The sequence below is a fragment of the Alexandromys fortis genome, unplaced genomic scaffold (genome assembly GCF_014885135.2).
Source record: "Alexandromys fortis isolate MF-2015 unplaced genomic scaffold, M_Fortis_MF-2015_v1.1 scaffold_93, whole genome shotgun sequence".
NCBI classification, from domain to species: Eukaryota; Metazoa; Chordata; class Mammalia; order Rodentia; family Cricetidae; genus Alexandromys; species Alexandromys fortis.
This window is the reverse complement of record NW_026067970.1, coordinates 587,598-659,686: the sequence shown is the minus strand read 5'-3', so window position 1 is coordinate 659,686 and position 72,089 is coordinate 587,598. Positions and strand designations below refer to the sequence as shown.

The 72,089-nt window shown below is 44.2% G+C and overlaps 1 long non-coding RNA gene across 2 annotated transcripts; it reads right to left on the bottom strand.

Annotated features, from left to right (window-relative positions):
* Positions 1-27,334: 27,334 nt before the first annotated feature.
* On the bottom strand, positions 27,335-32,693 carry LOC126509578 (uncharacterized). 2 transcript variants are annotated; one of them, XR_007594193.1, is made up of 4 exons: positions 32,570-32,693; positions 31,486-31,575; positions 29,000-29,933; positions 27,335-28,616 (listed from the first exon to the last, which is right to left on the bottom strand). It is a non-coding gene; the product is annotated as an uncharacterized lncRNA (long non-coding RNA). The 2 variants fall into 2 exon arrangements; XR_007594192.1 differs by having other exon boundaries at positions 27,335-29,933.
* Between the last annotated feature and the right edge of the window lie 39,396 nt (positions 32,694-72,089).

Here is a 72,089-nt window from a genome sequence, read left to right as displayed (position 1 = left end):
GATGGATGAGGGAAGATAATTTTAAAATTTAGTGAGTCTTCTATGCTCTGAAATTGTAAACTGTCAATCATGTACCTGTGTACACTTTTTCAAAGACTGTTAGAGTTCATTGTCAGACTCTTAAAGCCTCACAAATCACACACACAAAAAAAATCTCATAATAACAAGGAGCTCATAGAAAGAAGATATTTCATTTATTCTCAGATGAAGACAATTGTTTATTGAATATTTATTTTGTGCTTTTATGGATATTGTCGTTTAATGGATATTATCATTAACATAGCCAGCAGGATTTAATGGTTGAACAGAACTTGAAAAAGGCGAGCCAGTTAGGTAAGGTACCACAGCTTTCCTTTGGAATAAAAATAAATGGAAACGAGCTTTAATTTGTACATGAAGAAACTCACATTTAGAGAAGGTAAATTCAACTTAAGCACCTAGCTAGTAACAGAGAGATGCCCCAAGGCTTCCCTTAGCTACTCGGCTGCATTTTCTTTAGTCCTTACCTTGTCTTCTCCTTTTCTAATCTTCTGGTCAACAGACAGCTTTCTGATTCTGCTCTGTGGCATCGCACACTGGTCACCTTTCAGGTTCTGGCAAGCCAGCACCATTTGTGTGGCACAATTATAACCTAGAATATAACTAGACCCTCGGCTGCCCTTCCATCACTGAGCAATCCTCCCAGTGGGTTTGCCTGGGATTCCAGGGGGAAGTTGTGGCACCTCACCTAACTGGCAGACGTTTTGCAAGTCACGTTCACCCATTAAATCCTGCACATTACGTTAATGAAAAACAAATTGGTGGGTGCCTATAAGAAATCCTCCATTCTAACAGTGATAAATCTGCGAAATGTTGTTTGTTGGTTCTTGAGTAAGTAGCTGCAAATGGCGAGAAATAGTCTTGCGTGCTATGCAAAGTTGCTGTTGCCTCGTCTCCCATGATCTCCTGAGAGATCTTTAAAGGAGGGTGCTGGATGAATTGCGCCAGGCACGGTGGGTGGTTGGTGCACTTGAATGACGTCTGGGTTTGTGGTCTGCCTGAGCTTCAGGGTGACTCAGCAGGAGAACCTTCAGCAGGAGAGCCAGCTTCACCCAGACTTTTCTTCTCTGAGTGATTCCTGGACACATTTAGCATTTACATTTATTAGCAAAGATCCCTGCCTCTTAAATGTCATGTAGATGCAGGGTGCACTCTCTGATTGCTACTTCAAAGATGGAGAGATGGATGGGGTTGGGGTTGTAGATGGGGGTTGGGGGGAGGGGATAATCTATGTGCTGGCACTCCTTGAAACTGTCACAGTGGTCGGTCCGCTGACATTGTAGCCCTCATGTATTTCTTTTGTTTGTCCCCTCCACCTTTCATTCTGCTTCTCACCTTTTATGCTTTCCAATTAAACTCCTGAAATTACAGGAGGTAGCACACGGCCGTGTGCTTAAGAGAAGGGGCTGTGGTCTCAGACAGGCTTCAACCCAGCAAGAATGACCTTGGGAAATTTACGCAGACCCTTTGAATTCCATCTGTAAAGTGAGGTTAATATGGGCACTTACAGAATTGTTACAGATGTTTTAATTGACCTAGAACACGTGTATAATACATATTCTATATAGAGAAGACTTGTATTTTGTGGCCATCATCAACACAAAGAGGTATGAGGTAGGATATACACCTCTACAGTGCAGACTGAAGGAGAAATTACTGATGTCCTGGGCAGACTGGAAGGGGGGAAATGTGACTTCGCATGGCTGAAAATTCTTTGTTACACTCTCCATAAGAGAGTCCAGTCTCCACTCTGAATGTGGCCTGGTGTTGTGGTTTTTAGTGAGTAGAATATGGTGGAGCTGAGCCTGGACGACTTCTGATGCTGGACTATACAGTGAGGTGCAGAGTCTGCTTGCCACTCGGTGGTTTACCTATCCACCCATTCTCCACCATCATCCCTAATCTCCTCACACACCTGTCGGAACATGGCCCAAGGGTGGAGTTGGGCTGGGGTATTCTGAGTGCTTGGGAGAAAACTCCAAGAAACCAAGAGTCTTGTGACTCTTCGAAAACACAGAATTGTTGCCAGAATGTGCTTTTGTGCCTCTCCCAGGTCCAGCAGGTAGGAGTGAGTCTGCTTTAGACCATTTGTTACAATTAGCTATTGCCATTTGTTTATATGCCTGTCTTTGCCATGTGCCACTTGTCTACCATGTGTGGCTAATTCTTGTGACTGGACACTTTACTTCTTAACCTCAGCTTATAAATTGTCTGAGGCTCTGAATAAAGTTGGCTCTTGCATGAGACTTTAATTTGCATCATTTCTAGCCTCCACTTTCCCAGGTCCACACCGCCAACTAGAGTGGTAAACACTTATTGACTTACCTATCTATAAGTGATTAATTGATGGGTTTCTCTAACTACCTAAATCTTCCTTCACCCTCTCTTCCGTCCCTTTGTTTCTTCCCTTTCCTGAACTCCACCTATATCAGTGAGGATTCTTGAAAGAAACAGAACTGATAGAAATATGTGTGTGTGTGTGTGTGTGTGTTGTAATTTTATAAAAGTATTATGAGAGAAGAAAACGCCATGCAACAGAGTTCACGTGGAGGGGTTTTTATAAAAAGAGGGGAGGGGCGGGGGAGACTGGTCTCTTGGGACAGGAGCAGGAGAAAAGAAGAGAAGAGGAGGAGGAGGAGGAGGGGAAGGGGAAGAGGAAGAGGAAGAGGAAGAAGAAGAAGAAGAAGAAGAAGAAGAAGAAGAAGAAGAAGAAGAAGAAGAAGAAGAAGAAGAGGAAGAAGACGGAAGAGGAGGAGGAAGAGAGAGAGAGAGAGAGAGAGAGAGAGAGAGAGAGAGAGGAGAGGTGGGCAGGGATCTTTTAAAAGGTAAAGTAGTGAATGTTCACAGGAGGAGCTCTTAGTGGCCTACAGCTGAGGAAGTATCTTGGCATCTTGTCAGGATCCCAAGGGCAGTCCAGTACAGATGCCTGAATACTAACTATGTATGTATTATGTATTTTTTTTCTTTCTAAGGAGTATTTATTAGAGTGGCTTACAGACTGTTGTCTGGCTAGTCCAACAGTGGCTATTTTGTGATGAAAAGGTCAAAAATCCAATTTATTCAGTCCATGAGGCTGGATGTCCCCTTAATCCCTATCCGGTGCTGGGTTCCAGAGGGTTCTTAGAGAGCTGCTAGTTCTTCAGTCTGCACTGGAATCCTGAAGAAGTAGATTCTAATACCAGCTAAGGAATGCTTCAGCAACAGGACGGATGGACTTGTCAGTGGGAGTAAGGGCAAGCAGGCAGAGCTAAACCTTCCTTCTTCCATGTTCATGAATGTGGACTGCCACCAGAAGGTGTGACCCAGGGTTAGGGTGGGTCTTCCCATGTCAAATAATCCAATCAAGAAAATCCCCACATTTGTGACATTTGTGACCAGATGCTTATGTTTTAGTCGATTGCAGGTATTGTCAAACTGACAAATATTGGCCGTTACACCACTCTGCTTTGCATAAGAGCAGGCTACTGTTTAAAACCACCATGGGATCGTGTGGGGAGACACACACATCTAAGGAGCCATGATTGCTCCAATCCCAGCCCTTTCATCTTCTTGGCTTTCATCAGGCCTTTGGGAAGCCTCCAGAGAGCTCCAGTCCCAGCCCCAGTACCCAGTAACGGTGGGAGAGCTGCCTTATTGAATCCAGTCCAAACAAGAACCCTGAGACCTGACAGGAAACTGTTGTTAGGCCATGAAATTTGGGAGCGATTCATTACTCAGCTACTGCAAATGGAACCATCACCAGAGGCAAGATAGCATTTATAAACCAAAGCAAATCTACAAATGCAATTACTACACTACAAACGGTAGCCCAGGTGGGGTTATTTTAATAGATGATGCTCTATAGGATTCCAGCTGATGCTGACATCAATGTGATGTTCCAGGACTAACCTTTGGGAAATTGACATTCACATGCTGTGTGCTGACACACCTCTCTGCCAATTCTGACTCCAGTCTAGCTGGCTGGAAACCTGTGTGGTACAGGGATAGCGGCATCTGGCTGGCACACAGCACACAGAGCCATCATAGTGTGTCATGCTGTCTTTTTCCTGTCAGCTATAGCCATGGAAGCTGTTCTCACTGGTGTAGTGGGATCTACCCACATGATCCCAACGCTGAGGTAAAAGGTCACATTCAGTCGTCAGAGGCCAGCTAAAGAGCCCCGTGTTGAAAATAGATATATTCATCTCATTTTACATTAGCTCGAAAATGAAAAATCTAAAACTCTTAGATGGGATTATTAAGCACACAGAAAGCTCAGGTTGCTTGGTGGCCTGGAAGGGACAGAACCTCCAGGTCCTGGTCAGTGAATGCTGAAATGAGCTAGAGTTGAGCTGTACCACAACAGATGGCTCTGAAGGCCACCATCGTGACTCTGAACTAACTGCAGCTGTCTGTCATTGAGTCTTGGGAAGGGGATTGACAGGACGGAGATTCTTTACGGTTCAGCTCACTGGCATACGCATAATAAATTTGACCAAGGTGAGGTTGTAGTTGGGAAGACTAACCAGCGGTTTATTCTGCCAACCCCCAGCACTTTGTAAAGAAATCAGCTGTTGAAAGGCCACACTTCACTCTGTAAGTATGTGTGATCACAGTGTCAATTAAAATTAAAAGAAAATTTAAAAAGAACAAGAAATCAGCGCTCACCAAGTTCTCATGGAACATGCGAGTCTCTACTGGGGCTTTTGAAAACTACAGTGTAGATAGCTCGATGGGTTCAGGACTTGGAGATTTACAGAGCCCTTCCCTCCACTCCTGCTTGTCACTGACAAATGACACAGCCTTGATCAAACCATTCATGCCCCAGCATCTCAGAGTCTTCATTTACCAGTCAAGGAATAATGATATAGACATCTTATCTGTGTTATAAATATTAAATATATATGCACTAAATCTTTGAGAAGCTTCAAGCCTTCCCGAAGTAGAACGAGTTTCTGTCTCTTAGAGGACACTTCAGTGTTAGATCTTACTTATCAGGGAGCATTTCAACTGTCGCCAGAAAAGATTTTTTTATTACAGAAAGTATATTGTAACAGCATTGATACAAATTTCAAAAATGAAAATGAAGTCCTCAGATTTCTATGGGCACCAAATGTCAGTGTTTTATTCTTCATGGTTTTTGAGAGAGAGACAGACAGAGAGAGGGAGAGAGGGAGTGTGTGTGTGTGTACACTCAAGATGCCCAATATAAATATACTGTTGTATTTTAAATATGAACATTAGGATTTTCATAGCATGATCTGCTGCCCATAATGATAATCTTATAGTCGTCCATAAGATGCTTAGCAAAATTAGTTGGCTTCTCCCTATACTGGAGCACATCTATGTGTAACATCTCCCCTCCCTCCTTTTATTCCTGGGAAAGGAAAGGCAGTTTATGAAGCACTAAGGATAGCATTATTGAGGCAAAGGGAATGAGTATTTTTAAGAAACCATTTATCGAACTCCCTGTCAAACTTGGAGGGCATTATGTGTTTTAGAAAACTAGGACTCTGGGTTGTAATTGAAAATTCAACATCGATGGGATTAGTTAATAGATCCTTCATTGAAAATGCTTAATTTTCAGTCTTTGGGGTTCTTCTCATCAGTGAAATGGAAGAAGGCAGGCGTCACGTTCACCTCCATGCCAAAGAATCTGTTGAGAAGAATCCCTTGTGATTACCAAGCAGACTGCTGTGGGCATGAGGGCTTGCTGAATGGGTTAAGCCGGCAATGTGGGACACAGCCCTGAGAGACGTGCACTTGGGAGTAAATACAGACTTAACCCAACAATGATGTCAGACAGAAAAGCTGTCTGACAGTCATTTACCAGTCAAGCGAGGTAAAGCTTCCAGATTAGCAGGTTAGCTGTTGCTCAGGAGTGAGCAGAGGTCTGTCTCCTGCACGCACTGATTGCTGGGCACAGCTGCTGGCCACACAGCAATTGCACTGGACACCAGTCCTCCCAAGACCCAGGCAAGAAGGCCTTTGGCTGCCCTGCAGCCCATTCCACTGGAGGAATATTATCCTGTTCCTTCAAACTTTTCTTAAGGGTCATGTTGTTGGAGATCAACTTTGGAGTCAGAAAATTTAATAGTTCCAAACCCTTGAATCAGGTCGTCCAAGCAGGAGGCTAAGCCAGGGAACAGAGACAAGATCATGAAGCAGTAAGTTTGCCCACGTGGCACCATGCCAACCTTACTGAATTGCAGTTATATAGTGTACATATGAACTGCCATTTTGAGCCAAGCCTTAGCTAGGGAATTCAGAACTGGTGGTGCTGACAGTCACCAAAAGCACATTTAGTCATGAAATGATAAAATGCTTCCAGTTTTGTTCTCTGCCTTTGATGGGAATTTGGAAACGTCTGACTCTGGGGGAAATGGGCACGTACATCGGCTCTCTAACAAGTCATCACTCCCAACCCAGAAATATAAGAGAGCTGGGTCCTCTCCATGTGTATTGCACTGAAAATTCTTGTGGTCTGTGGACTTAGGGTAGAGGGCCTTGATGTAGGAGGGTCATCTGTCTATGTGTTACTTTCATTGGTTAATAAAGAGACTGCCTTGGCCTTTTAATAGGGCAGAAAATTAGGTGGGTGGAGTAGACAGAGCAGAATGCTGGGAAGAAGGGAAGTGAGTCAGATGCTATGATTCTCTGACCCGAGATGGAAGCAGATTAGAATCTTCCCGGTAAGCCACCACTTTGTGGTGGTACACAGATTATTAGAAATGGGTTAATCAAGATGTGAGAGTTAGCCAGTAAAAGGCTGGAGCTAATGGGCCAGGCCGTATTTAAAATAATACAGTTTCCATGTAATTATTTTGGGTAAAGCTACCCAGTGGCCAGGAGCCAGGCGGCGGGAAGCTGCCCACCCCTCATACTACAGGGCCTTCTGGAATGTTCAACTCTGAATCCCAGCTGAGGAACACTGCCTTTGTACTATTGCTGAAGTGTCTGGAACCTGGATTTACGAGTAACGCATCCTGACCCTTCCCTCTGAGAGCATGCTTCTGTGCAGAGTGTGAAGAGCGTGATGGTTCATGAAGGCTGGCCCTTCCCCCACTGCAGGGCCAGCTCCTTATCTGCAGGGCTCGGTGTTCATTTCTGAACTTTCTTCCAAACCATGATGTAAATTTAGTCAGGCACCACCTACAATATCTTCTAGAGCAAGAGCCGCAGTGGCGTTAAATAACTCTGCGCCTTCTGATTCCTCTTGGATAGAGGGAAAGGCATGATTTGCCAAAGGTGGAGGCAAAACCTGGAGCTCAGAGAGGCTGGAGCAACTCCAGAAGAAGCCAGCAGGAAGATGTAGAAAAGCAAAGCTGCATGTGCTGTCTCACCGCAGGCCCCAGAGCAAAGGAGATTACCAACCGCAGACCTAAACTGTGAGGAGCTGTAATAAATCTTGCATATTTTAAAGGTCTTGTCTCAGATAATTTGTTATAGTGATGGAAAACTGACTAATACCTAGCATAAGGCTCAAGTCACATTTTGAACACAAAGGGGGTGGTGTCAATAATCTGGTCTGTGAGGAAGAGGTAGAGAGAGAAGATGAGTGATGGTTCTGACAGGACAAACCTTGGAAGAGGATGGAAGCTTGCCAGATCGAAAAGAAGGTCGGGAGATAGTGGAGAAGGTTACTGTGAGCAAAGTTAGAGCACATGGAGGCTTCGGAGACACTGTGAGACGGTCCATGCATTAGCATATAGAGCAGGAAAAAGGCGTCTGTGGAGCCTCTAGGCAAGTGTGTGTGTCAATGTCATGCGAAGGGCTGTGGAGGTCTTCCGCACACTGGGAAGCCATTCCAGAGTCTTAGTTCCATGAGAGACATGATCAGATTTGTTTTTCAGGTTGGCCACCCTGCCAAGCTCTCAACTGTTTCCTCTACCACCCATGATCTCATGTATGTAGTCTCCAAAGAGTTATAAGCCATAACTGGACTGTTTACATCCCCATTCAAGAAAGCATGTTGGAAGGCACAAAGAAGAGGACTTTAGAGATGGAGTAGAGGACCACCATCCTCCACACATCCCGGTACCCATCTCCACGAAGTCTCCTTGCTGCTGCCTTCAGCACGTGAGCACTGTTTCCTTATTTGAATCTCATTTTGCTCTATGCCTTACTTTGACTATTAGATTTTGGGGTGTGAACCAATGACAGTGCGTCCACCTTGGGCTTTGAAGGTCATGCACACTTATGCTCTTTCTTTCTCTCTCCTGGACTCCTAACTCCCCCACGTGATTGAGCCTGACACACCAGCTCTTGGATGAGAACTTATGCAAACTTGCTCCCAACCAGCTGTGCTATCCAAAGAGAGTCCTGGGCATGAGAGAAAGAACTGAGCCACCCTATATGGGCACCAGCAGAGCCCAGCCCAAGTTTCCAGCCCACTGTGAGCTAAAGAAATGGTGGGTGTTTGTGAAGCTGGTTGATTATTCTGTAAAACTAGCTAGTAGATGGGATGCAGATGAGGTAATTCTAGCTGTCTAATCTGTCAAAGAACAAATCACTCACAACCCTTGACTCTTTCACAATTAAAAGTAGCTAGTTGCTTGGAATACATTGGGGTGTCACAGCGCAATGAAGAGTGGGTCAGAGCTGTCCTTCAAAGGCTTCTGATGTGGGGAAGATGGAGATATTCAGGTGTCAACCCACACTCCTCTGGTATCACTGAAAATTCTGAATTATATATATAAAACGAAAAAGACTTGGAAAGGAATGGAGCGATGCACACAAGCTGGGGAGCCTGGGCTCAGAGAACAACACGGTAAGTTTTCTGAGGTACTTTTTGATCCACCTATCCTGGACTTGAAAGCGAAGATGTTAGCACTCAACATGCCAACAGACACAGTTCCAGTGGAGTCTTCTCTCTCTAGTCACAAGACCAGAAAGGAGACATCCCAGCAAGACGCAACACTTCACAATGATAACCACGCCTCTTCAGTTGAATGTCACAGGAAACACAGCGGCCCCTGCTCCAACCTCTATCCCCAAAGGCTGTTTACCAGTCTGGACTTCTGCCCTGGAACAGCAGTGATGAGGGAAGTAGAGGCGAGTCAATGCTCCCACGAAGGCGAGAGAAGGAAATTGGTCAGAGAAGACAAGTAGGAGGAGGACTGTCCTTCCTGCCAGCTGGTCGTAAACTGCTCTCTACCCACTCTGTCTGTGACAGAGGGGACCATCTGGGAGGTAGATTTCCACCCTGTCCCCAGCAAGCAGCAAAGAGTTGTTCCCCCTCCCTTGGGAATGATGTCATAGGAGGGCCAAGTGGAAAGGCAGGACCATCAGTGCTGCCAGCAGTAAAGAGGCCACCCCACTAGAGCTGGCGGCAGGATCCACAGGAAGAGCCAGGGCTCCCTCTGTCTGGCAGCAATGACAGAACCCTCTTTGGCAGACAGTAGCAGCTGGGTGGAGAACATGGCCTTCTACCCTCGAGGCAGTGTTCCCCATCCCTTTCTATGCTGGAGTGAGGTCTGAACAGGGTGGCCAGCAACAGAAGGTTAAATACGACCCAGCGTGATATAATGAGAATGCGACTGAGTGTCAAGAGTAAATCACCTATCACAGCAACTGTTGGCAAGCTCATACGCTGACTAAAAAGACCCAAGGTTGACAGAGTGACAGAATCATGTCACAAAGATTTCTGACCAGCCTTGGGTCATCAGCAAGCATGAATGACCGTGGCACAAGTAGAAAGGTAGAAAGCCTAAGCAAGGGATTTGGACTAGAAAGAAGAGTTGATCTAAGCATGGCACCTCACATCTGTAACCCGAGCCCTTGAGAGGACAGTCAAGCGAATTGTCGTGGGTTCAAGGCCAGCCTGGCTACAGAGTTAAATCCTGCCTCAAAAAAACAAATCAAATCAACAACAACAAGAAGAAAAGAAAAACAAAGTGAAAGGAAGTTTTAGAATTGAGCAATAGAGTCACAAAATAATCAGTGAAAAATAGGATAGAGAGAAGGAAAATTCAGCTGTAAAACAGAATAATAAAAATGACTCTACCTAAACAGCAAATGGGGAGCTAGATGGGTAAACAATGGACAGGACCCCATGCATCAGAGAACTGTAGGAATGGTAGACCACTGGATCATTAGAGTCCCTGAAGCAGAAGGGCCACGCAGATTGCAAGCTTGGTGCTTATCCTGGGCACTCGGCCAGACTTGGGGTCTAAGAGAGGCATGGCTGTCCTTTAGTCTGCTAGGGTAATGCCTTTGGCAGCTCAGTAGGCCAGAGGTCTATGCCACTGTAGCCAGTTTATTGTGTGGGGTCTGTGGCTGGCTGTGGCTCCTTCCTGAGGCCTCCCAGAGGCATCCTATCTATTCCTTACCTTGCCAGCAATAAGGAGTTTCCAAGCAGTTAGGATAGGGCAATTCCATAGGTGAAAAACAATCAGAAACAATGGTGGAAACTTTCAAACTGGGCAGGAGGCAGAAGCCAACAGGTCCTGATGCAGAGTAAGCCCCAAAGGGTAAACCCCAAAAGCATTCCACAAAATTCAGAACATGTGTGTAATTGGAAACTAAAGAAAATAAAATGGCTGTCTCTTTATTGGAGAATAGTAACTCCTTCCCTAAATGACACAAAAATTTGGATATCAGTGGCCGTGGTGTCCAGAAAGATGGCTCTATGTCTATCAAATGCTGAGAGAGACCTGTCATCCGGTCTTAAATCTAGGAACACTATGATTGGTACATTAGAGGTTATCAAAATTAAAAACTTTTGTCCTATGGAAGTCTGTTAAGTATATGTAAATAAAAGCTACAGAGTGGGAGAACATATGTATCAGCCACTTAGCTCTCTGAGAAAGAATACATTTGTGAGCCTCTATATTCTATAGTCTAAAATTGATAAATAACTCTTAAGTTCAAGTTAAACAAAAGCAAATAATCCAATTAGCGCACGAGCAAAAGATGCAAAGAAATGTCAAACTGATGAAGGCAAGCAGATGGCAAACAGCACAGAAAGATGTGCACCATCAGGCGTTAGCAAATGGAAATTCAAGCCCCAGTGAAGTACCATACACACGCCGACAAGACTCTCCAACATAAAAGACAGGACCAGCTCCCAGTGCTGGAGGAGTTCTGGGAAGGTTGGATCACTCATGTGTTGCTGTGGGACTGTAAAATGGTACAGCCACTCTGGAACAAAGTGTCTTACAGAGAGGATGGAGTGGAAGGATTGTGGGCATAGCCATAGGCGTTCAGCATGACGACTCTTGTGACTGTATCCACACCTTTGTCCTGCTTGTGGCGGCTGTGTGTAGATCTTACGATGTTACCACAGGGAACTGTGGACATTGCTGAGTTTTCTTCCCTTCCCACTCCTTTCTGTTTCTTTCTCCTCCTCCTCTTCTTTTCCTTCTCCCTGCTTTCTTTAATCTCCAAGACAGGGATCTTTCTGTGTAGCCTAAGCTGAGCTTGAATTCACCATTCCCCTGCTTCATCCTCCTGCGTGCTGGGATAGCGGGTCTGCTCCAAGCCTGTCTTTGTTTTTCTCTGTGTGTGTTCTTTTTCAACGACACCCAAATTATACAATTACTTCATAATGAAATTTAATTTAAAGATAGGTTTATCTTTGAAGTGGCTACACTGTCTAATTAATAGTACTGTATGAGAAACATTTCCATGATTAACCAAGTTTGGCAACAAGAAGATGATGGAAGCTAGCCAGCTTTCCTTGGGCATTTGCATGCCCCGCTGTAAGTTCTGGGATCTACTGTGGAGGACTTCACATAAGGCTGTTCTAAGAATTAAAGGAGGTGTTTGGCTGGGTGTTCACTTCCCGACACAGACAGGAAGAGTCCCATCATTGTCACCTGACTCACTGTTTACAATGACCCTGCCACTTGGGCCGGGCTATGTTAAGTTTGAAAATAATAAACTTGATGCTTAAAGGTTTACGATTAGAAAGGGCACAGCTGGTAAAATAAGAGCCAGGGTTTGGTCTTGGATCAGTCTCCTGACATCTACTTTGAAAGTATTTTGCAATACTTTCTCAAAGGTTTGATGTAAAAAATTCCAGCATAAGTAAGCTGGGCGTGGTGATGCACACCTTTAATTCCAGCACTTGGGAGGCAGAGGCAGGTGGATCTCTGTGGGTTTGGGGGTCAGCCTGGTCTACAAGAATGAGTTCTAGGACATCCAGGGCTGTTACACAGAGAAGCCCTACCTTGAAAATAAAAAATTTAAAAAGCATGGAGGAAAAGCAGGAAAATCTTATAAGTGTCTCATTTAAAGGGTTTTCTTTATTACTATATAAACTATATTCTAAAACCAACAATTAAACCTTGAAAATACAATAAGAGATGCAATATTAACTGATCAATTTATGACAGTGTGCAAAGGACACCTAAAAGTGTTCAAAATCAAATTCTTCCTCTCTCTCTCTCTCTCTCTCTCTCTCTCTTTCTCTCTCTCTCTCTATATATATGTATATATATGTATGCATGTATGTATATATATGCATAGTTTTTATATGTACATAGTTTGTATATATTTAAAAGATTACAAATCAAATGAACAAGTATCACTTCTCTCTATTTTCCTCCAAATTGATAAAAAAGTAGTTGGTGGCTGCAGAGAAGCCACATACTAGTGGCCTCCATCATTTACCAGTACAACTTTGGTGGTGGGTGATTTAGCTCCAAATTCTTTGCTCTATCTACTCAACTTCTAGGAATTAATGTGATTAATTAAACATTTGGAAACAAGGCAGACATACTACTAAAGGCAATGCCCAGATTTAATGCAACACAAACCAAGATTTCAGGGCCGTCAGAGAATAAAATGTCTGGCAGTTTATACAGAACGCTAATGAGCAAGGAGAACCAAAAAAATCTTGCACAAAAAGAATCCTCCAGAAAGTGTCACTCTACCTAATTTCAAATCATACTGCAGCACTATAGTATTAAAAGAACAGCATGGTACTGGCACGGAACAGCACATCGACCAACGCATAGAATAGAGGGTCCGATATTGGTCTACACAAATATACTACCTGATTTTTTACCAGAAAAAAGTCAAAACTGAACATCAAAAGAAAGAGAACATCTACAACAAATAGTACTGGGAAACAAGCCTTCCAACCCGCAGACAAATGAAGCTGGACCCTTACTTCTCTCTCTACACCACACTCAACTCTAAATGGATCGAAGACCTCGGCATGAGACCCGCTACTCTGAAAGTGCCAGAGATAGAGTAGGGAGATGTACTGGCTTACAGGTGTAGGCAAGGACTTTCTGAATAGGACTCTACAGTGCAGGAAGTAAGACCAACAACCAGCAAGTGGGATCTCGTGAAGCTAAAAAGCTCCTGTACGGCAAAGGAAACCACCAAAAGAGTGGACAGGAAACTCACAGACTGGGAGAAAACCACTGTCTGCAATACATCTGACAAGGCATTAATGTCTATAATATTAAAATATCAAAGAACTTAAAAAATTTCAACATTGAGAAAATAAACAGCCTAGTTAAAAGTGGACTATGGATGTTATCAGAACATCTCCAATGGCTAGTGTGGTGATCTGAATGAGGACTTGTTATAAAGAAGATGCTTGTTGGTTCCTGGCCACCCGGCTAGCTTAGACCCAAAATAATCACACAGAAACTGTATTAATTAAATCACTGCTTGGCCCATTAGCTCTAGCTTCTTATTGGTTAACTCTTACATATTAATTTAACCCATTTCTATCAATCTGTGTACCACCATGTGGTGGTGGCTTACCGGCTAAAGTTCCAACTAGCGTCTGTCTCTGGAAGCTCCATGGCATCTCTTTAACTCTGCCTTCTTCCTTCCATGCTATAGGCCAAGCCAGTTCTTTATTCATTAACCAATAAAAGCAATACATAGACAGAAGGACCTCCCACATCAAGGCTTGTCCCCACCGGCTCATGTATTTGAACATGTGATCACCAAGTGGCACCATTTGAAAAAACTCTAGACCTTTTAGGAGGTGCAGCCTTACTGAAGGAAGTGTGTCACTGGGGTGCACTTTGAGTACATATAGTCTGGTCCCCCTTCCCGTTTGATTTCTCTGCTTCCCGTGTGAGGATGAAATGCGATCCCTGTTGCCTGTTGCCTCCAAGCCCCTGGATCTGTAAGCTAATATAAGTCCTTTGTTCCCAAGCTATTTCTTGCCCATTGCATTTTACCACAGCAACAATACATAGTAGAGCTAGAAACACTGGAGGAAGTGGTCAGCATCTTCCACTTTCAGGAAAACACAGAGGAAAACTACCTTAAAATTCCCTGCTCCCGTAGTCAGGATGGCCAAGATCAGGAATACAATCAACAATGGATGCTAGTGTGGATGTGGGGAAAGGAGAACCCATGTACACTTGGTAGGAATATAGACTAGTGTAGCCACTGCAGAAACCAGCAAACTAGAAATAGAACCACCATATGACACATCTGCACCTATGTACTTCTGGGTACTTACTCCACGGACTTTGTATCCTACTACAGAGATAGTTGCTCACCATTGTTCGCTGGGGCTCAATTCACAATATGCAGGAAACGGAATCCACCAAGCTGTTCATCAACTGATGAACAGATAAGGAAAATATTGGATGTATAGACAACATAACTGAATATCACTCATCTGTAAAGAAAACTAAGCTGCTCGGTGGTGGTGCACTCCTCGAATCCCAGCCCTTGGGAGGCAGAGGCAGGTGGATCTATGTGAGTTTGAGGCCAGCCTCATCTACAGAGTGAGTTTTAGGACAGGCTCCAAAGCTGCACAGAGAAATCCTGCCTTGAAAAACAAAAGCAAACAAACAAAAAGAAAAATGAAATTTGCAGGTAAATGGATGGAACAAGAAAAAAATTATATGGAAGGTCACCTGGGCCCAGAAAGACATATGCCATATGTTCTCTTTCATATGTGGATTTTAGCTTTGAAATCTTGTTTTGTATGTTTAACCTGAAATATAGGCTAAAGCCAGGAAACAAGAAATCTGCCCACAGTGACTGATTTCTAGCTATTATGGGAACTGAAGTATTCAAGCATGGAGGCAGGGAATGGCAAAATGCAATGTTGTTAAAAGGCTTATCCAAAATGAAGGGTGCCTGAAAAAGCTAATGGAAATCCATGACCTTACAACCAAGGGAGGGGGGACTCAATGAGAGGGTATAGGACACGGATGACATGAAGGGGGGGGGCTATACTCATGGTTAAAGATTTAAGTAGGGATAGGAGTCCTGGGAGAGGAGAGGGTGGGAGTGGGTTAGCCAAATGTAAAGATGCATGAAGACACATCCTAGAAATCCACTCATTTGAAAAGAAGCATCCTGCGTGGTGGGCAATGATGTTCTCAGAAGACATGTCATTAAATGGAGTCCAGGAAGTCTATGCTGGCATGGTCTGGTAAGGGCTCCTTTCTTGTTGCAGACTGCCAGCTCCTTGTTGTGCTCCTTGTTGTTCGGTAGAAAAAAGACCAGATGGACCCAAGGATTCCTCTTTGACGGACACCAAGCCCGTGGAACCCTAGTGAGCTACATGCCTTCTGCAGACCTCGCCCCTTAATGCCATCTCTGTGGGTTTAGGATTGAAACACCTGAGTCTGGGGAGTATAGACACCCAATGTTGAGTCCATAATAACTGTTGCACACTTCCAACCTTTCTTGGCTTCAGCTCTGCTTTCCAAAATGTGTTCTAACTTCACCTACTTCTAACTGTATTGCAAGCCCATTAGTCCCTGAGTATCTGGTCTTAAACACATTTGCCTTATGTGTCCCTCTGCTTCCACTCCTGACAGTCTCTTCTTGGTCCAGTAATTCAAGTGATCTTTCAAAGTATGAAGATCAGAGTATGGTGTATGTTTGCTTGCTCAAAGCCTGCCGATTGCTTTCCATACCCTTACAATGAGATCCCCTCTCTAACTATGTGGGCATCAGAAGTACTTCATGGCTAGATTCTTTCCACCAAGACACTTACAGAATCATCTCACTGGTCCTGGTAGGACCAAGCTTGTAACCTCTATGGTGTATCTATTCTTCTCCTCCTCCCTCTGTCTGGACATTTTCCCTCTAGATCTTTTTCTCATATGTGACTTCATTCATGTCACCTCTTCATCAACTACCTTCTCTAAGTCACAATCCTTGCTTCGCCATCTCACTCTACTGCCCTTTCCCAAAAGTGTTTCCTTTTTCCTGGTTTTTCGAGACAGAGTTTCTCTGTGTGACAGCCCTACCTGTTCTGGAACTTGTTTTGTAGACTACGCTAACCTAAAACTCACACAGACTTGCCTCTACCTCCCAAGTGCTGGGATTAAAGATGTGTGCCACCACATCTGGCTTCGAATAATATTTTCTTTGTCAGGTGAAAATCTGTCTTCCTTGCCCTGAATGATAAGTTTGTGGAGCAGGACCCGGGTCCATCTTGTGTCACACATACTTAGAAGTGTACTTGGCAGATAAAGTATTTATTAAATGAAAGAACACTTATTTAACATATAAAAATGTAGTAAGAGACTGCTCTTTCATTCCTGGCTGCCCAGACCCAATAATCACAAAGAAACTGTATTAATTACAGCACTGTTTGGCCAATGCCTCTAGTGTATTCCTAGCTAGCTCTTACATCTTAAATTAACCCATTCTATCGATCTGTGTATCGTCACAAGGTTGTGGCCTACCAGTAAGGTTCCTAAGGTTCTAGCGTGTCCTTCTCCTTCAGCAGCTACATGGTATCTCCTTGACTCCCCCTATTTTCTCTCTATATCTCTGTTTAGATTTCCTGCCTGGCTTTGTTCTGCTAAGCCATTGACCAAAACAGCTTTATTCATTAACCAATGGTAATAAAACATTCACAGCATACAGAGGGGAATCCCATATCATAAAAATAGATATTCTCTTATTGACAGGCACTTATTGAACACTACAAATTGTATCTATGTTCTAAAATCTATTTTTGAACACAGCCAGATGCTTTTGGGGATGAAACATATCGACAATTACAATTGAGTGGCTGCTTATACTTTCAGCAAGTGATCCTACTTAATCACAAGGATTTCACTAAGTTCAGTGGAGTGACAGGTGTGGAGGCTTGGCAGTGGGACAGGGCCATGAATATGGAGTCCTTGAGCAAAGTATAGCCCACAGGAGGAGATATGGGAACAGGGGCTGGCTTCAGGAGCAACTTGCATGGATCGCAGATGCCCAACTACTTTGTAAATTGCCAGGAGACGGAAGAGAGCGAAAGCCACAAGCTAGCAGGAACTGGAAGGCGACACAGGTCACTAAAACAAACCATTAGACTAAGTAACAAGGCTGATCTTTATAGCCAGAGTTAATGTTTAAGATGGAGCCTGGCTCTGGAGTTAAAGGCATAATCCAATTTTGTGCCCTGGTGTCCCAGCTGAGTGGGCTGCAGCCACTGGTTTAGAAGTCTCTTCATTAGGTCTGCAAGGCCTTTGAGTGGTGCCCCAGCTCTAATAGCAGAAAAGGGCTGCATGGAGCATCATAGAACTCCCTGAAGCCTGAGTGCCACACCATGGCCTTCTGGTTGTTAACAAATGCGTCTAACAAAGCAGCCAGAGCTGTGGACCTTGTCTCTACTGACCAGGGCAGTCTGAGCCACACGTGAAGGGGCCCACAGCATCCATGCCAGTGGGAAGGAGCACTAGATAGTAGCCAGAAACAAGGCAGAGTCTGATAAGTTCTACTCTGGTGCAAATGATTTTTTCACTTGACATTATCAGAAGGTAACTTTTGAAATTTCGCTAGACTTACTTCATTATTTATGAAGTGAAGTTTTAATCTTTTAAGCACAGAGAGACTGAAATTCAGTGCTGTGGCTTGGGGCCAACATGGGCCACTAATTATTTTGTTAGAAGCAGTATTTCTTAGTAACTAGGAAAGCAAGCTCTACAGTCAGACAGACCTAGGTTAAGTTCCAAGCTTGGCCACTTCCTCAATCTGTCAATGAGAAATGAGATTAATAGCAGTGGCTATCTATCTGATGAGGTCTTTGAAAAGATTAAGGAGGCTTCTATATGTAAGGCAGATTGCCTCATAACTAGCAATTAATAAAACACTCAGTTAGCACCTCTCCACACCAGCCATGCTATTTTTCTTAGCCGAAACCTTTCTTTAAAGATCACAACTTTGTTCTTTTGATGTTCACACTACCCTTTAGGTTATTTTCTATAAACTCTCAGATCATTATTTTGTGTTAATTGGTGTTGTTTTGGTCACAGAGAACAGCAACCAACTCTGGTTCATTAACGGGGAGGGGAAGGTAAGTTACTGGGAAAAGCTATGGCAGAACTGTGATAAAGTCACTCAGACTGCTTCTAAACAGGAAAGAAAACATGTAATTGGAAGCAAAGTTTTCCAGCCTCGTGTCTCTTCCAGTCCTTTGATGGAAGGTGAGCCTGTAAGGGACCGTCACCAAGAGGGTGCATTTTTTTTCGGTCGCCACGTGACAAATGTTGCTAGTTGCTTTCCCCACTTCTGACACAAATGCTTAGTCCTGAAGCAACTAAAGGAAAATGGGTTTGTTTTGGGACACAGTTTGAGAGTACAGTTCATCAAGGTGGAGAAGGCAGGAAGGTGGGAGCTGGAGGCAGCTGGTCACGTGGCATCTGCAGACAGTGAGCAGAGAGAAGAGAGAGGAAGGCTGTGACCAACTCTATTTCTCTTTCCCATCCATCAAGCACGCCAGCCCACATTTACAGTCTTCTTACCTTGATTCACATGATCTAGAAAGCTCCTCACAGACACACCCGAGGTTTGTTTTAATGGTCATTTTACATGTTGTCAAGTTTACAATCAAGATAAACTACCACACAAATCATTACCAATTTATCAGTTTTTTTTTTGTGAGAAATTCAGTATGAACCTGGGTATAGTTACTTGGGTTCTATGCCCATGGTCTCATCTGGCTGGGTTCTTGTTTGTGGGCTTTGAAAGAAAATCCATTTTCAAATGCATTCAAGTTGTTGGGAGCACACAGTTCCTCGTTGTAGTAAGAATGAGTTTTGTTGTTGGTTCTTAGCTGGAGTCATTCTCAGCAACCTGAGTTCACACTCAGGCTCTATTCTTGTGGACCTCTCAAACAGGCAGTAGGTAAAACTCTTTTTACTTGCTATGACCTAATGGGAGCGCAGAGCAACCTGCCCATGATGGCGCTTTGTATAGGGGGCACAGACACTAGAAGTTGAGGATCTCAGGACACCGTCCTGGACGGAATTGTGTTGCTCTTAAAGCCAAGGACTGACAAAAGCAGATAATGTGGCCCTATTTGGAAACTGGCTGTTTGCCAATCTGATGGAGTTAAGAGAGAGTCATACTAGATTGAAGGTGGAGCAAACTCTGATGGCCTTTCCTTATATAGAGAGAGAAATTCAGGCTCAGAGATGAAAGCTCCAGAAAAATAGAGAAAGAAGCTGGAACTGTGCTGCCATGACCTAGAGGATGTGGACAACTATCAGAAGGAGAGGAAGTATGGAGGGAATCTTCCTGACATGGGGGTCCTGCTGGGACTCCGACATCTCATGTCTAGCTTTTAATATGACACGAAGGCAGTCTGCTGTTTTAAGCCTCCAGCTGGCATTAGGTCACTATAGAAAACAGGTTCACCTTTTTAGAATCCTTCCCATCACAGTGACTTATGAGAATGGGTGTGCAAGTGACCCCTACAAAACAGACACCCAGAACAGAAAACCATAGGTTGTGTGTGACAAGTCATGGGACAGATTCCTCCCACCTTCCAAAAATATTTTTACACATTTTTCTTTAAGAAAAAAATCATATTCACCTAATAATGACAAGGACAGCACATGGACTTGCAGAGACACATCCACGTTCGTTCATTCATTTATTTGAATAGTTTTCTGTCTGAAACCATGTGTGGGATACAGTGTTGCGTGAGAAAGGTACCGATGTTGTTAAAGCGTTCACCACCCCTGGCTTCGTAATCTGATGTTATTTTTAAACACCTTGATCTTCCATTTAATCATGTGCAAACAAGACTAGTGAGGCCCTTTCCTCGAGCAAGCTGGGATCGGATGAGGACGCCCAAGAAAGCAGCCATGGAGAGCCATCGTGCACAGGGCTTTTCAATTCTTCACATGGTTTTTCAGGGTTTTTAAAATGAAATTTTCTTTGGTTTTCTTCGCTTTATAATGACATCTCTCTTTCTGGATTCTTCTGTCTCTGTGGCAAGTATCTCTAGGGTATAGCTCTCTAAGATGAAGGAGATAATTTCATATTGATAATTAACTGTTTGTGCTGGCTGCAATACCTCTACTTTCTCACACAGTATTTCCAATCTCTTGATATTTCCCTTCTTTCTCCTTACAACTGGGGTCCCTGGAAGGTGTTCTTCATGAGTCTTATGGTTCTACTGACCACATGACATTTCTGGTCCTCACCAATTTTCCCTTCTTTCATATGAGCAGCCATGCTCTCTGTTATGGCCCTTGCACCCCCTCCTTCCACATTGTTCTACAGCCACAGGACATATCACTGTTCTGTCGTGCGGGAGAATTGTCTGTATTCTGCCAATCGTGTTTTAAATAAATGCTGATTGGCCAGGCAGGAAGTATAAGCAGGAAAACCAGACAGGAGGTAGAGGTGGAGCAAAGAGTACAGGAGTATTCTGGGAAGCAGGAAGCTCCTTCTGCCACTCCTGTCCAGATCACTGAAGAAGCAGGATGTGATCTGCCTGGCTGGAAAAGATACTGAGCCATGTGGCTAACATAGATAAAAATAAGGGTTAATATAAGCTATAAGAGCTAATAAGTAGCCTGAGCTAATGGGCCAATCAGTTTATAACCTAATACAGACTCTCTGTGTGATTTTTCTCTGGGACTAAACCACAGCACCTCCTCCTTTTGATTAAGTAAGAGAGTTGTAAACCTACTATGAAATTATATACAATAAGAACAAATATCCTATTCTAACTAGCTTAAGTCTTGTATAATAAATAACTTGACCAAGTAATGAGAGGAAAGTAACTACATTTATATAGTCTTCAACCCCATCTAAGATCTGAGAAGGGAAATAATGTTACCTGAGAAATTAGAAAGTGCAATCAAGCAACTTTCAAAACATGCAACAAATCACAGAGACAACTGGCTACCTGGGCAATCACCCAAAGTCAAGCTGAGGGATTGAGTCAAACAGCAGATATTCTCTTGTATTAGTCTTCCTGAACCATTCCAGCAGCTGACTAAAGGGTGGAGTACCCTCTAAACGGGCTTTGCAACCCACTTCTCCTCTTGGGTTCCCCTATACTCTTTCACCTGTCCCCCAGAAGGGCCTAGATGTTTCTGGATCCCAACAATGACCAGATCTGGAGCTGTTTCCAGGAGGCTCCTTAGTAACCATGACAACAGACCTCTAAGCCTAGCTGTCCCCTTGGGACCAGACCCTATAGTGAGCAGAGGCTCAAAGTCTTCATCACAGCATCATCTGACTCCCTTCCTGGTCTCCATTCATCATTTGTTCCCCTTTTCTTCCCCATATCTTTATCAGAATTCTAATACAAAGGGTACATCCTTCTAGATTTTCTTTTAACAAAGGAAGGATTTCAGAAAGAGGTAAAGGCAGTGAATCAGGGGAAGTCAACCGAACAATATATTTACCTCAGTTGAATTTATCAACTTGGCCCTAATAAGAAATATTATGTTTGAATAGAAACAAATGGAGAGAGAGCTTTCTTCCCCATAGTTTACAATTGCAGCAGCACAGACTCTCTGTCTACCATTTGAAACATCCCACGTGGGAGACATTCACAGCCTAAATCTCCACCAGCAATGTAATTCGGTACTTAAGAAAAATAACTGTGTGTCAGGCATTCCTGCTGGAGAAATATTCCAAAGAAAGTCGGGTCCAGATAAAACAGCCATTTCAACTGCGCTGACGCAGGAAGACTCCGGTTCATAGTTCTTTGTTAGCGGCTTTATCTGGGGTAGCTTTAAGGTTCTAAGACTTAAGAGGTCAGTTTTTCCATCTTTTCTCAAGTTTCTAAAATTATTATTATTATCTTTTAAAAAGTGGTTTTAAGTTGACATACAAAAGAAAATTCATCATTTTAATTCACTGGCAGACTATTGTGTGTCATTGCATGATAATCTGAAAACAGGATTCCTTCTTCAGTGAAAGATTTTTTTATTCACATGGAAGAAAGCTAACTAGCGCTATTCAAAAATAAGGTTTTATTGCGTACTATTGTATTGTTAGTGTCGATTTATCCTTATTCGCACCTTTAGTCTGTAAACTGAGGCCGAATCTAGCTACTCTTCAGCAAAGAGCGCTGTGTGGAGGTTTTTATTTAAATCCCACCTAAAATCTGCCAGGAAAAAAAAAAGCATATGGGAGCTGACAGCCTGACGAGCACGTGCGTGCTCCAGTGCGCATGCTCCTGGGATGGTCCGTGGGAGCCTGATGAAAGCCGGGGAAAGAGCAGAAACAATGATTAACTGACACAGACTGTGAATCAATTATCTCCATCCAACAGATCCGATATCAAAGCGAGCCGATGTCACTCTGTCAGAGCTACAGCCCAGTAACAGAAGACAGCGCCATGGCCAGCTTCCTCTCCGAGTGTTCCACCTGTGGGTAGGGAAGTGATTGAAAGACGCTTAGGTTCTCTGGCACTGGCATCCAGGTCTTGGTGCTCCCTCTTCCTGGGCCCAGCAGACACTTCTGATCTCAGATGCTCCCTGGTACTGCAATGTCTAACAAGCAGATATGAGCTGAAGTTTCGCCCCTCCATCCCAGCCACACGGAAATGTCCAAATGTAGCTTTTTAATTATCGAGCAACATATTGTTTAGTAGCAGATGAAGACCCAGCAATCTTTGCAAGAAGAGATGTTTACAGGGCTATGAGGCTAAATTGGAAAATTGTAAATTGGTTATGATTGAATAAATATCACTGCTGGTCTTTTGTTCTTCCAAAGCAACCTTATCTTTCCTCTGTAATGAAGAAAGGCGTAAAGACGGAAAGTTTCCCTCATCTAAGTAGCTTACCCTTTTATGTGGGAAACAACCTGCATATCATTTCAACAACGGCTTTGTTTCTCTGTAAAGTGCGTCCTTTGTGTCTGCCAGGTACACTGTGGCCAGCATTCTGTGGTTGGGTAAAACCTGTAGAGTCCAATCTTGTGGTCTGTGCTTTGGCATAACTATGGAGGAACAAAAGGTGTAAGACTAGCTGGGAGGTTCAAAGGGTCCATCTACAGTGTGTAGGAGGAAGCATGTGTGTGTGTGTGTGTGTGTGTGTGTGTGTGTGTGTGTGTGTATGTGAATCAGAGAGGAGATAGCTCTGGGACGTGACATCCTGAGCGAGACCCTGTCATTGTATAATCTCAGTGTCTGGTCCACTAACCTGAAGATGCTAGGCATTCAGTAGTATTTGTTGATCTAGTTTCTGTTTGTATACTCACAATCTTTAAAATATCAGAGACTCTGGGACTGGAGAGCTGGCTCAGTGGTTAAGAATGCTTACTGCTCTTGCAGAGGACCCAGGTTCAGTTTTCAGCACCCACATGGTGGTTACAGAACAACCTGGAACTCTATGTCCAGGAGACTTGACACCCTCTTCTGGTTTCCAGAAGTACCAGACACACATGTAATACACACAAACACATGCACATGAACACTCATGTGCATAAAAAAAAATCTTAAAGACAAAACCAAGAAGCTCCAGGGGCTCAACACAATAAAAGGAAAAGTCCCCCGCAGGTGCAACTGTTCAGGCCTTTCTGTGGGTGGCCTTGCTGCAGGGAGTGACCCAGGCATCTTCCCATCTAGCTAGTAGGACTCTTGTCATCCTCTGGCTGTAATTTTCTTATACTCTATACTTCCCAAACAGCTAAACACAGAGCGAGAGGAGCATGTTTTGAATAGTTAATTCTAGAAGGTGATGCCTCACTTTCTGGGTCAAAGTTGTCCTGTTAAGAACTGTTTACATGGCTCAGAAGACATGAGAGGGCTAGGAAGTGCAGTCTGTCTCATTGAGAGAGATCTCATTGCGAGAGATAAAGCTCTCTCAGTGAGTGAGTTTGGTGAGTATCTAGCCAAGCTTTGTCATGATAGAAACCTGATAAAAGTATAATAAAGAGAAGGATCAGAGAAGCCTGGGCCATGTGATATGTGTTAGTCAGTGGTCATAAACAAACACCCAGAAAGACCAAGGCCAGTGCAGCCACACGCAGTAGTTGAGTAACAGTGAAGGGTCACTCCTAGAAAATGAAGACCCGGCTGGACCATGATGGCAAGCGCCTTTAATCCCAGCACTTGGGGGGGCACAGGCAGGAGAGTCTATGTGAGTTCGAGGCCAACCTGGTCTACAAGAGCTACTTCCAGGACAGGCTCCAAAGCTACAGCAAAACCCTGTCTTGAAAAACCAAGAAAAAAATAAAAAGGAAAAGAAAAAGAAAAAGAAAGAGAATGAAGTCTGGGACGAGGTAATTTCTTAGTCTTCAAAAACCGCTTAAGTATTGCTAGGAAAAGGAAGTGACTTAGGAAGCTGGGGTTTGGGAAGGTGTCCTTGAGAGGGTCAGATCCATAGCCCACTTCCACGGTTAACCATTGAGGAGCTATAATCTCTGAATTTCAGACAGATGACACTTGTTAGTTATGAGTCGCATAAGCTTAAAGCTACATGCTACATAATCACGCTAGTGCCTTCCATTGGTCAAGCACCAATCATTTGCCAGGCACTACACACACATGCGTGTGCTCACACATGTGTGCATGTACACACACACACACACACACACACACACACGGCATCTCTTACTCTTTTACTCTTTCCCCAATCTACTAGTTTTCCTTACTTTTCATGAGAAAAGAAAATTTAGAGAGGCCGTCCTGCCAAGCATTCCGTGAGAGATAAAGCTAGGATCTGAGCACAATAAGCCCAACCCTCTAGCCCAGGGTAAAATGCAGTAGCATCTTTGCCCACACACCCTGTAAAACACATGCATATGTAAAATGAATATTTAATAACACAGTGCATCAAATAGCCATTGTTGCATAACAAACCTCCCCAAAATATAGTGCTTTAAAAACAATTCGTCACTATTTCCCACAGAGCTGTGGGTTGGCCGGGCAGTTCTGCTGATGTGGGCTAAACTTGGCTGGCTGGGGAAACTGTCTTGCCTGTATCTATGAGCAGCCAGCAAGCTGACTGAGGGATTGCCTGATCCACAGTGGCCTCAGATGGAAGTTTTGGCTTAGTTCCCCTTGGTTTCTCCTCCACCGGGGGTTTAGCCCTGTGTTATTCACAAGATGATGGCAAACTTTAAGAAGAAACTAAAAACACACCAGGCCTCTTGAGGGCAGGCTTCAAATTGGCATACCATCATCCTTGCCTCGTTGGCCCAAGAGACCACAAGACCAGCCCTTATTCATAAGCAGGAAAGGATGACCTATTTTCTGAAGGGAAGTGAGGAAAAGCCACTTTCCCAAAGGCCTGGACAGAAAGAAGGACGGAAAAGGGAACCTTTTTTTTTTTTTCCCTTTTGGACTCTTACTGCATCTAATATCTTCAGACATTTTTCCTATAAGAAGAGCAGATGGGAGAACAGAGTGCTATTCTAAGATGTGGCTGCAATGGTCAATCTTTTTCTCCCCTGGCTAGGTTTAGACATACCTCTGAGTGTGCCTGTGATGGTGGTCCCAGAGAGAACTAACCGAAGAGGGAAGACCAATTTAAAAGTATGTGGCTCCCTCCCAGGGGCTGGGATTGCAGACTGAACCAAAACTCAAACTGAGCATAGAAGATAAGCACCGGCCTGCATCTCTCTCTGCTTCCCCGTGGATGGGACCCGCCAGCACCCTGCCATCACAGACAGCACCGTTCCCCCATCCTGTGCCTTCCAAACCACGGTGGATGTTCTCCCCTGCACTGCCAGCCACAACCATCCTCTTCCTGCTTATGTTGCTTTGCGTCCTGTGCTTGATCCCAGTAACAAGAAAAGTAAAGGCCACAATGGCTTTCCTAATTAGCGCAACAGCACGGGAATCCTCTAAGCCTTCTGTGCTGTTCATTCCCATTGGCCTACAAGGTGTAGGAAAGGACAATGCATTAGGTGGATAAGTAGCTCTTTTATTTCAGGAGGCAGGGCATGAAAATAACCGTGTGCTCAGGCACATGAAATAGCTTTGCAGTAGAAAATTTTTTAAAGAGCAAAACAAAACTGAAAATTTGACTTCCTGTGTGCCCTGCAAAGGAAAGGGGGGTGAGGGAAGAAACTGTGAATGTGTGATGAGCAGCTGGTTTTTATTTTTAAACACATATTATTGCTACACTGATCGTGTGTGTGTGTGTGTGTGTGTGTGTGTGTGTGTGTGTGGTGTGGAGGGGAACTTACTAAGGAACTCTAGCAAGCGGGGATATCATTTCAAGCGAGTGCTAATGAGATTGGCTCCATCTTTTCAGAATAAAGTGAGTCTCTTTCCCCCTTCAGTATATGGAACTGAGGAAAGAAACAGCAAATGCTGAGAGGAGCAAGTGCTGCAGAGTCTCCCTAGGTGGCCAAGAGACATTTGGAGCTCCTGAGCTGGGGCTTTAGTCACTGAGAACAGATCATCCTACAGGGAAAACATCAGGACTGCTCACAGGGGAGCCTTCAGCACGTGAGCCTGTTGACACTGAAGACTGTGCCCAGAGGGAGGACAACAAGGTCACTGTGGGAAGTAAGGTGCTGAAGGGCTACTACCTTGAGCTAGACAAGTCCGGGCAAAATAAAAGTTTAATACTCCCAGAACCACGGGGAGCAGGGAGCAAGCATGCCCTGTTCCCCATGACCACCAAGGAGGGAAGTCGGAAATGGTAAGACAGTACACCCACAATCAAGTTGTTTTGTAGGGGTTTTGTTCTTATTTATTCATTTTCTCTGGTGTAGATGGGAGGCCTTGTCAACTGAACGTGAGGGTCTGTGCACGCTGACCAAGTGCTCTATCTCCCTTCCCCCCCCTTCCTCCTCTGCCATCCTGAAGGTCTTCCAGTGACTGACTTACTGAACCTATCGCTCCCACCAAGGCTCTGTGGGAAAACTGTTCAGGAAGGCGACAGAGGCAATGAGCAGCCATGACCACAGGCAGCTCTGTCTAAAGAGAACTGAATACAGCTGAGGGTGGGGGAGGGCCCTGTGCAAACCAACAAGCAAGCCTGTGGGCCAGACCAGCCTGTTGGTGCTGCTCTGCGGCCTCTGCTCCACCACCTTTGAACTGTCAACAAAACCAGCCACTCTTGCCCTTGTCCCAAATCAACACAAAGAGTCAACATGACTTTTTTTTTTCTAATTACAGGTTTTACTCCTCTTTCTGGAAGAAAAAAAAAAAGTTAAAACAGTGTTGCAAAACTATGTGCCAATCTCAGGAAGCCTGTGGATACATGACTGGCAACACTGAAATGTCACCTTAGGTTTTTCCACCCAGCTGAGCACACATATCAGGAAAACAAAATATGTATTGAGGGGTAAGGAAGATATTGAAACCTCCTGTTTTCTCTTGAAACATGAGATTTAGACAAAAAGGTTATTGTGAGGTTTTTTTTTTTTTTTAGTTATATAGGTAGGGTTTAAGTAATGTTGTTGCGAAGTCAGACTATAGCTAGAGACCAGCGTGGTTCAGCTTTTGCACACTTTCAACGGAAAAGGCAGCAAACAGACCCACGCTAGCTTACACATCCTCCCGTAAACTAAATACAGAGAAATCCCCTGTTTTTCTCACTTAAAAGTTGCTGGAAACATGACTGTGTTCTTCTTGATCATTTTCCCACCACACCCCCACAACATATCTGAATTTCTGTGGGTGCTATTGGAGAAACAGCAATTTTCATTTGTTTTCTTAAGAAAGGACCTTACTGTTTTCCGGTGTGCCTCAGACTGGCCTGGAGTGTACCATGCCCTGGTGCAGAGTCTCAAGTCCTGGGGTTACAGGCTCATTCCTCCTCAATAGGATTTCTGTACCTCGATGTAGGTGTCTCTGCTGATGCCATAAGCAGGATCAAACCAAATTGAAAAAGTAAAAGACCAGGTTTATTTTGAGCAAAGCAACTTCCAGGTGACTTCTCCATCTCCAGAGATCAAGGTGGGAGCAGGGGCAGGAGAAATCACACGACCGAATTAAAACAGGGTGCTTACCTGCCCTGTAGTTGAGGAGTGATGACTTGTCTTCCACAAGCTGGCAAACTTTACGTGGAGTTTGGGGGGAGGGGAAGCTACTGTGGGCACCAAGAATGTCAAACTGGGCTTTTTGGAGCCTTCCGTTTTTGTGGCAGCTTCTCTGAGAGAGTGGGGTTTGGAGAAACAGGAACGGACTTTCGCAGGAGCGGGAAGTTCCAGTCCAACACTCCTCACCTGGTGATCCAGAATTCTGTCATGTTCTGTATTAAGTTACAACTGAAAATGTCCTCTCACGGATTGATAGCCATTTGGGTAAAATTAGGGCCATTTGTCCCCATTTTTGTTCATTTCGTTGACACTAACATTTGATCTCCTTTGACCCTTGAAAGTCTTTGAAGGAAGTCTCCAGCCAGCATCAGCCCCGACAGGGACGAGGTGAAACCCTCAGAAATCAGCTTGTGTTCAGGGTCGCCGCTCTTCTCTCGCGGATGCCATCAGCTGATTGCTGACACCTTTTGATTGAGATAATTTTAGGTCAGTGTGCTTTCCCCAGACTGCATCTAGCAAAATAAATGATACAGGGTTTGTCCTATGAGGAACCCTGTGGCTGATTACTGGCTTTGGGGATGTTCTTGAGAAAGAGCTCTTCCGTTTCCAACACATTCTCTCTCTCCCTCTCTCTAGCACATACACACACACAAACACATACCAATCAGACAATCACCATGTTACTTAGTCTTTCAGAAAAGATCTAAGCGATGGAGGCAGGACAATGCTCTTAGCAAAACCTGTTTGTCCGTCCCCTGCCCTCTGTTTTGCACACTGCCTGCGTCTGCGGCTCTAAGCTGTTACCTGGTCTCTGCTCCGCACTACAGAGCCCTTCCCTGACACGCACCTGGCTCGGGGTCTCCCACTCTTTTCAGTGGCTGACAGCTTGCTGTCTTCTCTCCATATTTGCCTTCCTCTCACATCCAGATAGCACATCTCTCCTCTCCAGTCTCTCCCGGCACCCCGACACCCCCATTTATGCTCCTCGGAGTACAGTCTGATCTCATGCCCCTCCTCGCCCCAGTTGTTTTTCTTGGGGAAAATCTGCCCATTGCTTAGATTCTGCCAAAAGGGAAGTCCAGGTACTGGCAACCACAGAGCAAGAACCCTCCCTTCTTGGAGGGCAAAGAAACTTGGAAACAGCCACATTCAAGCCCCGCTATGCTACTGGAATGCAGCGCTTCTGAGACATGGTGATTTGCATGTGCGTTTCCATGAGAACTTGGTGGTCGGAAAAGACAGGCTCATGCTCCAGAAACAAGGTCGGCTGTTGGAGCTTTGTCTCCCTAGGAAACAGAGAAGCAGGCCAATGCTAGGGCTTCACTAAGTCTTTAAGTGGAGAGAAAACACATGTTGAGTTAATTTTGGATGTGTCCATCTATAACCTGTCCTGATGATCCATAAACTAATTTCAGAGAACAATCAATCCTCTGGGTGGTGAAGGAGGACAGGGCTGGGCTGGGCTGGGTAATTCTTCTGCCTGGCTGGCTTCACCTCAGAGAAGTCACCTGAATTCAGTGGGTAACTGGTCTTTCGTAGAGGAACCATGACCATGGTATTTCTGTGCCTATTCTCTGGTGGTAATGGCTCCGTTTTGGTTCTCTCCTCTCTCTATGCTCTCAGAATCTCTCTCCAGAGTCTTTTCTGGGTCTTCAGACTCTTCCCACGGCTGCTGACTATGGATTCAAAAGTGGGCTTTCCAAAAGGCAGAAGAGGAATCTGAATGTCTTGAGAGCTGAGGCAGGAGTGGACGTGCCGCCTCTTCCATCTCATTCCCATGGCTATAAGCAATAAATACAGAGAATCTATGAAGATACAGCTCATATTCTTTTTTCTTTTCCTTAGCAGGAGTCGGCAAATTGTGTCTTTTCAGATCAAAGCTGACCCTCCACCCATCATTACAGATACAGGTCTGTGGAAACAGCTGGCATTATTAGTTACATATGCTGTCTATGGCTGTTTTCACACGATTGTAGCTGCTATGGAGATTGCACAGATCATGTAGTCTAAAACATTTACAATATGGCTCGTTCTAAAAATAATGATTTTCTGATCGCTATTCTGTAGTCGCTTATCATGGAACAGTTCCTTCATGGGCTGTGCCTAGCAGTCGGGGCCGAGGGGACAGAAGGAAGGAAAGGGCACCTGTAGTCTGCTTTTCCTTTGGCAGGTGTAACACTACGGCAGGTAAGTAAGCTAAACATCCTTGTGTATAGCCTGTGGGGTTGTCAGGCCCTGTTAGCTTCTGCACAGTGCACATACAGGCAGACATTCCTAGGAACAGTTTGGAAAGTTTACAATAAGGGAAAATGTCTGGCACAAGACACATACCTGTGGTCAACATCCGGGCACTAGACTGCAGGCCTTGCTTGCAAGGAAGTAAGAAGAACCTGAAGTTTCCCATACATACACAGGCCCTTCCACTGTGTGCGACTGTCCTCACCACAAACAAAGCCGAAAGGAGGAGACCCTGAGGCCATAAACTGTGGCAAGTTCGTCTTTCAAAATCTGAGCTCCCCCTCGCAACTCACCCACCATTTGGGTACAAAGACTGGCAGACTGTGTGTAGGATGCGGACTTCATCACTGGCGATTGCACAGCTGCACGTAGAATAGAACCCAGAGGCTCTGTTACTGGGCTATGCTATGAGTTTCTTAGATTCTTTTAGGCTAAGTCTACACTGGGAAGGTCATCATCACCAGGCTTTAACTCCAGCCTCCAAATAGAATTGGAATGAACCTCCCCTTGGGGAGCAGGAGCCCATTCCTGTGGTGGGTCATAAAGTGCAGTTTATGAGCACCTTGGCCCAGATCCACTCTAGTTTGGCTGCATAATGACCTTGGGCACTGCAGTGCAACATTAATGTTGAAAGGAAGCCATTAAGGCCAGGCTCCTACCAAGAAAATAACAGTGGAGCTAATTCAAATGACTCCCTCCGAAGTTCCTGCCTCTACCCCAACAACAAGATCACTTTGTTTTACAAGTTAAAAGCTGCAAGGCCACTCTTCTCCTTTGCTAATGAGCAAATCACTGGGTGCTGGAGACCAGAGCAGGCAGCAGAGTTTTCAGCTGGCTGGCTCAACCCGGCACCTTTTCTCCAGTGGAACCCAGCATGGTTGGAAGAAACTGAAGGCCTGGGAGGGGGAGCCAAAGCTTAAGACAGCTTATCCATGACTATCTATCAAATAAGGCTCAAATCTTAGTGTTTCAATCAATTCTCTTCATGCTCACAATGCCTTGGGGTTGCCTGAGCTCAGCTGGGTAGTTCTGAGTCATCTTGAGCCACAGGCCTCTAGGCTCACCTGATTTTGGAAAATGCAAGATGGTGCTAACCTGCAGAGGGGGGACTTGTGACCAGATCACTGGGTACCTCATCTTCTTAGTCTCCACGATGGCAGGCTCTCTCAAAGCACAGCAGCTGGGCTGTAAGAGGAAGAAAGCAGGAGTTTCACTCAACCAAAGGTCTAGACTTTGGGGATGTCATATCTTTCATATGCCACTGGTCAATGCAATCATAGGCCCAGTACATATTCAAGAGGATGAGGACTGGCTTTTGTTACTGGCGATTGGAGTCCAGCACTCCATGATGCCAGGCAAGGGCTCCAAGATTGAATTGTTATCTCTCTCTTTTGCTTGTTACTTTGAGACCGGGTGTCGCTAAAATGACCAGGCTGGCATTGAACTCACTCTGAAGCCTAATCAAGTCTTGAACTCCTGACCCTCCTGCTTCAGCCTCTAGAGTGGCTGGAGTTACCATACCCTTTGATATAAACTGTGACATGGCGACCCATGAAGGGATTGCTGGAGGCTTATCATTTATGGTGATAATAATAGAACCGATAGGACCGGAACCTATCCTACCTGCCAAGTCTGATGGGGTACACTTCAGAAAGCAAGACAAGGGGAGAAGGAATGAAGGCAGGAGTGAAGGAAGAAGAGAGAGAAGAAGGGGAAAGCAGGAAGAAGGGAGGCTGGGAGATAAGGAGGAGGGGGAGATAGTTCTAAACTCTGCAGTAAACGTGGACCATAGGTAATGTTTTCTCCTAGCTCAGAGGTGGTCTGCTTTTATTCTATTAAGGTCTTCTACGGATTAGATGAGGCCCACACATATTATAAAAGGTAACCTGATTTACTCAAAATTCTTTGATTTGAACATTAACCTCATCCTTTCCCCGTCAAAAACTTAACTAGAACTACTCCCACGAAAACACCCAGAATAGCATTTCCTGAAAGAACTGGGTACTTTGACCCAGCCAGGTTGATGTATAACACTTTGTGTCACCAGGGTCAAACTTAGGGCCAGACAACCGCAGCCAGCAAAGAAGCAGTTCTTCCTGTCTTTCTACCCTGTATCTGGTTTAAATTTTCTTTTATTTCTTCCTGGGTTTCTACCTCCAGGTTCTCCTCGGAGCCTCACCTTTGTGACCATGGCTCCCTCTCTCTTCTATTCCTTCATTTTCCATGGGTAGCAAAGTAAACACAATCGCCCTCTCCCTGGCTGCTGGGTAGAAGTGCTTCATTTGTGGGCACCTGGGGAGTGGAGAGTTCTGAGGATCATGGCATGCAAGAGAGGAAGAACATCAGACTAGATAATCCAGCAACTGTCAGCCCTGAGTACCCAGGCCTGGTGACTCCCCCTCTCCACCCTGAGCTCCTCCCCTCCTTCAGACTTATCATTCTAGACTTTTACCTTGTGTGTCAATTGAAGAAGACTAGAGGAGTCCAAGCTTAGCTCACTTCCGGTCTTCTGCAACAAAACCCATCTGAAGAAGCCATGGTTGTCTTTTGTGTTTTGCTTTGTTTTTAAAAGGCAGGGATTTTCCAGTCCATAGAAGGAAAGAGCAGCATCTGCCTGGGTTGAGGGAAAAAGATGAAATTTTAGTTGATGGAACTGGGCTTGTGCTAGGAGAAGCTTTATGGCAAACAATCCCCACTTGTGTTCCAGGGGCAGCATGGCTACCCCAGGGCTGGGTAGACAATATCCATGTAACTTGCTTTTCTCCCTTGTGCTCCACACCTGGCTTTGAAGGCGGAGAAGCAGCCCCACCTTAGCAAGCTCTTAAAGCTTTTCTGCTTCGTACCCTTTGCCCAAGGGAAGCCCCTTTGCTTGAACTTTTCTTTATTTCCTGGAATGCTTATTAAAACCCAGAGCTTTGTGTTTGCGTGCACACACATACAGAGACATGCCTGCATAGCCCTTCAGTGGGTAGCTCAAAAGAAAGAACTCTTGAACCCACACCCTGCAGAATCAGAAACACTGTCTAGGTATCCAGATAGTAGTGACATGCAGTGAAAACTTCGAGTAAAGAGGAAACGTAAGGCATTGATGGAGAGTCAAGTACATTCTGTGTAAGCGTGCAGATCTGAGTTTGGATCCCCAGCACCCATGTAAAAACTAGGTGCAGCTCATGCTTGTAATTTCAGTGCTGTGGAGGCAGAGAAAAGTGGATCCCCAGAGCTCACTGGCTAGCCAGACAAGCCAAACTGGTGAGCTCCAGGTTCAGTAAAAGACTTTGTCCCTGAAAGCGAGGTGGAGAGTGATGAGAGATGGCACCCAACACTGACCTCTGGCTTCCATCTATCCACATACATGTGCATGTACAAGTGCATGCACACACTCATAGTCATGTACATCCCACACACAAACACACACGTACAAAGTAACAATGTGTGGATGGCATATATACAAATATATATATATATGTATATATATACACATGCATGCAAAATGTTCTAGAAGGATAACTATCAGTATGACCATAGACAGAGAAGGGGACATTTTACATTTTGGTCTATGTATTTATATTCATCTTGTGTCCTATACAAAGCAAGAAAGCATCTATGTTTTCATCTTGAAGGCATGTGAAGTAGGTGTGTGTTTGCTTGTAGTTAGGGCTGCGGTAGCTATGGGCCATCCTCATTCATGTGGAGTTCAAGATCAAGATCAAACACCAGCAGATAAAGGTGTGGTCATTCCGTTTCTGTAAAGTGGGCTGAATAAGTGCCTTCATGTCCCCAGGGAAGTGTGACACAGGACATATCCTATAAGCTAGGTAGAGAGCTTTCCCCTGCCCAGAAGCCTTGATCGAGCCCAGGAACCAGACTCTGTGAAGACATGAGCATCCAACCCAAGCAAGCAACGCCTGGAACAGGTGGAAGGGTGACAGGTGTTTTTAGTCCTCGTGACCAAGAAGTGATAGTGTCATATCGACTTCCCTTTAGAACTGCAAGGTGCTATCCTCACATTGAGCCTGAATAAGATTTGCAAGTTCTAAGGTTTTAATTTAGTGAACAGGAAGACTATTCTCTTCTGAAGAGATCTTTACTTATTTCCTGTGTGCCAAGGCGTGATCTATGGGAGGGACGGCAGCTGAGGGGAAACAGATTAGTGACCTTGGCCTCAGATTAGTGACCATCTTTCTTGACCTTATTTAAGTCACAGGCCCTTTGTAGAATCTGATTTTAAATAAAACACAGGTGTTTACTTCAGAACAGGCACCTAGAAACGTTTGCCTACGATTTCCAGGTCATGAGCCTCATTTGACAACCCTCCCCTCTGTTGCCTCCCTATTAGTGAGCCTAAGGCTGAAGCAAACCCTTGACCACTGGGAGATATCCATCCCCCAGTCATATTTTCCTTTCTTGCTTTGGGGTTGACTAAGATGGCAGGCTGGTTTTGAACTCATTCTGTAGCCTAGACAGGCCTTGGCCTTTTTAGCCTCCAGAGTACCTGGGATTAGCAGACTGGGCCACCACATCAGTCATTTGAATAATCTGCACAAAACGCACACAGCCATTGAAGGCTTCAGAAAGGAAGTACCTCAGCAGGAGCCAGATTCCTGTTCACTCAAACAAACAAACCTCCCCAAACTACCACCTTTATTTGCAGTAAAAGAATTGCAAAAGCTTTCCATGCCTCTTATTGTAGAAGGTATTTCGGGGCCTGGGGTGTCTTTGGACATGGCAGTTCAGATTTCCTGAGTAGTCCTGGTAGATGACAGTTCATTCTGATGATGCATTCTGAGCAGAAACAGTGACATTGTCATGTTGACCTTTCTCGCAGAAAAGAGGCAGAGTTGTAGCATCGGTCTCTTCGGGCACCAGAAGCAGGAGAATGTGGAATGCACTCTGCATACGGCATTGCCACATCGGAGGGCAAGAGAAGAGCATTTAGAAGTTGGGGTCCACAGGATAACATGGCTGCAGCCTCAATCCCAGGCGCCTCTCCTGAGAACTGGGTCTGAGCCTTGTGTGCCTCTTGTCACAGTTGGCATAAGGGTGGTAAAATATCACCCATGGTATTTTCTCCTGTGGAGGTGGTCAGAAGCCACAGAGCCTGGGAAGATGGAGAAGGAGCCTAGGATGAGCTGGACCTGCAGGGACAGGGAATGAAGCCGAGTTGCGCAATCCTGGGGACTGTCAATGGAGGATCAGAGAGACACGGAAAGTGTTTCCAGGGCAGGATGTGAGATGACCCCAGTGGGACCTCTTCCCTCTCATCTTCTGCCTCCACCTCTGACGCTTGCCTGGGGGTAATGAATGACTTAGCTGAATGGGAACGTCAAAGAGCAGCAGAATTAAGTTGCTATATATATACACGAGAAACCCCATTCCCCATCCTTTCACACAGCACCTCTGACACCAGGGTGTTTGTAGCAGATGCTGCGAAACTTTGGAGAGAGATGACACCATGCAGAGAGCAGCTTACAGTAAGACTTAGATCCTCTGAGCATTCCAGCTTCCAGCAACCCTGCTGACCCTTGACTCCTGCCCCCCTGCTAGCCTCCTGCCAGGATGCTTAGGTTCTCCTGGGTGACCTAGTAGGGCTTCTTTTCTCGCCTCTAGGCTGCTGAGCCATGTAGCCTTTTCTTTGTTCATCTTTCTTTTTCATTATTTCTCAGGATAGCCTACTTTATCCAGAGCTAAGTAAGCAATTGCTCTCCCTACGAAGGTCTCCAACGCCAGCATTTGAAGCTGCATTGTGTCTCTCTGATACTCTGATCCTTCTCTGGGAAGAATGATCAGGCAGGCGCTCTATCCTGGGGTGGGGTAGAGTTTCATTATAGTCTCCAAGGCGAGCAAACACTTTCCCTAGCTGCCATCGGCTTTCTTTGCACTTATGTGATGGGGTGAGCCAGCAGCATGACAACATGCCCATTGTGTTCATTTTGTCCATGTCGTATTGATCTGGAGGCTGTAGATCAATCAGTTTTATAGCAAACCCACAGTCATTGTTAAGACAACCAAAGTAAACAGCAGCCGGTCCAGTAAACCAGCACAACCAGGGCCCCTTCGTACACTCAGCCATGTCCTTCTGTGGGAAGCCTTGCATCCCTGAGCTCCTTTACTGTGGAAGGGAAAGGGGGGAGGGACAGCAACCACAGCCGCCACCACAACAAAAACAATAGCAACAACGACAACAACCCACCACCACAACCAGGGCTGGGCAGAGAAACCCCAGGTAAAATATGACAGAAATAAAACAGCCACACAAAGCAGCAGAGCTGTCTACAATACTAAAGCGAAACACAAGTCAGCGCTAATTACCACCATAAGTTAGCTTTATTTTCTCCTCCGATCCCACATACTGCACGCTAGAGGTTTGACTAGAAAGAATTGACCTAGAGAATACTGAATATGCTTTTACCTGGAAAACCGTGTGCTTCGTCTTACGAATGCTTTTAGTTTAGGCAGAAGACAGAGTGAAGAGTGTGCTGGGACGGTCCTTGCCCTCTGCAGCACCCCAGCTAGAGCTCGCCTGTGGGCTGAATGCCTGGCAGTGCATTCTTGTGTCGGGATTTGGGACCCTCCTAGTCCCCATGATGCCACCTCCTTTGTAGTAACCTCCCCAGTATATGTAGGGATGGACCCTTTTGAAATCATTAGTGAACCTCAGAGGGAAGCAGGAGGATTACAAGGTCCAAGTGGGCTGGGGCTGTGTGAAGACACATTCTCGAATTTCAAAGTATGAAAAGGGCTAGATCTACAATTCAGTGGTAGGATAGTTGCCCAGCACGAGCAAGGTCCTGTGTTTAATACCTAGTACTCTGGAGGAAGGAAGGAAGAAAGGAGGGAGGGAGGGAAAGAGGAAGGGAAAAAGAGGGAGGGAAGGAAGGAAGGAAGGAAGGAAGGAAGGAAGGAGAAAAAGTTCCATTTTACTTTCTTTGGGATGCTGAAATAGGACTGTCCTAAAGGTGAGGTGTACCAAGTGTGCCCAGAAACCCATTTCCATCTTTGGGGATGTAACAGCTGACACACAGATGAAGAGGAGTGTAGACACAAGTGTGGGATGGCCTAATACACGGTCCCTCCAGCCCAGTGTAGCTCATGGACACAGAAGGGAACGAAGTCTTCCTCACGGCCCTGGCCAGGAAATAGTTCCAGGAAATAATGACAAATTAAAAAAAAAAAAAAGCAAATCTATTTATGTAGTATGTAGTACGCCACTGTTAGTGAGGGAAGTGTAGAAAGTAAGAAAGCATCTGCATTTATACAGGACCTCATTTGCATAAGGACACACTGGAATGATACACTCAACATTGATAAAAGTGGTAATTCGCAGGGGGCATGAACGGCCTACCGTGGGAAGGCCAACAGGCGTAGACAAAGGTGAACATGAGACTTCTCAGCCTCTTTCTTGCTAGAGTTTTGATTTCTTTGACCCCTGTGATAGCGGCTGCTCAGACATGTAAATTATTTGAGTGAAGGAGAAGAACTACTAAGCCTCCTCCTCCTCCACTTGCTTAACTCCATCTTTCTTTGTTCTTTAAGGCATAAATTGCCACACCGCCTGATCCATTAATAAACATGAATACGTGATGTGGGCCTGCAGGCGAAGCGTGTACACACCTCTGCTGGTTCACACTGACCACCTGGCTAGCTGCCGGCTACTGAGTGGTAACAGAGGAAGGTTTCAGGAACTCTGATGGAGACCTGTACCCCTGGGCTCCTCTGACCCCTAACACTGTTCCCTGGGTTCGACCTCTAGTAACGTAACTCCAGCCCTCTGGTCTTATACTGACTAGTTCCCGTAAGGTGAGAGACCCTTGTCAGACAGCTCCTTAGACACAGTGGGTACCCAATGACTACAGTTTAAATGAATGAATTCATGAGCTGCTTGCTAGAATGCCTAGCCTAAGAACAGAGGCAACTGAGTGGCCAGGAGGAGGCAGGGTGGCCTCCTGCTGATGAAAAGTGACTTTAAAGATCATGGCGCAGGAGGAGGGATTGTGAAGTTTGAAGTTTGTTTCTTTCTAAATTAGATCTGAACAGGAATGGGTTACCCTTATCAACCCTCTGATCAGGAGCTGGGTCCCTACACAAAACTCAAAAGATGCTGGCTCAGAAATGATAGGACTCTGTAGAATCCTGGGCTTGGGGAGTCTAAGGAGAAACTGCCTGTGTGTGTCTCGACTTGGCAAACCCTGCTAGGTTCCCCACTTGCCTTGTGCCACTGAGGCCATTAGACAGCAAATACAAATGAGGTTCTGCCCATTTACACGGTGCAGGGCTGAGACGCTGGCTTCCAGTCTAAGAGATAACACTGTTGTTATTTGTCTTGAAGATTTACCTGCGGCACTCTGCCCAAATAGAGCCTTAACTTGATCAGTTTCAACCCTAAACCCCCGTTTTTTCAAACACGGCACTTAAATCATTTGCAGAAAAGCAAACATTTCTTTAAGCGTCGCATCTTCCTTAAATATGAATTGTTTAAATACGGATGGGGTCAGGTTTCACTGCAATTTATGACAAGTCAGCCTCTGGCCCCACCTTCCAGTAGCACAGGTTAGAGGGACAATGCTCCCAGCCTTGACCATCAAAGCAGACCCACTGATAAGGTGTTTCTGCCCCGTAAGCTTTCATTTCTGTGCGTTTTGCCTGTCATGCTGATTCACCGAGGAAGGCCAGCCAGTGAGAACAGGTCTCCTTCCAGCTTTAATTACCTTAGACCCGAAGATGAATGGCTGTCCTTGGGGAGTGACCACAAAGGACCAGGGTCGCAGAGGGAAATGGCTTGAGCTGTCAGCTTCATCTGTGGGCCTGATAAGCCGCAGGGTGAGATGAAAAGCAAGCCGCTCAGCTTGGTCAGCAGCCGAGGGCCGCCAGCATCAGCATTAAGCAAATGAGACAGAGACAAATTAAAACCGTTTTCGGGATCAACAACTGTCCTTGGGCCTCTTACTCATAACTGGCTTTCTGTTTTCCCAGGGCTACAGCAGGTACAGATCCGAGAGGTGAGGGGAAATGAGATCGGACTGCCAGAAAGGGCCCTGGAATGGGCAGATGGCCCTGGAGGCCGACTGCCTGCTCCCATATGCAGAAGGGGAGCGGAGGGAGACACATGCACATTTGAAACAATAAAAAAGGGAACTGATACTAAACAAATACAAACCAGGATGCAAGGCTCTGCAATGGGCAGAAAACAAATCCGAGGAAAGAGTCACGTGATAGAAATAAACCAAACAGAACAAGGAGCAGGAAAAGGTTCAGTAGGAAAACACAGGCAGGCATCAGAGCGGATGTAGAACTGGCAAAAGCGGAGACATGCAGAAGACACTGCAAACAGAAAGCCTGAGGGGAAGAGATCGCTAAGCACTGAATATAAGACGGAATAAATACGCAATGGAGAAAGCTAAAATCTTCTGAAATCTCCGTGTGCGTCACTCTTCAAAACACCCGCCAGGAGCCATTCGAGCACCGCACGGCTTGACTGACTTGCCTTCCCATAGGCAAATGAACAGATAATACCAGAGGGAAGCAAGGCTGAGGAGACTGCGGCTGCAGGAGACAGCCGGGATACGCTGACGTGAAGATGCAGCAGGGCTCCTGGGGACCCTTGTGAGCCTCGGGGCCAGAGCAGATGGAGGGTCAATCCCGGGAAGTGACCCTGAAGGCCATTCCACTGCTAAGCTTCTACTTCTCTCAGGGGACTCTTCAATAGGGTGTTCCTCAGATCCTCAAATGGGCCCTACAGGGCTCAGCCCCAAGTGCTCATGATGAAAACCTGCTGGCTAATGTATGACTTCTGCAATATTTTATTATGTCTCTTTCCTGCACGCGCTGTTGTATGTTTTGTTCTTGTTCAACCTTCCTCCACCATTGTCCTATCCTTTACCCCCTCTCCTTAACCTGTTTCTGAAGCAAACAAGTGTAGGAAATCTTTTAACTTAGATATTCAGATATGGTGTCTTACTTAGGGTTTCTATTGCTATGAAGAGGCGCCATGACTATGACAACTCTTATAAAGCAAAACATTTAATTGTGGTTGGTTTACAGTTCAGAGGTTTAGCTCATTCATTGTCACTACGGCTGGGAGCATGGTGGCACACAGGCAGACATGGTGCTGGAGAAGTAGCTGAGAGTTCTACATCCAGATAGACAGGCCGCAGGAAGAGAGAGAGAGAGAGAGAGAGAGAGAGAGAGAGAGAGAGAGAGAGAGAGAGAGAGAGAGAGAGAGACTGGTTTGGCCTGAGCATTTAAATCTACAAGCCCACCCCAAGTGACATGCTTCCTCTAACAAGGACACACCTACTCTAGCAGGGCCCCATTTCCTAATAGTATCATTCCCTATAGGTCTGGGGGACAGGCCATTTTCATCCACACCTCCATATTCTACCTCCTGACCCTCATAGATTTGAAGGAATATCATAATGCAAAATGTATTTCATTCATTCAACTTCAAAAGTCCCCAGGGTCTATCACAGTCTCAGCATTGTTTAAAAGTCCAAAGTCTCTGCTGAGTCTTATGCAATCTCTCAACTGTAATCCTCTGTAAAATCAAACTCAAAATGTGGATCATATATTTCCAACACATAATGGCATGGGATATACATTACTGTTCCAAACGGGAAGAAAGGAAGCATAGTAAGGAAATATTGGACCAAAACAAGACTAAAAACCAGCTAGGAAAACTCCAAACTTTGCTTCTTCATGTCTGATGTTAATGTGTTCTTCAGATCTCCAACTCCTTTCAGCTTGAACATGCCCCCTCATTCAAATTTTTGTCAGCTTTCTGGTTTTTGATGATTATTTTAATTGCCTGAATTTGGCTGTCCTAGCACTCACTCTGTAGACCAGGCTTGCCTAGAACTCTGAAATCTCCATGTTTCTACCTCCAGAGTGCTGGGATTAAAGATGTACACCACTATACCTGGCTCTAAGATTTTCTTTAATTCCTTTTTCCAAGTTGGACACTTAGTTGGGTGGAGCCTGACTCTGAGGTCACCACCTCCTTTATTCCATTTAACATCAGGCTTCTCTTTAATCTGTTTATCTCCTTGAGCATGGAATTTAGCTCCTTTATACTCCCTAGAGCACTCTCTCTCCTCAAACTTACATTTTGTACTTTTCCTTGCTCAGCATGCTCCTTATCTTTAGTGATCTGCGTAAGTGTGGCCACTAATAACCAAGCAATATAGTCTGAAGATTTCCTCTGCCAAAACTCTGCAATTCAGCCTTAGGCAGATTTTTTGGACAAAGGTAGAAAGCAACTAATTCTTCACTAAAATATCACAGCATGATCTCTAGGCCACATACTAATATTCTTCTCCTCTGAAACATCTTGAGCTGGTCCCCACAGTTCAAATCAGCCTCAGCATCACTGTCTTCCATGATCCTACTAGTATGGCCCATTAAGCCCAGCTTAAATGTCCAGTTGATTTTCTAGTCAAAGTCCCAAAATGTTCCATATTCCTCCAAACAAAAGAATGAGTCAGACAGACCTATCACAGTAATACCCCATCCCTTGATACTAACTTCTGTCTTTTTTTTTTTTTGGAATTTTTATTGCTGTGAAGAGACACCATGAACATGGCAACTCTTATAAAGGAAAACACTTAATTGGGAATGGTTTATAGTTCAGAAGCTTAGTCCATTGTCATTATACCTGGGAGCATGGTGGCAGGCAGACATTGTGCTGGAGAAGTAGCTTAGAGTTTTTTTTGTCTAGATCAGCAGGCAGCAAGAAGAGAGTATGAGAGTAGGCTTGGCTTGAGCTGAAATCTCCAAACCTACCCCCAGTGACACACTTCCTTCAACAAAGACACACCTATTATAACAAAGTCCCATCTCCTAATAGTGCTACACCTTATGGGCCTGGGGGACAGGCCATTTTCATCCAAACCACCACACTTGGTTATGCACATTCTTCCTCTGTTGTGTTACATTGGGGAGGTGTGAACTGCTCACCTCAGACAGGAAACTGATGACAGGTCAAGGTAAAGATATCACCAAATCCAACTTGGTGAGCCAATGAGGTATTAGGGGATTTCTTACAGGAATGTGGGTAAGGGGTTACTTACAAGAGCAAAAATTACTCAAAGACAGTAGCATCACCAAAACCCACACCATCACGGGTGACAAACTATAAACACTGAACTTGGAGGACAACAGCCTGTAGACAGTTAAACAGATGGGGGAATGTCCTTTGAAGGTTCTCAGTTGAGCTGAGCCTCTTCCAGGTAGCTTGACTGGTCTATGCTTCTTCCAGATGGTTGGTGGCCTCTGCTTCCAATCACCTTAGCTGGTCTCTGCTTCTTCTAGAGTGTCTATCAGGAGTCATTACTGCTTATATACTCTTCACTCTTGAGGCGGGAGGGACCTAGCAAATTTGGTCAGTTTCTGGGACTTCTTGAAGCTGTTGAGTTTTTTTCTTTTCTTTTCTTTTTTTAACCTCCTACTTAGCTTGATGAACTTCTCTGAAGGGTGGAGTGTTTCGCCTTGCCTTAAAACCTCCTGTTGTCCACACCAACATCTTGTAACCCATCCAGCGTTCTTCTAAGATGGAAGGTTTTAATCTTGGAGATAACTGCTGCACAACAGTTTTCTCTCCTAATAATGCCCATGGCAGCCCAGTTCCTTCATCTGCATGTACTATGCACACACACCCTCTCGAAACAATGATCTCACCAACCCCCAAATTCCTCAAACCCCTACATGCATTCAGCTACATGTATGTCCATTTCTGAAAAATAACACAGGTTTCTTCATCCCTGGTTAAGGTAATATTTAAACTGGTTCTATTCAGGTCTATTCCCCATGTATCTTGTAGGAGGAATAGAAGGGCTAATCAGGCCTGAATTTGTTGTAATAGGAGTGGCGGGGCTGCGTCCCCAGCACCCTGGCCGCTTGGCTAGCTTATGCCCCAAAATAACAACAGACAAATTGTATTCTTTTAAACACTGCTTGGCCCATTAACTCTAGCCCTTACAGGCTAATTCTCATATCCTGATCAACCCATCTCTAATAATCTGTGTAGCATCAATCTTACCAGGAAAGATTCTAGCCTACATCCATCCTGGGTCTGAGCTTCATGCGTCTGCCTCAGAAAGCAGAGCTATCGCATCTGCCCGGGAGAGGGGAACATGGTGTCTCTGAGCTCACTTCCTCTTCCTCCCAGCATTCTGTCCTGTTTACTCCACCTACCTATGTTCTAACCTATCAGGGCAAGCAGTTTCTTTATTTAATTAACCAATGACCTTCCTCCATCATGAATTATTTTAGGGTGTATGCCCAGAAAGACAATCTGTGCCCTTCGAATGAACCTTTTGGGAAAATCTTCTATCTATCATCATAGGCATATGACCACTGGCATGCACATGATTGAAATCGTCGGAATTGTGGGAAGAAACATGCACAGTAGAAAAGAAAATATGATCTAATCTATCAAGCAAAGTACTCATCTAAACTCTGCTCCTTAATAACCAGCCTCTTCTTCCCATAAAAAGGCATCACAGGCTGAGGCTGGGAGCCCTGTTTTTGATATTCAAGAGGCCCACAACCTGAAAACACCTTCTCAGATGCCAGTCACTGGTGACATCCTCCCTGGACACAGATTGGCATCACAAATAATCCATTATGATCTCTTCTCCTGATGCATGTAGGATCACTTCTCTTTCCCATTCTTATGTTTCTATTTCCAAAGCAAAATAAAATAAAGCAAAACAAGGCAAGTGATCTACCTGGATGCAAAACTGTGGTCTAGGAGCAACCATGAAGAAAACCCAAGATGAAAAAGTATATTAAACAGCACCAATGGGAACAGGAACAGTGGATGACTCGGGGACACGTTTAGGACATGATTTGTCAAAGGACAAGGAGAAGGGGTAAAGGAGGGTCAAGTTTACTGAGGTTTCTGCCTTTTACAACTAGCTAAATGCTAGTTTAGCCGGCTAATTATAGTAATCAAAGCAGTGGTTTCCCCATTTGGGGGAATGGGCTCAGGAGCAGAAGACAGCCTTAATTTTGGCCACACTGAGGTGCATTCAGGGTCAACTAGGCATGCCCAGTGGTGTTTTCTAAACTGGAAGTCTGTAGATTATATCTCTCTTAGACAACTGCAACATGCATTTTCATATTACAAGCTCGGTAAAGCCCCCCAGAAATGCAAAGTGTTTGGTTTTTCTCCAGCCTCTTTAGTTCCAGAATTTATTTCCTTGGTGTACATGCTGGGAAAAGCTTCCAGAGCTTTTAATTATTTACAACTGACTTGGAAAGAGTTTGAGTTCCATAAGAGAACAGCCTGCTTTACCAGTGACTGAAGATGGTACTGCTCCTGACAGCCATGTTCCCACCTGAAGTCTCCTCTTTACTCACTGGGGTGGGGGGGGGATGCTTGATGTGTGGTGACAGTTTCTGCGGTTGAGAATTTGGGGTAGTCTTGGGGGGCGTATCACTTGAGACAACAGGGCCTGTTTTTATAGATCTGGTATTCCAAATACAGACCTTTACTACAATACAAATGAGAAAACGACCAGTCAGTACCTGAGAACATGAGTGAAAACCCAATAACTGGTTCACAGAAACCTTAGGATCAAAGGAGGGCAGGGGAAGTACCTCGGGGTCTCTTTTAATCTTTTTATTTCGTCTTTTACAACGTAAACTTTCTCACGTATTTTTAAATACACCGATCATTTTTTTCTCATTCTATGTAAAATATGATGCCAAACCAATTAGCTTATTTGGAAAACCCAAAGCAACACGAAGGTAGGTAAAGTAGACAAGTTCTACATAAAGGCAAGGAAACCGGCTGCTATACCAGGCATCAGGAAGGAAGACGTGCATTCTTGTGTGGCTGCAGTGTAAGCAGAGGAGGGCTGGTTCCTGTGGTCAGGTCATTTTAGGATGCTGCAACTTTGTTCCAATCGTGAGGTCAGTGCTCACAGAAGCTTTGACTGTCGCTTTGGCTTTCTTTCATGCAGACCATTTTGATAGTCACTTATGGTGGTGCATGGTTTACATCAGAGAGAAGACATGCATTTTCAGAGACCAACGGTAATCTTAAAAACATGATTAGATATGTGGGTGGATTATCAAACTCTGATGAGACCACCAAGGTTAGAAGCTTTTTTGGGAGTACGGTCTGTAAAGAAAAGCCAGACTCAGATTAAAGGCCTCTCAGGTTTTTCCTAACCACAAATAATATTATCTCTGGCCTACAGCCCAAGCAGGACTTCAACCCCTAATCAGTAAATTTCTCCATTATAGACTTTTAGCTCTATGCTGGCCACAGTGCAATACCCAGTGCTACTTATCAAAAAGACTCACAGAGACTGTCAGCTGCTGTAAGACCTTCATGCTATAAATAAATGTGTTATTCTTATAGATATGGAAGTCCCTAACCCTTATACTTTGCCAACTCAAATTCCCTTGAATGCCTCGTGTTTCATGTCCTAGATATTTTCTTTTCCACTTTTAAAATTATTTTTCTATTTAATAATTAATTAATCTATTTATTTATTATGTAGAGAATAAAATAAATGCACACTCTCATGCTATTTGGCTTTGCTAATTACTTTTCTTTAGAGTTTCATACCGTATGTACATCATTTACACCCACATTCTTGTGTAACCCCACAATATGCAATAATTTGTGCATCAAATTATTGATCTCTTCTTTATCATTGTTCTGTACACACACGCACATACACACACACACAAACATACACACACGTGCTGAGCCCATTTAGTGTTGCTCACATGTCTATGTGTTTAGGGCTGACCACTTAGGACTGGATAACCTCTTAGAGGCGCATCCCTGGAGAAGACCGGCTCTCCCTTCTCCTCAGCCATTCACTGTCTGCAGCTCTTCATCTATAGAAGGGCCTTGTGAGAGCTCCTCCACTTATGTTCGTATGCCATGTTTGCACGTTGGCTGGTGCTGTCCTCATGCACGTCTTGAGATTTCTTGGGTACAGCTTCCATGTCGTATTTAGAAGACACTATTTTGTACCAGACACCCTGGTCCTCTGGCTCTTACATTCTTCCCCCTCTTCTTTGCTGTCGCCCTAGCCTTAGGTGTAGGGGTTTGGTTGTAGATGTATTAATTGGGGTTGGGTACCCCATCATCTCTTGTTCTCCACATTTTGTGATGTAATGGTCTCCATGTGCTGCAAAAAGGAGCCTCTTTGATGAAAGATGAGAGCTGCACTCATCAGAGAGCATAAAGATAGGTACTTAGGATATAGTGAGGAATTATGTGGCTTAAGTGGCAGTACTTAGATGTCCTTTAAGGTTTATGTATTTATTGTATATATATATATATAATATATTAAGTAAACATAAAATAGTATGTTTCCCTATGGTTTTTTTTTTTAAAACATCATTAGTGTTAGTTATCCCTCCTCCTTCCCTCTCCCCTTGTATTACTGTCCCTTCTCTAGTTAAAGCCCACCCCCATTTTCCCATTCCCCCACATCCTAGATCTTAAAGCTGCCTCCTTTCGTATCCCTTCAGCACCGGAGTCCCAATCTCATTTTTCTTCTCAATGGACTGATGTGCGAATTTGGGATAGATGACTCACCTGAGCCTTAGTTCTCCAGGTCCTGAGAGACAGTCCCCACAATCTTTCAGGTCCTATGCAGTAAACAGATGACTTAACTATGCATAGTGTCTCAGAACACAGAGATCATCTTCTTTGTTTTTCTGTTTGCTCCTAACCACCTGCTAGAAGTTTCGCCTTTCCTCGCTGACAGAGAGCACCGAGTCTCTAAGCGCAAGGCCCAGTTATTATCCTGGAAGGTATTATGTCTGGATTCATCTTGATTCTAGGGTACACAGCTCTTTAGTTTGATCCTATCCAAGCCATCTTCCGATTCCCAGCACTGGAAACTGTCTTAAGCCTTTTGAAGACTAATGGGTTACTGTTGGCTTAGAATTCCTGGGTATGGCCTTATGGCTAAGCCTTTATATAAGTCCTGGAAAAGCCATAATGACCAAGTTCTCATTTTGTGGGAACAGGAACAGAAGGCTTTTGATAAATTACAAGTCCTTTTGTTCAAGACTTTAGCATTACTACAGCTCAACAGACCTTTTAAATTGTATGTTACTGAACACCACTGTGCGACCCTGAGAGTTCTCACCCAGGCTTTGGGTCACATCTACGACCCGTGGATATTTATCAAAAGAGCTTTGGAACTGGATCTTGTGAGTTTTGTGGATGAGCTTGCTTAACCTTTTATAGTCTTGGTAAGGGTCCCATCAGTCTTTGGGTTTGCTGTGTCTAACTGTTCTTTCCTTCTCTCTTCTCTCACTTAGGTGGTCCTGGAGCAATCTAAGTCCATATATGTCTTTTGATTTGTTCTCAAGGCCTGAAATTTGGCAACAGTGGGAACCTTAAATCTTTCCGCACTCCATCTCAGGTATAAGTAGTCAAAGCCCACTTGATACTCACCCTCTGAATCATTTTTCAGGCCTCAACTCTCGAGGGAAGAAAGCAGGTAGTTGGCTAGATATTAATAGGCTTGAGCATAATAGGGAATGAACCCTTTCCCATACATATTCCACGGCACAGAGAACCAGACATTGAAACTATAGGGCCCTGGTTACTGACAAAACACATAGAATCTGAGTTACATCTCTGACCGTGTGTGACGATGTAATATTCTGAGCTGCCTGGAAAGTCGCTCACAGCTGTTGTTCCAACCCTCAAAAGGAGAGCTATCTAGCTGGAGACTCTGGTTAGGAACAAGAACCTCCCATTGTTCCTCCCATGAAAAGTCAATCCAAATGGGCCGGTCAATCATCTGGACAGGAAACCGCCTCTCAGGAAGAGCTATGTGCTCTGGTGACTCTAGAAATAATGTACAGTCTGCCTTAGCACTAGGTCGACACAATGTTCCCTTCAGTCATTGTCCACTGTCAGCCCTCAGAAAGGCTCTGTTTCATGATAAACTCCAGCCATTTTGTACACACACACACACACACACACACACACACGATCTCTGGAGACATTTTGTATGAGATTGATCAAATATTTTAACCAATGTCTGAGAACTAGAATTTAGACTCATCTAGAGTCTTTCTCTTAAAGCCCATATTTCCTTGGATAAAAAATTTTTGACAATTCTTTAAAAAAAAATAGCGTGTGGCATTACTGGACCATTATAGTCTCAGGATGGATAACAGAATGGGAGAGGCAGCTGTGGAAAGAGCTCATGCCCCATACCATGGGTGCAGACGAGATTAACGAGAGCGCAGAAAAGAGTTCAAGAGGATTAATAGCAGGGGTCAGAAAACAGGAGCCAGGGAACGCACAGCGTGCAGGGTGATGGGCAGACAGAGACGAGGAGTGGACAAGGCACAGGGGGGTAACAGATGAGATGGCGAGCAAAGTGGCGAGCGGGAGAAAATCTTCCATGGCTAATTAGAGATGCTTATTTAATGGGCAAGGAGATGAGGAAATGGAGAGGAATATTCATAAAATTAATCACGGCCACCACAGCCGTGGGAAAGTGGATAATGAACGAGTCAGTGAGGAGAAAGAATGGATAAGGAAGGAGAGACTGAGCAAAGTTAGTTTGAAGCCGTGGAAAAGCGGCATCTCTGAAGATGGAAATGAAATTAAATTAGGGAACAAAGAGGCTTGTGATAAGAAATGCCTGTGGGACCAGAGCCATCTGCTCTGAGAGGAGGAAAGGGGCGGTTACTTCTTTCCAAACTGATCAGAATCCATGGGAAGTTCCAAAGCTCTCTTTGGAGCTGTCGGCTACCTCTCCGTTCACCCGGATGATGGAGAGTCTTGGGTAGCGGGGCCAACAATTTTGGAGGCAGAGAGGAGGGAGTCAGTGATAGACAAAAGTCCTAAAGGCAAGATGTAGTCAAAGACAGTCTCAAAGAAAGGAGAATCCTAATCCCTGCACTTTGCTATGCCATTTGATTTTGTCGGGTCTATTTTGCCATTGACTTTCATCCCGGGGTTAATCTATTCTTTACAGAACCAAAGAGGAGAAACGATTCTTACTTTTATCATTAGGAGTTCAGAAAAATAAAGCCCCCATGCTGTCTCCTCAAATCTTCTTGGCGTGGCCCCAGTCATTCATCCAGGAAGTACGTTTCCCAGCCTCCCTTAGCATTACGTGTGGCCATGCAGCTGTACCAATAGGCTGCAAACAGAATGGAGTCCAAGACCGGGTCCAGTCCTCGGCAGAACTGGCTGGACATTGCTGTTTGCCCTCTGCGTTCCTAATCCTGGGGCCGGCAGGGGTGAGAGTAGCAGCCACTTCAGCACAGCATGCGGTTCAGGGGACCAGACAGTGGCAGACAAAGCAAACTGTCTCCAGATCTGTCCAAAATATGTCTGGATCTTTCCATAAGGCAGAAATTGTCTCTTAAGTGACTGCATCTTAACAGCCCGTATCAGTTTGACACATGCTCTAATTAATTCAACATTAACTGATCTTAAATTTAAAGATATCACTAGCTGCCTCTTAGTGTGTGTAGATTCATACTGTCTCTACTTACAGATGCAGATCATTGGAAGATTATGTAAATTATATATATATATAAAATGTGTATAATCAATATATGTAATATACATTTTTCCAGTTTAAGAATGAAATATTATTCCTGATATAGTGATGAATATATAGTATATATAATAATGTATTATAGATATATATTTTTGCCCTCATATTTGTTTTGTTTTCTATATATGATACACGCACATATGTGCACGCACACGCACACACACACACACACCTTTTATCCTCTTATCCTCACTCTTGTAAGAGCTTCCCCGTGGCTGTTAACACGGGCTTCAGCTTTTAACCAGTTTATCACATTCAGAAAGATTCCTTCAGACTATGAGTAAAGCCCCCAAAGGGGTAGTCATGGCTCCATGCTCAAATCATTGCAAGCCTTTATCCTAAGTGTGAACTGACTTGAGTGGGATGGCAGGCTGTGAGAGAGTTTGTTCAAGGGTCATGAGCAGAGATTCCAGAACTGCTGGGATCGTCAGTCAAGGTCTCACACCCACTGGCAGGGTAGCCTTGGGGAACCTACTTTCCCAGCCCCAGTCTGTTCACTTGCAGAGGGAGATGGATGGAAACCGCATCCCCTTTGTGTTGTGGTACAAATAGTCCAAGTTGGGAATATAAGGTGCTCAGAGCAGGGTCTGGAATGTTGCAAGCATAAAAACACTTGCTATAGTACTTATGGTTATTAGTTATTATTCACATTCACCATCTACAGCATTGTCTGCAAAACATCAGCAATGCCCACATTTAATAGATAAAAAAACTTCTCAACCCACCCTGAGTTAAAACTCAGTCCAGGCCTGTGATTTCCACAGAATCTTCTTTATTGGTAATTTGTCCCTCTCTTTTTTCTCCCCGTCTCCTCCCTCTCTCTTGTGTCTGGGGCTTGTTATCTTACATATTCAACACTGAACAAGCCCTGTACAACTGAGCTGGTTCCTCAGCCATTTTAATTTCTTTAGTTTTATTTTGGGACAATTTCTAGTTAAGTTACTCAGACTGGCTTGAGTTTACAATCCCTCTGCCTCAGCTTCCCTATGTAGCCCAGATAAAAGATTCTTGCACCAGCCTGTCTAGTAGATGCCTTTCCCTCTCACGGTTCTCCTTAAAATCCATCCTTGAATCACCAAGATGGAGACCATTATGTCACTCCAAAGAGCTAACTCCAGGTCTCGTTAGCAGTAAGAATTTGCTAAGAGTCCAAAACAGAAATACAATTAAGCTCGCTCAAATAAAGTATGGAGAAAAGGTTAACGTGCCTCCCTCAAGGTGACCGAGGGAGAGGAGCTGAGACGCCAGCTTGATACTGTTCTAGAAATGTCACTCCTAACCCTTAACCCCAGATGCTTTACGTTGTTACCATATTCATATTTTTTTTTTTTTTTTTTTTTTTTTTTGGATTTTCGAGACAGGGTTTCTCTGTAGCTTTTGGTTCCTGTCCTGGAACTAGCTCTTCTAGACCAGGCTGGCCTCGAACTCACAGAGATCCTCCTGCCTCTGNCAGTTCTCATCCTACATTTGTTCCCGATACATCTGCCAAAAGACCCGTTAGATGATGTGGGAAAACCGGCTAAAAGGCCTTGATCTCCTTCACCCCAGGCCGGATACGGTTTTCTCATAAGTCCTCTGTTTTCTCCTGTTTCCCTCCTTTGATGCTCTATGGCTCCCTGCTACTCTGCTAGCTCCTTTTGGTGCAGCAGTCCGGGCAATGGGACCTGTCACTGCCACTACCACCTTGAATCAACTCTACCCACTTCCTCTCACCCGCTCACTCTGTCTCTCCATCTCTGCTGCTCCCTATTTCTCAACCTTCCTGTGGAGTTTCAGTATTTTTTTTTTTGAGACAGGGTTTCTCTGTAGCTTTTGGTTCCTGTCCTGGAACTAGCTCTTCTAGACCAGGCTGGCCTCGAACTCACAGAGATCCTCCTGCCTCTGCCTCCTGAGTGCTGAGATTAAAGGCGTGCGTCACCACTGCCTGGCCCACATTCAAGTTTACTTACCGTTTGAGTTTGCCCTGCCTGAGGCTTAGTCCTGTTATGGCAAGAATGTCAGGAGAGGAACTCCTTTGGTCTTGACTGGGTCTGATCTCCAGCCCTGATTGTACAAGCTGTGGGCAATGGTCTGAGTCTCTTGAACAGCTGAGCTTTCCAGTCGTCCCTGTAGGTGGAGGTTGTGAGGGGAAGTAGTTTCTAGAGGAGAGAACAGCCATCATAGAGCTACTTGAATCCCTATTTTCTAAATGATGCTGAAGGCCCTGTGATTTGAAACTAGAGGAGAGAGCGAGTTGACAAGTTCCTGGGATGAGATCTGGGAGAGACAGGGAGACCTGTCAAACTCCCTAAGCAGGATGGACCATGATGATTTTCGGAGGAACAACCTTGGGCACCCGGTACTCTCAGAACAGTGAGGGAATGGAAGGAAGGGTCCCACCGAGGAGCCTGAAAGCTGGTGGCAGCCCTTGGATTCTGCCGGTGGAGAGTCTGGCGGCTTTCATGAGAACACAGACGGGAAACGGAGCCTGATGTTGATGGTGAAGAGGTGACCAGAGTATCCTAGAGAGCTGGCTGTGTATAAAAGGACAGAGCCTGTACTTTTCAGGCCAAACTTGGCAGCAGGTAGAGGGGATGTGATGTGGGGGCAGGGGAAGAGACTTAGCCGAGAATTCTTACCATTGTTCTCTGTCAAGTATGGTTTGGGAACTGGGGAAAGTCAGTAGAAAGAATCGACTGAGGATGAGAGGAGGTGGTGGGAGGAGGGGAAAGGGGAAGTTTGGGGTGTGGATCTCAAGAAGACGACATCTTAAAACACATTACAGGTTTTATAGAATTGGTTCCACCATTTTCCAACATGCTGTGGCTGGGGACGGAGCCTCTAATACATGAACCTTTGGGAGAAATTGCGCATCCAAAGTCTAGTATTCAGTCATCAGCTTATTCTATAGAAATAAATCAAATTAAGACCCAGAGGCAAGAGACAGAGATAACTACAGGTGGTGTCAGCCTTTAGAATCATCAGAGCCCACCCAGCGAGACACCTCCTTCAGGAAGACCACACTTCTTCATCCTTCCCAAACAGTCCCACCACTGGGAACCAGCATTTATGTATATGAGCTTATACCACCATGGAATCCCATGAAAATAAAGGTATGTAGCCCTGTCAATGACCCTAACACCCACCTACCCCATCTCCATTTCATCTTAAAACTTTGTTTCTCACAGAAGTTCAAAATTTAGTGACCCATGGACCTAGGGAAATAAGGAATCTTGACCTAGGAACATGTTTATAGTCCTAGGACTGACAAGAGACAGGAGATGGGAGTTCAAGATGTGATTACTGCGTGGCTTTGAGGCCAGCTTAGGTTACAAGAGAGCCTGTCTTCAAACTAACACACAAACAAGCAAACAGAAATATAAGAAAAAGGGATATAACTCTTTTGGGTCTAGTTTTTGCAGGCCTTATCTTTGTAGTCCTTTGTAAGAATGAGGCAGGAATTGACAACTTAATATTGGCTTCTGGGATCAAATTTTTCTGCCCTCTTATAATTATGTACATTTACTTCTATATGTGTTTCCTGCTCTGTTATGAAGCCTATTGGAAGTCTCAATAAGGTTCATCTGTTTCCAGTTATCCCTTGATTACTTCTGTCCTGGAGTTCATCCTTAATTAAATGTCTGAGATAAGTAGTAAGAGAAGCATGTCCTCGTCTTTGTATGTTTTAAGTGTTTATTACTTTGCCTCCATACGTGGCTCATAGCTTTGTTAGGCTTAAAATCCTAGGTGAAAATTAATTTCGGTTGGAAGCTTTGAGGACTTTGCCCTTGTCCTCAAAAATAAATATAATGTTTTTAATCATATGCAAACCATTCAATCTCCTCCATCTCCCCTAGATATTCTCATTGTGTGTGTGTATATGTGTGTGTGTGTATACATAATGTATATCCACATGATAACATGGACTATCCAGTGGATCATGGGTAACTTACCAGAGACCATCAGCAACCATCAACTACCAATCACCTCCTCACCTTGGGGTGGGATATTGAAATCTCCCCTGTCCATCTCTGGATGGGCAGCTCTTGGGGAGGTAACTGGAGCTGCTGTGAGTCCACAAGCCCAAAGGCCATGCATGTCAGCACTTCACAGCATGTCCCTCCTTTGTCTTTCCTCAGCGATGGTCTCTGAGCCTTGGGCAGGGGTTGATGTAGTGTCCCATAGAGATGAGCACTTGAAGAACTTAGTCTCAGCACGTTAACCAGTTATGAGTGTCCGTTGTCTTTCCACAAGATAGCCTGATGCCGTTATGACTGTGTAACTTTGCACATGACTTGCCCTAGCTGCTTTGCAAAACCCTTCCGGTTTTACCTTTAAATTCAATATTCTGAGACTTCACAATTTGCTCTGAGCTTTTGTATCATTTGAGCTGAATAGACTCTAGTGTGAACTTTCACTAGTGTGAACACTTTCATTCTTCTGGCCTTAGAAGTTCTTTTACTTTTCTCAATAATTTTTTCTTCCCCTTTTCTGTCCTCTCATTAGTCTGCTCTCTTAGACTAATAACTCAAAGCTTTTATTTACTATTTTGTATGTCCTATCCCCCTTTTGTCTTTCTTTCTGAGGGTAATTCTAATTCTAAAGCAAACTTTTATTTATTTTTAATTTCAATTATTCTATGACTTTTATTTTTCATATATTGATGCTCTTTGCTTTTTTCTTTTTATTTCTTTTTCATGGCATTCTCTTTTGTTGTTGCTGTCTGTATTATTTATTCTACTTATTTGGAGATAGGGTGGCCCTGTCTGGCCCTGAACCTTATCAGCACTCCTGCCTTGGGCTCCTGGTTGCAGGGTTTGCAGGGAATGAGCTCCCATGACTAGCTTTCTATGTGTCTTAATGGTGCAATATTCTCGCAGTAGTCTCTGAACATGATGTTTTCCATTTCAATCTTCAATCACTTTTGACTTGTTTATTCTTTGGCACTATATTTTTCCTTATTTTTTTGTTTACTTTTTATCTCTTTCTTCCACATTGAAGCTTCCAGAGACAACTCCTAATTCTGGCTCGCCATTCATTTTTAAAGATGAGGCCTTGATGTGATAAAAGGGAGTGTGTTGACTGGCAGCTTTTACTTTAATGTGATTAAAAGGGAAGCTGGGACTTAGACTGACTTGTCAATAAGAGCAGGGCAGTCTCCGCCCTGAAGTCACTCGTTTCTGTGGAGAGCAAAGGCCCAATTAGCCTGAGGAGGGACAGATTGCACAGCAGTGTGGTGCTACTGAATTGAATGGGAGTTTTATTATGAAACCATCTCTCTTTTTATAATAGAGAGAAATCTGGTTTTCAAGGCCTCATAAGATAAAGAACTAGAATAGCTTTGGCTTTTGTTCCCCAGAGTTCAGTTGATACACGGAAGCCATGGCATTCAGTTTTGAAAGCTACACTTTTAATTTTAGACATTCAGATGAGCAGACATTGTGAAAAGTCTCCTTTATCACACCTGGACCCCTCTAGTCCTAATATTTTACCTCAGCATGGCACCTTCGTCACAGCTATCCAGACAGCCTGACGCTGTCAGTAACTAAAGCCTGGGCTCTCCTCGTGCTTCCTTTGTTTTGTCCAACATCTTTCCCCTCCTCCAGGATCCCATGGAACACTTAACCATCATGGCTCCTAGGTTCCTTGAGGCTGCATAGCTTTCTCAAGCTTTTTTTACTTTTGATGACCTTGAGGAGTTCTGGTCAGATGTTCCTCAACTCTGATTGGTATGGTCCCCTTAGACTGTGGATTTGAGAAACCGAAGAGGTAAACAGTCATTATCACTCCATCAAATCAAACCCTGGCTGGACATAGTGTTTGCACGTGTCTGTGTTCTGAAGTTTGTTTTTTCTCTTTTCTTGTGCCCTTTGGAAGAGACTCAGTATGTGCAGTCTGCTCTGAGGGTGTAGGGGTTTCTGTCCCACCCCTGGTGAGTGTGTAGTAGCTACATCAATTATTTGGGTTTATTCTACACTGAACATACTTTTAAAAGACCAACTATGTTATTGAAAGCTTTGATTCAAATGTTCCAAAGATTTCTCAGCATGAACGAAATCCAGACTTAAAGCATGGGCATCGCTTATCCTACCAGGCCCCCACTCACCTAAAGCAGAGGCCGACACCATTTGCCTTTAGTTGTATGCTGCTGATTAGGCCTTAGGCCTGGTTGTCCTGTAATGATCTTCCTTCTGGGCTCAACCCATCCTACTCGTCCCCTACCTCATTATATTCGCAATGACCTAAGTTCTATTTCTTTAAAACAGCAGGCACATTCTCATCTAACTTTTCCTGCTGTCTTTCAGGGCTAGTTTTGTCTAGTAGAGGAGGTGTTGGTTCATGTGGACCTAACTGAACAGGCCATGCCAGACTCCAGTTTGCTGTCAAGTGACCCTCTTCACTCTGCTCATGTTGCCCTTGGCAACTTCAGGTCCATACTTTGTACCCTCCTAGAGCGGTAAATACTCCAAATATAGTTTATCTAAGCCTTGTCCACTTTTGCACGCTATCCACTCAGGACGATGCCAGACACTACCACAGTGAGTTGGATGCAGGGAGAGGACAGAACAATATGGCCAGTCTGCCATCTTGAATCAGAAGTTTCTGAAGGGAGAGAAGCTGGGGAAAGGTGAAAGCTGATGCTTAGCTGACATGGCAGTAAAGAAAAGCAACAAGGAATGCATGTGTTAAAGAAATGATTCATGTGACGCTGTCACACAGCCCCATGTTCTTTCCAACACATAGCTGGGGAGGCTACTTGTTGGTTCCCAGCCACTAGAACTCAATATAAGCACACAGAAACTGTATTAATTAAATCACTGTTTGGCCAATTATCTCTAGCTTCTTATTGGCTAGCTCTCACCACATGACTGTGGCTTACCACCGACAAGGTTCCAGCACATCTGTCTCCCATGGGTGACTTCATGGTTTCTCACTGACGCCACCTTCTTTCTCCCAGCATTCAGTTTAGTTTTTTCCACCTAGCTCTACTCTTCCCTATCACAGGCCAAGGCAGCTTCTTTATTCATTAACCAATAAAAGCAACACATGTACAGAAGGACTTCCCATGCCACCTGGCTTTGCAGAAGACCACACCCAACTAGGCAGTGAGATTCCTTAGATTGCACATCTTTAGGATTGTTACCTTCTGTATTGCTCTTTAAATACAAGGCAGGGTTCTCAGACTAGAAACTACATTATTCTATTCCATGGCCTTGGGACAATTTAGCCTGGAAATGAGCCAAATACATCCCACCTCCTTCTCAGTTATTCATAGTAGGAAGGCTTCCAGCAGCTGCTGTGGAACACCTCTGGCTGTTCCAGTAGGCTCGCGCTTCTCTTTCAAGTATAGAGCTAGAGAAGCTGCAGAGATGGCTCAGTGGTTGAGAGGAGAACCCGGGTTGTATTCCCAGTATCCTCATTGTGGCTCAAAGGCATCTGTGCTCTGTCCTCAGTTTGGGCACTATGCTCTAGAGCTCTGCCTGCCTCGCTGATAGAAAGCTGGGCTCCAGGTCACAGCAGTGGCATTTTCACAACCATCATCCAGCATCTCCTTCCTTCAGCTTCAAGGAGAACAAGTATAACACAAGTCACAGATTCCGTGTGAAGAGCTTAGCACTTTCACTCTGAATATTCTATCACCTTGCTAGCCCACCATTGTCTGCTTTGACATCTTTGTGTGTGTGTGTGATGTACATGTGTGTTTATGTGTATGATATGTGTGTGATAATATACACGTGGGAGATGTATTATGCATGTGTTATGCATGCATATGTACAATGCATTGCATTATATGTATGTATGTAAATGAGTATATGTATGTGTCATTACATATGTATGTGTGTGATGTGCATGTGTACAATATGTATGTATGTATACGTATGAAAGTATATGTGTGAGATAGGCATGCATTTGTATGATATGCCTGTGTGTAATAAATGTGTTTCTGCGTGATATGTATGCATGTGTGCCACATGTATGTTTCTGTGTATGATGTACATGTGTGATATGTATGAAATATGTATGTGTGTATTGTATGCAATAGATATGTGTGTCTGTATGTGATATGTGTGTGGGCACATGTGTATGCCACAATATGTGTAGAGCACAGCCTCTGGTGTCCTCTCACCTTCCCTCTTGTTTGAGATGGAGTCTCTGGTTTACCGCTGTGTCTGTCGGGCTCATTGGCCCACAAAGGTTGCTTTTCCTGCTTCTGCCCTTCACCTTGCCACAGGAGCAGGAGGATTACAGATGCACTCTACCAGGTCTGGCTTTAATGGGTTCTGGGGCTTTGAACTCAGGTCTTGTGCTTAGGCAGCATTTACCCATTGAGCTGCTTCCCTAGTCCAGGAAATTTTCTATTACCACCTGAAGATGAGAGCTCTTCTGCTATTGTTTGCAATTATTTTGTTTTCCTCATGACATATCATTGCTCCTTTGTTTCTGTTGTTGATTTTACTGCTGCTGCATGATTCCTCCCTCAGAGCTGTTTACATCTTCGCTGTTCAGTGGTCCAGAGCCACATGTCTCCCACTACTTGGGAGATGCTTAGAAATGCGGCACTCAGGTCCCCCTCCTAGCCTGGTGAGGCAGAATCCGCATTTTACCAACATCTCAGGTGATTTCTGTGCATGAGGAGCAGGCACCAGGCCTGGCCCACACTGCAGGTGATACCTCACAAACAGCAGGGCTCCCAGCTACTGGGCTGCTCACAGACTTAGTTCTGAGTCATTCCCCTGGCCTCTGGGTTTGAATGTAAAAGTATTGGCAGGTGGGAGGACGTCTAAGAAGCAGTTAGGGCATGGGCTCTGTAGCCTTTCGAGTGTTAGGCCTCTCAAGAGTGGATCAGGTCTCACAGGTGTGAGTAGGAACTTGAGGAATGGAATTCTCTACCTCAAGAGCCGGTTGTTGTAAAGCCTGGTGACTTGCCTCTTCTGCAAATGCTCACTTCCCCTCTTATAGATGCTGTTGTCAAGTGGGGACCCTACGTGAGACCCCCATCAAAAGCAGAGCACATGCTAGCTATATGTTCTAGGGCCACAAGAATGGCAAACTCAATAAACATTATTTTCTCTATAAAGTGCCCAGGCTCGGGGCATTTGTCATAGCAACAAAAAGATTGTTTCTGAACCCATCCATGGCTTTTCCTTCTCTCTGAGGCCTTACTGCACACATATGGCATTTGGTGCTGTGGCTTGGAGTTTTGACCTTTTCTTCTGCCCTCCATCAGAATGGGGATTCTTCTCCAGGTCCTCTCACCAAGATGAGCAGAGACAGATGTGAAAAAGCCAGAGGTTAGAAAATGATAGAAAGGTGACAAACGTAAGTAGTTTTGAAAGTTTCTTAAGGGTATTTTATTAGAAAACTACAATGTTCCTGGAATCCAAAATACAAACTACATCTCGGGACTCAGGGACTCGGACTGCCTCAGGCCCCTCCCTAGCAGGGATGAGTAGCATTTGCATCAGTGTCCCCGTCAGTTTGCTCCATTCAGTGATGTGCTTCTCTGTGCATCCCAAGAGAGCTTGGGAATGGTCTGAAGGCTGTGATTCATGGGGGATTTCCATCACACAAATTCCACAGCTGAGGCTGAGGGTGAGACAGACTCTGCAGGAAAAGTGGTAAGTGTCTCTATTCCAGGATTTTATACCACAGTGAGGAGAGCTACTCTGAGCCTTGGGTGGCTTTCGTTTCCTCTTTCTGTAGATCAGCCCAGTGTATAGACTTTTGGCCAATGAAGCTATGGTAACAAGTTTAACATGGATCCAGGACTAGTCATCAATTCCTAGCATGCTCAACACAGATTCTACCTTCAGTCATTTTGTAAGACTGTATTCAAGTGAAAAACTTCATACAAAATTTGAATTTTTAAATGGCTATGGGAGGGTGGTGGCTGGGCCACCACCGCCCAGCCAGCTTTAAAATATTTTAAATGTTGAGGGGCAGTGATGGCCCACGCCTTTAATTCCAGCACTCGGGAGGCAGAGGCAAGTGGATCTCTGTGAGTTCAAGGTCAGCCTGGTCTACAAAGCGACTTCCAGGATAGCCAGAGCTAAACAGTGAAACCCTATCTCAAAAAATTAAGAAAAAAGTTTAAATATCAATTCATCTCAGGCTTAGTGTGGAAAATGCTGATGCTATCTATAGTCCAAAGATTTCATATGAGCACAATCCTAGGTGAGGTAGTTTCAATAAATGATTTCTTTAAAATTTCTCATTTAATAAAGATAAAAGGCATTGCATGTCAGTTGGTTCACAGTTCTACAAAGAATGATGGTTCATTCTGGTTTTATTTGTGGAATATTTAACTCAAGGTCTTGATGAGTATGTGGGCAACACATAAAGATTTTATTGGAAATCTCCAACGGGCAGGGGAGACAACTTAAGACCCTTCTGTTCTTCCAGTGGTCACAGGGATCGAACTAAAGTGCTTGACTGGTGGGTTTGGATGATAGCTTTAAAACTCATCCAGGAACGGGGATGCCAAGTGTCTTTGGCTAGACTGTTCCTCATGGGGCTTCTTCCATATAATTACCTGCAATTCCTAACACAGCAATTTACATTCTTGGCCTTGCTTAAGCAGCGTGGGCTACTGCTTTACAACGACTGGTGAGGCCATGAAGAGCCAGCCTTCTCAAGCCTCAGAGAACTGACCACGCTTCTAAGGCACAGGGGGCCTTAACTGTTTTAAGTATGAGGTTGAAGGCCACACCCTAGTCTAATGCTGGGAATTCCTGGCAGAAAACCTAAAATAGACTCAGCTAGCCAAAGACTCATGAAGCGTTTACTGTTATTGAAGGATAGTTCTTATGAGTAAGTTCCCAAGGAAATAGAAACCATCGGGCTATTCAAAGCCCGGGTTGTTTTGCTCCACTGTCCCTAATCTTGTCTTTCTGAAGGAGTAATGCAATGAAGTCTATAGGACTTGAATTAAAATATTTATTCTACTGGGTAAAATCTCTCCCTATCTGTTGGGTGGATGAAAGAAGTGAGTTCATTTTAATAACAGGGGAGAAAAACTAGAATGCAATGCAACTGACGGCCAGCATTGTTGGGCAGAAAGAATGACACACACCTCTGATCGCTTACAAAGACAAGGACAATATTCTAAAACCAATAAACAGGACCTAGAGACATTTAAGGGCCGTGTTTATCCTGATTATGAAAATAAACAGTCTTAATCCCTCACATTTAATATGCAAATCTTAAGGGATCATTCTTTATTACCTGAAGCAACTTTGCCAAGAGCTTTATATGGGAAAACCCATTAATGATGCCCTTGTCATTTAGTCTGTGCTCTGTTCCGTAGCCATCCCAGCCCGAAGGTGCCGGTTCCCATCACTGCATCCAAAGGCAATAAAATATGCTAATGCAGAGTCTAATTCCATGTAGCCCCTTCCGGTTGCTTCCCTCGCTTAGGCTTTGCTGGGCTGTGTTTCAGAAAGACATGTTTGAGGGCCATGGGACAAAACCAAGATCAGGAGAAATTGTCTCGCAGAGATACCTTCCTGAACCAACCTCCAAGGAGAGCTGTGATGAGAGAAAGCCCACAGCTGCAAGCCGGGAATGACACGAGTCAGTCTGGATGTGGGTTCACTAACACCGCCTCCCTTGAGTATTTAATGTGACCTCCACGTTCTGGACACAAGACAGCATCTAGTCACTTAAGAACTAGTTAGGATTTCCTGAGTCTGGAAGGTAAAAAGATTAAACAAGGGAACAGATTTATCCAGAAAGATGTGTAGCAAAGCTGACAGAAGTGTCAGTAGCTGTCAAGGCCTTCAGTTATTTCTTGACGCTTGCTTTCACACTTCACCCCCAGTCCTCTGGGAAGGCAGTTGTCTCCTGGCTGGAGGGTGGCCATGTCAGGTCATGGCTGTGTCAGAAGCAGTATCACCTCAGAGCTGGCCAGAGGGAAGGCGCCTGGGATGGATGTGTTTAAATGGAGAACTCTTGGCAAGAAGATGCCACAGCAAGAGCTGTGAGCAAAATTCTAGCTCCCCAGGCAGGAGCTCTGGCTCCAAGGCTTCATCTGTTTATGGGCTCAGTAACCTGTAGTTTAAAAGCGAGATTTCAGCCCAGCTGGCCTTGAGGGTGTCTCTTCGAGCACTGGTTATAATACAAAACCAAGCTAATCCTATTTGTGAGTGCGGTGTCATACATAATGAGCCATTTGATTTGCAAATTGTCTAAAGTCTATCATCTGACAGCTCTGTGCCAGGTCACCCTGCTGAGAGGGCTGCCTACCAGGGGAAGATAAAAAGGAGCAGGGCTTTTTTTTTGGGGGGGGGAGTATTTCTCACACACATGTGTTACAGAAAGAATGTTCTGGAAGGAAGGGTCTGTTTTGCACCCTTGAATCAGGCCATCTGTTTGACTTTATCAGGTCCTTCAAGGTTAGAGGGTTAAGCATTGGATGTCAAGATTCTGTTCTGGCTTGTGTGATCTTGGATCAGCCACTTCATTGCCATGGTGACTGGGATGAGTGAACATCACGTGAGCCTCTCCTCCAGGTAGCCCTTCTAGAGTCTGCAGAGAATGCTTCTCAGTATACCTCACAGTCCCCGCACCCTGGTCTCTCTTAAGCAATCAAAGACATGATTCTGGGGGGAAGTTCCATCCTAGGTTTGAATGTCTCCACCAAAACTCACTGTGCAGCATAGTGGTGTACACCTTTAATTCCAGCACTTGGGAGGCAGAAGCAAGCAGACTTCTGTGAGTTCAAGGCCAGCCTGATCTACATAGTGAATTCTAGGACAGCCAGAGTCACCTAGTGAGACCCTGTCTAGAAAAACAGAAGCAAAATTTATTGTGCAATAACAAGAGGGCAGAAACTAGGGCTGGTGTAAGGGTACTTGCTCCACAATTATGAGGACAAGATTTTGGATGCTAGAATCCACGTATTAACTTGGATACTTACTCCCAAAGCTTGTAAGCCCAGCTCCAAGTCAAAGCAGATAACAGATAAATAGGTTTCAGGGTTTGCTGGCTTCCATAGGTCTCAGGTTTAAGAAAAGACTCTGCCTCAGAGGAACAAAAAAAGTGATGGGGGACACCCATCTATTCTTCTAGTCTTTATGTGTAAGCTACACACACACACACACACACCAATAATAATACCTTAAAAGCGAATAGAAACTTAATATACTACCATATTTGGAGGAGCTGTAGGGAAGTAAAGACAAAATGAGGCCACAGACATTTGCGCAAAGATATCCCATGGTTTTATATGCCATCCTGCTCCACGTTAGGACTCTACAGAGTCCTTATCAGCAAGAAGAAGCTCGTATTTCTTGGTCATTGCTTCAATGCATTTGCTAATCAGAGATGAGCCTGGGCCTCTTTCAGTCATATGAGTCCATGATTGTAAATTAGGTACAATTTGAGAAGTTCAGAGAGAAGTAAAATACTGAATATAGTCAGGTTATATTTTCTAGTGGATCTTATCATAAGCAATGGCCAAGAAATTTGAAGCTAATGGTTTTCATGCTGCAAGACATATTAGAATCCTCCAGAGAATGTAAAATAAGCAAAAGCACCCCTAATTTGCAAGGTCCCGCTTTAACTAGTTATTTTTCAACTCCGTTTTGTTGGGTGGGATCATGACAAGTTTTTAATTTTCAGTTCTTGGGGCTTCCATGGGCCGCCAGACTGGGAAACACTGGGAGAAACCTTACTTAAAGAGAATATCATATTATCTATTAGTCTTTTAGCCTTTTGTAAGACTCCTAAGTACAACTTTGAACAACTAATACCCACTTACTTTACGTGAGAAACAGTGATCCTCATTTCATGTTAGATTACCTAAGACTCGGAGTAGAGAAAGTGGAGCCATGTATTATTATTATTAGCAGGAGTAGTATTATTGTTATTATTTTACTTTGCAAAGTAGTATGTCAGCCTAGAAAAAAGACAAAAATGCTGGCGTGCCAATTTGCTGAAAGATAGTGATTTCTAAGATCCCTGATTTTAAAAAGAATCTTTAAAGTGTTTTTCCTAACAGGAATAAAATGATCCACACATCTGCATCCCTCTGTCATCCATCACTTTATACATCTTTTCCTCTCAGAAAGCACAGACTGTTTGTAACTTGCTTTTGCAGGTAAACATCCTTCTGTGTCAAGAAAAGCATTGCTTCAGCACAGCTGATGGACGCCTCATGAGCAAAACAACGCACTGTGCCCCTTTCAACCTTTTTCCTTATTCACCTAGGAAAGGCACATGGTATGTTTACACATATAGGTAAGGCACAAGGTTATTTACCCACCTAGGTAAGGCACGTGGTATATTTACACACCTAGGTAAGGCACAAGGTTATTTACCCACCTAGGTAAGGCACATGGTATATTTACACACCTAGGTAAGGCACATGGTATATTTACACACCTAGGTAAGGCACATGGTATATGTACACACCTAGGTAAGGCACAAGGTTATTTACACACCTAGGTAAGACACATGGTATATTTACACACCTAGGTAAGGTACATGGTATATGTACACACCTAGGCGAGGCAATGGTATATTTACACACCTAGATAAGGCACATGGTATATTTACAGACCTAGGTAAGGTACACGGTTGTTTACCAGGCAGGTTTGATTTGAAAACAGCATTGTTTCCTTAATGTCCCCAGCAATCGTTTCCTACAAGTGGATTTAATATGGAATGTTTTCTAGTTTATGGACATCTAATTCTTAATGTGTATAGCTTTTGAATATAACCTGAGATCTGGGCATATAAGATCAAACCAGGTGGATATTTCATTCTCTCTCTGTGTAAACTAGATTTCTGTGGTTTAATTAATGTGAACCAGCTTATACTTAGTCACAGAATTTTCTTGGGAACTTAAAGAAATGTCTTGGATTCTGCATGTAGGTATATGAAACCATTGTACCAAGACATAAAAATTTCTAAACGTAAAAATTGTACAATTAAAATTTTAAAATAAGTGTTAAATAAATAAATTTAGCACTTAATCTTAAGCACAACTAGGAATAGAACACAACAAAGTTGCAAGGTAACATTCATAAAGAGTAAAAATGAGAAAAAGTATCTTTAAATATTGCTGAAGACAAAGTGTGTATGCTCGCATGGGTGCATGTGTGTGTGTGTGTGTGTGTGTGTGTGTGTGTGTGTGTGAGAGAGAGAGAGAGAGAGAGAGAGAGAGAGAGAGAGAGAGAGAGAGAGAAGAATGTGCAATGTACATATGGCATTGTGTCAAACCCAAAAGAACAACAAAAATTTTGCACACAGCAAAGGAAATACAACCAGTAGACTGAAGAGACAACCTACAGAACGGCCGCTAGGCCGCAGCACGGATGGCTCTGGATGGACCCTGAGGCTCAGTGAAAGAAGATACCCAGGAGCAAAGCTAAGCTCACAAAGCAGGCAGCAGCATGGAGATTACCAGGAGCTGCGGAGGATGAGGAGAAGCCGATTAAGCGAGCAAAGCTCCAGCTGAAGGGGAGGCCTGTGCTCAGGTGAACCATGACAAACAAGCCCTCACAGTTCACCAACACAGAGAGGAGGGGGTTCCAAATAGCCCATCAGAAGGAAATGGCAGATGGTAGAAATAGTCTTTTCCAGAGAACACACCAATTATCTATCCTATACCAAATGGCTAGGCCTGGGACTGTACATACACATAACATGATGCATGATGTATTTGATTACCAGGAGCTGTGGAGGACGAGAAGCCGATTAGTGCAAGCAAACCATAGCTGATGTGGTGATTTTACAATGCACAATGTGTCAAAGCATCACCCTGTACCCCCACAAGAATTTGTAGTTATTTTTTGTCACTTAGAATTGTGCTTTTACATACATGGCTTCTTTCCTCACTATTGTGGATTCATACCTGATAACACGGCTTCAAAGTGAAAATTTATTAAATGGAAAAGCATTTTTTTATTTGTTTGTTTTTTACTTCTCTTTTGTTTTAATTTTTAAATTTAATATTTATTTATTTATTTGTTTGTTTGTTTGTTTGTTTCTGTACATGACTTAGATAGCATGCAGCTTGGGGGTCAGAGGACAACATTTTTTTGGGGGCGGAGGGAGTTTTCAAGACAGGATTTCTCTGTAGCTTTGGAGCCTGTCCTGGAACTCTTGTAGACTAGGCTGGCCTCGAACACACAGAGATCTGCCTGCCTCTGCCTCCCAAGTGCTGGGATTAAAGGCGTATGCCCCCACTGCCCGGCCCAGCATTATATTTTTAAAGAAAATTTAGTCTGTGTATTTCTTTAGGAATAAATTATATTTAACTTTTAAAAATTATTGATTTAATTATTGAGATTGTAATTACCCCATTTCCCCCATCTCTTTCTGCCTTCCAAATCCTCTCATATACATACCCCTCCTTGCTCTCTTTCAAATTCACAGCCTCTGTTTCCATTAGTTGTTGTTACATGCACATATGCATATGTACACACATGTATATTCCTACATACAACCCACTCCGTCTGCATAATGTTATGTGTGTAGAGTTCCAGGGATGGCCATTTGGTATGGGATAAACAACTGGTGTGTTCTCTGGAGAAGACTTTCTACCATTCTCAGCATTTTTTAGTTCTTTGGGTAGGAATGAGGCCTCATGGAATCCTCCCCTCCCCCATCCTACCCACCCCAGCGTGCCCATTGGCATCATCCTGTTCAGCTCATCCTTAGGCAGTGAGGTTGGTGAGACCTTATGGATGTAGCTTCTGACGTTTCTAGGAGACACAGTCTCACCGCAAACTCTGATCCTTGGGCACTTACAGCCTCTCCCCCCCCCCCCTTCTGAAATGGTCCTTGATTCTTGGGTGCCTGAGTTGTTTTGTAGATGTACCCATGGGACTGAGCTCCACATTCTACCTTTGATTGGTTGTGGTTTTCTGTAATGGTCTCTGTTACAAAGGGAGGTTTCATCAATGTGGGGTGAGGTCTACACTTACCTGTGGGTATAAGAACAAACATTTAGGATGTTGCAGAGACTATGTTGGTTTAGTAAAAGGATAACTGTAGGCTTTCCTCCAAGATCCATGACTTCCGTAGCCCTGGAGAGATGGCTAACTCTCTAGAACCAAGCATGGTTCCCCCTCTTTTGGAGTGGGTCTTAGGTTCAATTAGAGAACTGTTGGTTCCTCCCAGGGCAGGTTTGTCACTACTGTGCCTTTATGGTTATCTTGCCATCCTTGCCATTGTTGTGGTTCATAATCTTCATAGCTGGCTAGAACTGTTGGTTGCTTCCTTCATTTGAAAGCTGGCACAGCAGCTTCTGGGACCACGAGAGCTAGTCCAGAAGACAGCTTTAGGGAGCCAGTTCTCTTCCTCTTCCCTGTGGGTTCCGAGCCTGGAACTCAGGGCATCAGACTTGGAGACAAGCACTAATCCACTGAGTCATCTCACCCAGCCTTGGTTTAGTCTGCTTTTTTTGTGTTTTGAGACCAGTTCTCGCTGACTAACCCAGACTAACTGGAATTGGAGATTCTCTTGCCTCCGTTTCTAGAGTACTGGGACTACAGGCATGAGCCATCACACTGGGCTTTATCTATTTTTAATGAAATAAAAATGGATTTTAACCTACATTTCTTTAGGAACAAATTGTATTTAACTTTTAAAAATTATTGATTTTATTATTAAGATTATAATTACATAATTTCCCCCATCTCTTTCTGCCCTCAAGATATCTAACTAGTGTTCACAAATGAAAACACTTCAGTTGAATGCTTAAGAAAGATTTATTTAAGTGATACACAATTGGAAAATAATAAATGCAATTTGTAGATAAAAAAGAGACAAAAGGAAGGGAAAGGACTCTTGGAAGGTAGTGGTAGATGCCGAAGTGCCAGGGGGTTAAAGTGGCCACCATGAATAGTTGACTCAGAGATGCTTCTGGGCTCATGAACACATTCAAACCACACTGAGAAATAAAGAAGAAACACAGGAAACCCTCTTTTGGGAGTTCAGAGACGGTTCTGGAAAACATGCAAAAACGTCACATGCATACCCCAAATTGAGAAACTAAGGCCTGCACTACCTGTGTCCCAGCACCAGGGGTTTGCGCATAGGAAAATATTTGGGGTCCATCTGAAGGGCACAGTTCAAATCTGTGACATATGACAGTTGCTGACTAACTAGGAACTTCATCAAGTGAGCAGAGCGAGCCCTCAGATAGATACCATAGTGTCAGCATAGGCTTTCTATGGGGTGCTTCATTGCTGTTTGATTATTAATTATTATTAAACAAAAACCATTAGATTAAAAATTAAATAAAGACATGCAACAGCCTGAAAAATAAGTTTAACTTTCCAAGCCATTGTAGGAAACTATAATTCATTAACTGGAAGACTCCCTGTCGCGTAAGCCTGTACAAATAAGCAGTGTCTGGAATGTGGCATGAGTCGTTCAGAAATGAGGAGTGTGGTTTGGGATGTGTCATTTGTATGGGTCACTTCACTTTCCTGGGTAAAGTCCAGGACTTCCTCATAATGAGCCTGCTTTTTAATTTTTCTAATTTTAATTTCCATTAAAGAGACAATTTACCGGTAACTAAAAGATTTATGTGAGTACAGGATGGATTTAAGATAATCGTGGAATGCAGAATGAATACACAAAAGGGTTACCGAGAAGCATAGTCACCATCACAGGTTTGTCAAGTCTCAGAAGGCAGCAATCGTTCACTGGCGGGCAGCCCCTTTGTGAATAACAGCTCAGTCCTACTCACAAGCATTTACATATTTGCAGGCATTAAGTATTCCATTTTGTTAGAGCATGGGAAACTTTTGACATTAGGAAATGAAAATGCAGTAGCTATGACTTGCTAATTGCTCGGCCTTAGCTGCTGAGCAGTTGGCAGCATCTTCTGAGTGGGAGGGAGGGCTAAGGCTGGATGCTGCACTCACCCAGCTCTCAGCAGGCTGGACCACACCTTCCCAGCAGAGCAGACCTTGGGTCCTCTCACTTCTGTGTGATATTCCTGGACGCTTAGTATGTCAACTAGTCAGAAATAGGGTGAAGTGGCAAAGGATGAGTTTAATTTTTTGCCATCAAGTGTGTGGGAAACAGGCAACAATATATTTTTTTAAAAAATAAATATGACTAGAAAACATTAGAGAAGCTCTAAAGTTAAAGCTCTCTTTGGTGTTCTTTAAACAGCCACCAACTGAAACCAAAGCTCAAAGGCGAGGAGAAGCCTTCAGTGATTTAATTTGATTTCTCTTCCTTTTTTGGATGGCGAAGGTGGGGGTGGAGGGGAGCATAAGGAAGGCTGTGGCCCTCCTCTGCAGTTTTCCCGGGGATTTATTGGATGTGCGCTTCCCTCGCTGTCATACATTATGCACTCCCTCTAGTGTCAGAGTTTGTCTATGATCCCAAACCCAGTTTGACAAAGTGCTTCTGTAGACATTAGAGTAGGGTTCAGGCTCCTAATTATGCCATATTTCAAAGATATTAAAGGCCACCCAATAACACAAAGAGCAGCCCTGTGCAACGTCTCCCCGGCTCAGAGAGGATGCATATTTTAACCTGTACTATAGAAAGACTCTCCGTAGCTCTCTCCTCCTCCTTCACCCAAGTGACTTATAAATAAGCCTAGCACTTTATTAAGGTTTTAAAGTCCTTTAATAAACTGAAGTATTTTTTAAATTCTAAAGTCCCCAACCAAAAGAAACATCTCCACAAAATCAAAGAAGCCACCACACAAGAAAGGAAGTCTCAGGTGAGAAGCCAAGCCTGCGGAAAGACGTGTTGTCAAGATTTTGTACACATTCACCACCCAGTTGTTTCCCAGGCCTTTCAGGAACCAGGACCTTAAGACGCCCATCACATAGACACTGCTGTTGGTGGCCTCTCTTCTTCTCCCTGGCTCTTCAATCTCTTTCCCATCCAATGCAGAGGCCTGTAGGAAAGCAGACATCAAATCTCAGATGCAGGGTGACTCTGAGTGACCCGCAGGGAATCCCACTGTCCTTCCTTCTGGCGGCTTAGGAAGAAGATTGTGACCCACCCAATTCTGGCCAAGATCATGCATCAAGGAACCTTCTTCACCCTTCTGGGCAAGCCTCCGGAACCTACCCTTTGTTTTAGACATGAGCTGATGTGAGGCTTGGGCTAGGCAGCCTTCGCTCCTGTCACTCAGCATGAGGATGAGATGAATTGTGTGTTTGTGGGGTAGAGGAGAGTGCTGGGGTAGAAGCTTCCAGAGAAATCCATTTTAGAGCTCCCATTATGGCTGGGATTATCGGTATGGGGCCAATACATGTACTATTATTCAAGGCTGCTTGAGAATTTTTTTTATTGCTTGTGGTCAAAATTTACTGCTTGTCGTGCCATATTTTAATTGTTGTCATATTTAAGTAAGCCATCTTCTGACATTGAAGACCCAATTACATACAAGCCCAACTGCACATTCCCTTTCATGCTCTTTCAGAAAATACAGTCGAATACAGTCGTCAGTTCATGAAGGCTGTGGCCATTATGTATTATTATTTGTATATGACCTCAGCGTCAATAGCTTAAAGTGTTGTAATTAGCATCTATTCTCTCTCAGGGCTTTTGCGGATCTAGGACTCGGGAGCTGCCTGGTTTGTGTGGTTTCTGTGAAAGCATCCACAAGGGATGAATTTATTTGACAACTTGACAGTTCCTGTCTGTAATTGTTGGAGTGTCCCCAGGACATGACAACTGGCTGCCCCGAGACTGAGTGATCCATCCAGACAGGGCTATTCTCTTCTGGCCCAGCCTTCAGAAACCACATGGCTGTGTTCGTCACTACATTTCACTCATTAGAAGAGTGTTTCTGAATTTGGAAAGGAGAAGGATAAGGTTATCATGAATAAAGTTTTAATATAATTAAAGTATTTTCAATTAATAAATTTTGTTTTGGAAGCATATTTAGGTTTACAGGAAAATTAATCAGAAGGTACACAGCCCCGTGAGCCTCTGCATCCACCAACACCCACACCTGGGTAGCTTATTTGCTGTAATGGAGAAACCTTTCCAGACACATGATTATCCAAAGTCTATGGTTGACATTGGGTTGGTCCTGCAGAGTGCATGGCTTTTGATGAGTGTATGACAGTTAGTCACTATTTACCATTCTAATATGATACAAAATACATTCGTGGCCCTAAAAAATCCTCAACTCTGCCTCAGTAGACCTTTTTGATCAGTTTGCTGAGTCACTGTTGACTCCTTCCCAGCCTGTGAGCTGGCTGGTTTCAAACCATTACTATTGTGCTCAGGTTGACTTCTCCTCTTGTTTAATGCCTAATACTCTGCATTTGAGTTTCTCTATCTTTTTTTCCTGCATATGAGGTCATTCCTTTATATACTAGACACGATCCATCAGATGAGTGTACCACAGTTTACTTATGTACACCTCCTGAGGCACATCTGGGTTGCTTCTTAGGGACTATGTTAACTTTGTACAAAAGAGCCGAAGTGTCTTGCGGAATGGTTGCGTCTTCATTTGGAGTGGACAGTGGTTTTTGATTTGGCCGTTTCGAGCAGCGCCTAGCTGTATCTCATTCTTTTAATCTGCAGTTTTCTCGTGTCTCGTTGTGTTACACTTGCTTCGTTTGCTCACTTGCTGGCTGTGCATCTTTGCTGAGCTGTCTGTTCAGGTGCTTTTATGGGTCTTTAACGGATTTAAATTTTTTTCCTATTGTTGAATTTTTGGTGTTTCTTGAATAGTATGGAAAACATTTTTAGTTAGTTCTTTTATGTGTTGCTTTTGGGTGTCAGAGTGGTCTAAGGTCATCCCCAGTTTAGGAATATGTTAGATGTGTACTTTCAAGAAAGGGTCTCCCAGCCCGACACTTGTCTTCTCATTGTTTGGACATTGTCATTTCCAAAGCAGAAGATTTCAACAACGTTCCTCTTCTCCACTTCTTCAGCAGAGATCATCGCCGCATCCAAGGCCATCTGGGATTTCTGCATTATCTTCTGGCAGTTTTATAGTTCGGCCTTATAGTGAGGTCTGTGGTGCTTTCATATTCGCTGGCCAGATTTATCTCTGTTTATTCAACCCTGGATACCTAGCTCTTTCAGCACCATTTCCTGAAGAGACATCTTTTCTTCGTGGTATTGGTGTTTTCAGATATCAAATACAGACTCTCTTATACCCAAGAGATCTATTAGACTCTTCTTTTACTAATTTGGTGACAAAAGAGT